General features: G+C 41.0%; 1 pseudogene across 1 annotated transcript; it reads left to right on the forward strand.

Annotated features, from left to right (window-relative positions):
• The first annotated feature begins 29,756 nt into the window (after positions 1-29,756).
• Positions 29,757-33,129, forward strand: LOC109240860 (annotated as a pseudogene). The gene is made up of 5 exons (XR_002070129.1): positions 29,757-29,887; positions 30,747-31,058; positions 31,152-31,273; positions 31,552-32,339; positions 32,512-33,129. The product of XR_002070129.1 is annotated as a jasmonic acid-amido synthetase JAR1-like (transcript).
• Positions 33,130-72,089: the final 38,960 nt, after the last annotated feature.

The following is a 72,089-nucleotide window of genomic DNA, read 5'->3' on the forward strand; positions in this document are numbered from 1 at the left end:
TACAACTAATAAGCTCCTTGGTGAGTTTCTATTGGCCACTAATGAAGATACTATAATAACCTTCTACATCGAGTCTTAATGTGGAGATCAATTTTTAAGGAAAGTTTGAAGCATGCTTCACTAGCTGAAGAACTAATGTTGAATCGTTATTAGTCTTGAAACAAATTGTTCCAACACCAAACACCTTAACTTCACTGGCATTACCAATCTTTAACACTCTAGAGTCAACAGGAGTATAAGATGAAAAGAAGTTGGTGTGACATGTGAGGTAGTTCCAGAATTTATTAACCAACTTATCTCATGGAAAACCAATATGATGACGTTTTCATCACTAAGCAAAGATAAGGTCATCTTGAACAGTAACATCAATATTGTTCTCGATATTTTTACTTTCTTTCTGCTTTTATGTCTTGTTTTAACTTGTAGCATAACTTTGTCGTATGTCCTTTCTTGCTATAATGGTTGCACGAATAATTTTGATATTTGGACCTTGACTTGGTTATGCTTTTAGCTCTATTCCTCGAACCTTTTATTACATCTCTCCCCTGTTTATTGTAACCAAAACATCTACATGTGAGGACAAACCCTGAGATTTGTTTCTTACTTCCTCATTCAACACATCACTGTTGGCATATTCTATGGCCACTTACCACAAATAGCTGAATTTATCAAAGAAACACGAAGAGTTTCCTAAGAATTTGAGAGTATTAAAGTGCCAAACTCCTTGTATCTCAATATCAAAATTAACTTCCATTCCATTAAATTGATCAAGGACCCCTTGAAAATAATTTATATAATCAAGAATAGGGATGCCCTCTTTGTATTTAAAGGTTATCAATTGCTTTAGCAAGAATAACTTGTTCCCAGTTTTTGAAGCATAAAGTATCTCAAACTTTTCCTACAATGATTTTGTATATGTCTCATTTACAATATGATTGCGAACACTATCTTCAAGACATTGTCTTATATATTCACAAACTTGTTGGTGCTCAAAATTCAATCTTCATCAGACAGTTTCGGGCTTATCATCTGCAGAATAGATAGATGCATACTGTTCAATAATAGCAGATGTTTCATCTTGCTTTTCTATAATTGCTCCCATTTAAATATACCATCTTACTCATATTTGCCTCCAACGTATAAAATTTTTGATAAATAATCAAGGCTTTGACACCACTGTTATATCGAGAAGGAGGCAAACTCGAGAATAGAAAAGATAAAGAACACAAAATTTATTGTAAAAAATCCTTCAAATCAAAGGTAAATATTGCAAGATCTCAAAGATCCAAAAAGCTCTATTTAATAATTAGAGGGTTACAAAAAATGTTAAAATTGGCTAAATAACAAGTACCAAGAATGGAGCAACAATAACAACAAGAAATCAATTAAGAAAGAAGAGAAATTATCCAAAAATCGGAGTTGTTGTTCAGGACTCGAAATCAGATGCTACAAGCCTCCAAATTTGATCTAACCATTCAGTAAAGATTAAGATATGAAGAACGCTCAGTAAAATTTTTAGCTCGATCTAATGATGAAAAAATCAAAAAATATATTTTGAAACTGGCTAGTCGAAATAAAAATCCACAGCAAAAAGAACCTTTTTTCTCTCTCTTCTCTCTTGATGGGTGCTCCCTCAAAAAATCTTTGTAATGCGTAAAGTCTTTTCGAGACTAATACCAATGAGCATAGAACAATTCTCCAAAGTTGCTCTATGTTTAGATACATTACTAAAAAATTGTCACGACTCAAGTTCTCCCTCCGTGAACTTTCGTGACGGCACTAGTCTCTACGACTAGGTAAGCCTAATAATTTGCAGGAATGAAACGAAGACATGAAAACTATCAATTTAACAGGTAAATCTAATAATGATGTTTAAAATGCCGCTCGGCATATACAATAAAACACTCTGAACTGAACATAAGTACTCCCAAACCCGGAATCTCATGAATCACAAGCTACAGAAGTACATAGTGTTTCTAAACTCCAGAAATCTATCAACGAAGAAAAATACAGGAAGTCTATAACTTAAGGAAGAATAGAGAGGGACTTCTAGGTCTGCGGACACGGCCGATATACCTCGAAGTCTCTAAGATCGCCTAGCCTCACTGGAAGTATGGCTGAGAAGAGGTACCTGGATCTGCATACGAAAAACATGTGCAGGAAAGGGCATGAGTACACCACAACGGTACCCAGTAAATGCCATGCCTAACCTCGATCGAGTAGTGACGAGATTAGGTCAGGGCCCTACTGGTTGATACATATAATAAGATAAAACAGTATGAAATATGGTAGTAAATATAAATGCAAACAGTCAATGAAAATGAAATCACAGGAAAATAATAACTCAGTACACAAAGAAAGCAACAGGGGATCTCCCGAGATACCGTTCCGTAGTCCCAAACGTAAATGTACAGAGGATCTCCCGGGATACCGTCCCGTAGTCCAAATCGTAAATGTGCAAGGGGATCTCCGGAATACCGTTTCGTAGTCCCAAAGTAAATATCCAGTGCAGGGGGATCTCTCGAGATACTGTCTCGTAGTCCCAAACATAAACATGCAGGGGGTCTCCAGGAGTGCTGTTCAGCAGCCCCAAAGTAAATATACAACCCATTCAATATACACAACTGTTTCAACAAGGAAAATCTACAGTTCTTATCAAGTTCGTATCAAAGAAGACAGGTAATTCTTACTCTAAACATGCTGCACAGAGTCTATGTAGGTAGTTAAAGCAGATAAGACAGTTAAGGCACGTAAGCATGCTTTCCTAAGCTAAACAGGATGGCTACACGTACTAGTATTGCTCAATTAAAGGAAAACATAGATATTTACTTAATGAAAACGGTGTTTTTTAACAATTAGCACGTGTACGCACTCGTCACCTCATGTACACGACATTTATATAACAACAGTACCAAATCCTAAGGGGAGTTCCCCCACACAAGGTTAGGCAAGCTACTTACCTCGAACCAAGCTCAAAAATCAACCCGAAATCATGCTCTTGCCACGAGTATCCATCTCCGAGTGGCCCAATTCTAAACAAATCAATTACATAACGTAAATAAAGCTACAAGCAACAAATTAGCTAATGAATTCAAAGCTAAGGCAAGAAAACAGAAAAACGCCCAAAAATCCTCCCCGGGCCCACGTCTCGGAATCGGGTAAAAGTCACAAACATTCACTCACGAGTTCACTCGTACAAAAATTATCCAAATCCGACGTCTAATTCCCATTCAAACCATAGATTTTCAGTTGGGGAACTTTTCCCCCATATCCAAATTTCCACCCTCAAATTCCTTAATTAGATGGAGAAAACAACAATAGAATAATATAATATGATCAAAATAGAGTTAGGATTAGTTACCCAATAGTTCCCCTTCAAAATCCCCTCGAGAAATTGCCTCCCACCGAGCTCCAAATCAAATTTTGTGTTATGAAATTTCAAACCCTCGAAATCCTCTTTTCTGCCCAGCGATTTCCGCATCTGCGCTCAAGGGGCCACATATGCGGTCCCGCACCTGCGGGGAACTCATCGCAGGTGCGAAGGTCACTAATCTGCCTGGTGCCGCATCAACGGTCACTTGGCCGCATCTGCGGTCCCCCAGCCGCACCTGCGGTCCCAGCTGCCTAGGTCCCTTTCCACTTCTACGGCTACCCAGCCGTTTCTGCGGCTACCCAGTCGTTTCTGCGGCACCGCACTTGCGGTCCGAAATCCGCAGGTGCGAAAACAACAGGTGCAGCAATACTTCAGCCAAGGCATAAGTCCCAAACCAAATCCGTTAAGCACCCGAAACACACCCGAGGCCCCTGGGACCTCAGCCAAACATACCAACCAATCCTAAAACACCATACAAACTTAGTCGAGCCCTCAAATCACATCAAACAACGCTAAAACCACGATTCACCCTTCAATCCAAACTTAATGAACTTGAATCTCAAAATTCTACAACTGATGTCGAAACTAACCAAACCATGTCTGATTGACCCCAAATTTTGCACACAAGTCATATTCAACACTACGAACCTATTCCAACTTCCGGAATCGGATTCTGACCCCAATATCAAAAATTCCACTATCGGCCCAAAACTCCAGAAATTCAACTTTCGCCCTTTCAAGCATAAATAAGCTACGGACCTCCAAAACATAATCCAGACACGCCCCTAAGCCCAAAATCACCCAACAGAGCTAACGAAATCGACGAAAATTCCATTCCAGAGTCGTCTTCACACTGATCCGACTGTGGTCCAAATTCTAAGACTTAAACTCTCATTTAGGGACTAAGTGTCCCAAAAACACTCCGAAACTCAAGATGAACTATCCCGGAAAATCACAATAGCAGAAAAAGACACGGGAAAAATAGTTAACAGGGGATCGGAGCGTAAATTCTCAAAATGACCGGTCGGGTCATTACATCCTCCCTCTCTTAAAACATTGGTTCGTCCTTGAACGAGCATAGAGACATACCAGAAGTGGTGAAAAGATGAGGATAACGGCTGCGCATATCCTGCTCGGTCTCCCAAGTCGCCTCCTCGACCGGCTGACCCCGCCACTGAACCTTTACTGATGCAATGCTCTTTGATCTCAGCTTTCGAACCTGCCTGTCCAATATAGCCACTGGCTCCTCAAAATAAGATAGATCCTTGTCAACTAGACTGAACTGAAATCCAACACGTGAGACAGATCGCCATGATACCTCCGGAGCATCGAAACATTAAATACCGGATGAACTCCTGCCAAGCTGGGAGGTAAGGCAAGCTCATAAGCAACCTCCCCAACACGTCGCAACACCTCAAAGGCGCCAATAAACCTTGAGCTCAACTTGCCCCTCTTTGCGAACCTCATTGTGCCTTTGATAGGCAAAACCCGAAGCAAGACCCGCTCTCCCACCATAAATAAAACATCGCGAACCTTCCGTTCCGCATCACTCTTCTGTCTGGACTGGGCTGTGCGAAGTCTATCCTGAATCACTTTAACCTTCTCCAAAGCGTCCTGAACCAAGTCTATGCCCAATAATCTAGCCTCGCCCTCCTTGAACTAACCCACCGGGGATCTACACCGCCTACCATACAGAGCCTCATGTGGTGCCATCTGAATGCTGACTGATAACTGTTATTGTAGGCAAACTCTACAAGTAGCAAGAACTGATCCCAAGAACCTCCAAATCCATCATACGCATGGAGCATATCCTCAAGAATCTGAATAGTGCGCTCGGATTATCCGTCCGTCTAGGGGTGAAATGATGTGCTCAGCTGCACCCGGGTGCCCAACTCATGCTGTACGGCTCTCCAGAATCGTGATGTAAACTGAGTACCTCTATCTGAAATGGTGGAAACAGGAATACCATGCAGGCAAACAATCTCTTGGATATAAATCTCAGCCAACCGCTCTGAAGAATAGGTAGTACACACAGGAATGAAGTGCGCGGACTTGGTCAGCCGATCCACAATCACCCAAATAGCATCGAACTTCCTCAAAGTCTGTAGGAGTCAAACTACGAAATCCATGGTATCCGCTCCCACTTCCACTCCGGAATCTCTATCTGCTGAAGCCAGCCACCCGGTCTCTGATGCTCATATTTCACCTGCTGACAATTGAGGCATCAAGCTACAAACCCAACTATATCTTTCTTCATCCTCCTCCACCAATAGTGTTGCCTCAAATCCTGGTACATCTTTGCATCACCCGGATGGATGGAATACCGCGAACTGTGGGCCTCCTCTAGAACCAACTCCCAAAACCCATCAACATTGGGCACACATATCCGGCCCTGCATCCTTAATACCCCGTCATCACCAATGGTCACATCTCTGGCGTCATCATGCAGAACCTTGTCCTTGAGGACAAGCAAATGAGGGTCATCACACTGACGCTCTCTGATACGACCAAACAAGGAAGACCGAGAAACCACACAAGCTAGGACACGACTGGGCTCCGAAATATCCAATCTCACAAACTAGCTGGATAAGGCATGAACATCCATCGGCATGGGTCTCTCCGCTGATGGTAGATAAGCCAAACTCCCCAAACTCTCCGACCGGCGACTCAAAACATCGGACACCACATTGGCCTTCCCCCGGGTGGTACAAAATAGTGATATCATAATCCTTAAGCAGCTCTAACCACCTCCTCTGACGCAAATTAAGATCCTTCTGCTCGAACAGATGCTGCAAATTCCGGTGATCAGTATAGATCTCACAAGGAACACCGTACAAATAGTGCCTCCAAATCTTCAAGGCATGAATAATAGCAACTAACTCGAGATCATGGACAGGATAATTCTTCTCATGCACCTTCAGTTGTCTGGACGCGTAGGCAATCACCCTACCGTCCTGCATCAATACTGCTCCAAGGCCAATCATCGAGGCATCACAATAGAGAGTATAAGACCCTAAACCTGTAGGCAATATCAATACTGGGGTTGAAGTCAAAGCTGTCTTGAGCTTCTGAAAGCTCTCCTCACACTCTTCCGTCCACCTGAACGGAGCACCCTTTTGGGCTAGCCTGGTCATAGGTGCTGCAATAGATGAGAATCTCTCAACAAATCGATGGTAATAACCCGCCAAACCAAGAAAACTACGGATCTCTATAGCTGAGGATGGTCTGGGCTAACTCTGCACTGCTCCCACTTTCTTCGGATCCACCTTGATCCCTTCACTTGATACTACGTGACCCAAGAATGCCACGGAATCCAACCAGAACTCACATTTCGAGAACTTCGCATATAATTTCTTTTCTCTCAAGGTCTAAAGAACTATCCTCAGGTGCTGCTCATGATCTTCCCGACTGCGGGAGTACACCAGAATGTCATCAATAAAGACAATGACGAACGAGTCAAGATATGGTCGGAATATATTGTGCATCAAATGCATAAATGCTGCTGGGGCATTGGTCAGCCCAAATGACATAACAAGGAACTCGTAATGACCATACCGAGTCCTAAAAGCAGTCTTCAGGATATCTGGCTACCGAATCTTTAACTGATGATAACCTGAACGCAAGTCAATCTTAGAAAACACTCGAGCACCCAGTAACTGATCAAACAGGTCATCAATACGAGGCAAAGGATACCAGTTCTTCACTGTAACTTTGTTCAACTGGCGATAATCAATGCACAACCATCCTTTTTCTTTACAAATAAGACAGGAGCACCCCAAGGTGACACACTAGGCCGAATAAAGCCCTTATCAAGAAATTCCTATAACTGTTCCTTCAACTCCTTCAACTTAAGAGGAGCCATACGATAAGGAGGAATAGAGATGGCCTGAGTTCCTGGCAATAAATCAATGCCAAAATCAATATCTCTATCGGGCGGCATGCCCGAAAGATCAGCTGGAAACACATAAGGGAAATCCCGCACTACTGGGACTGAATCAATTGTAGGGGTATCAATACTGACATCTATCACATAAGATAGATACACGTCACACCCCTTCTCAACCATTCACTGATCTTTAAGAAATGAGATAACTCTATTGGGAGTGTAATCTAAGGTATCCCTCTACTCTAATCGCGGTACACCTGGCATAGCCAGCGTCACGATCTTGGTGTGAGAATCAAGAATAGTGTAATGGGGCGACAACCAGTACATGCCCAAGATAAGATCAAAATCTACCATGCTGAGAAATAATAAATCGGCTCTGCTCTCAAAACCACTAAGAGAAATCAAACACGATCGATAAACGCGATCCACAACAAGAGAATCACCCACAGGAGTAGAAACATAAAAAGGGGAACTAAAAGAATTCTGAGATACACCCAAATGCGGGGCAAAATAAGAGGACACGTAGGAATAAGTGGAGTCTGGATCGAATAGAACCGATGCATCTCTATGACAGACTGGAACAATACCTGTAATGACAGAATCAGAGGCAACAACCTCTATACGGGCAGGAAGGGCATAATATATGGCCTGACCTCACCCTCTAGGGCGACCTCTACCTCCCCGACCTCCACCTCTAGCTGGGTGAGAAGGTGAGGTAGCAACTGGTGCTGTGATCATTGCTTGGGAACCCTGTGGAGCACGCTCTAGCTGAGAAGTCTGTGGAGGTGCACCCCTCCCAAGTCTAGGGCAATCCCTCACCATATGGCGAGTGTCGCCACACTCAAAACAAGCTTTGGGAGGGCGTGGCCACTGTGACTGGCTCGGGCCAGGTCTGCTGGACTGACCACTGAAAGAACTCCATGCAGGAGGTGTACTAGATACTGGAGGTGCATAAGGCTCCTGAGGTCTAGGAGGAGCTAGAATACCACTGGCTGCTGGAAGGGCTGAATGAATGGGGCGACTCACATAACCCCTACCATGACGAACTGCAGATGAGGTACGAGCACCAGAATAATAACCCGACTCTCGAGGCCTCTTGGCCTCCCTCTCCTCTCTATCCCGAGCAAGCATGACCTCTACTCTCCTAGCAATACTCACCACTTGCTGATATGCGATATCCATCTCTAGCTCCTGGGCCATGGTAAACCTAATGCTGGGAATAAGCCCCTCAATAAACCGGCGAACTCTCTCTCGAATTGTAAAAACCAAGGCTGGTGCATGTCTAGCCAAGTCACTGAAATGGACACCATACTCCGAAACATTCATAGTACCCTGGAGCAAATGCTCAAACTCCACGCGCCATGCGTCCCTGAGGCTCTGAGGGACATACTCCCTCAAAAACATATCCGAGAACTTGGTCCATGTAAGGGAAGCTGCCTCAGCCGCACTGTCCAACTCAAAAGTACGCCACCACTGATAGGTTGCCCCTCAAAGTTGGAAAGTAGTGAAAGAAACCCCACTCGACTCTGCTATGCCCATAGTGCGGAGGACACGATGACACTCCTCCAGAAATCCCTAAGCATCCTCTGATGCTAGGCCACTGAACGTAGGAGGGTCGTACTTCTTGTACCTCTCAAGCCTCCGCTGCTCCTCCTCTGAAACTGCTGCCCTACCCTCGGACTGAGCGGGGGCTACAGGTGGTACTAGTATAACCTCTGGGATCTGATCAACCTGAACCCGCTGCTCTGGAGTGCGGGCGGCGGGAGCCTGTGCTCCTCCCCCGGTGTGAGATGTGGCTGCAGCAAGGGGAATCAACCCTACCTGAGCTAAAGTGTTGTACATGCTCATGAACTGTGCAAGGGTCTCTTGGAGAGCTGGAGTAGTAGTAGTAGTAGTAGGCGTATCAGGTGTCTGGGCTCCGGCTGGAGCTGCTGGTGGCTCCTCTGTAGCTGCTTGCGCGGGTGCTCTGGCTGCACCATGTGCGCGTCCTCGGCCTCTACCCCGGCCCCGGCCTCTGGTGGCTCTAGTAGGGGGCGCGGGTGCCTGGTCATCTCCGGTAGCACGTGTCTTCACCATCTGTGAGAGAATAGAAGATAGAAGTTTAGAATATCGAAGTCAATAATCTCGCACGACAAGGGATCAAATGAAGTGGAATTTTCCTAACAATTTCATATCCTATCGAAGATAAGTACAGACGTCTCCATACCGATCCGCGAGACTCTAATAAACCGGCTTGTGACTCATGACTCCTATGAACCTAGAGCTCTTATACCAAATTATCACGACCCAAGTTCTCCCTCTGTGAACTGTCGTGACGGCACCTAGTCTCTACGACTAGGTAAGCCTAATAATTTGCAGGAATGAAACGAAGACATGAAAACTATCAATTTAACAGGTTTATCCAATAAAGAAGTTTAAAATGACGCTCGCCATATACAATAAAACACTCTCGAACTGAACATATGTACTCCCAAAACCCGGAATCTCATGAATCAAAAACTACAGAAGTACATTGTGTTTCTAAACTCCAGAAATCTATCAACAAAGAAAAATACAGGAAGTTTATAACTTAAGGAAGAATAGAGAGGGACTTCTAGGTCTGCGGACGTGGAACATATACCTCGAAGTCTCTAAGATCGCCTTGCCTCACTGGAAGTATGGCTGAGAAGAGGTACCTGGATCTGCACACGAAAAACATGTGTAGGAAAGGGCATGAGTACACCACAGCAGTACCCAGTAAGAGCCAAGCCTAACCTCGGTCGATTAGTGACGAGATCAGATCAGGGCCCTACTGGTTTATACATATAATAAGATAAAACAGTATAAAATATGGCAGTAAAGATAAATGCTAACAATCAATGAAAATGAAATCACAGGAAAATAATAACTCAGTACACAGAGAAAGCAATAGGGGATCTCCCGGGATACCGTCCCGTAGTCCCAAACGTAAATGTATAGAGGATCTTTCGGGATACCGTCCCGTAGTCCAAATTGTAAATGTGCAACGGGATCTCCCGGAATACCGTTCCGTAGTCCCGAAGTAAATATCCAGTGCAGGGGGATCTCCCGGAATACCGTCCCGTAGTCTCAAATATAAACATGCAGAGGGATCTCCCGGAGTACCGTTCCGTAGTCCCAAAGTAAATACACAACCCATTCAATATACATAACAGTTTCAACAAGGAAAATCTACTGTTCTAATCAAGTTCGTATCAAAGAAGACTGGTAATTCTTACTCTATACATGCTACACAGAGTCCAGGTAGGCAGTTAAAGCAGATAAGACAGTTAAGGCACGTAAGCATGCTTCCCTAAGATAAAAAGGATGGCTACATATACTGGTATTGCTGAATTAAAGGAAAACATAGATATTTATTTAATGAAAACGGGGTTTTTCAACAATTAGCACGTGTACGCACTCGTCACCTCAAGTACACGGCATTTATATAACAACAGTACCAAATCCTAAGGGGAGTTCCCCACACAATGTTAGGCAAGCCACTTACCTCGAACCAAGCTCAAAAATCAATCTGAAATCACGCTCTTGCCACGAGTATCCAACTCCGAGTGGCCCAAATCTAATCAAATCAATTACATAGTGTAAATAAAGCTACAAGCAACTAATTAGCTAATGAATTCAAAGCTAAGGTAAGAAAATAGGAAAACGCCAAAAAATTCTCCCCAAGCCCACGTCTCGGAATCGGGTAAAAGTCACAAATTATGAACACCCATTCACTCACAAGTTCACTCGTACAAAAATCATCCAAATCCGACGTCTAATTCCCATTCAAACCTCAGATTTTCAATTAGGGAACCTTTCCCCCATTTCCAAACTTCCACCTTCAAATTCCTTAATTAGATGGGGAAAACAACAATAGATTAATGTAATATGATCAAAATAGAGTTAGGATTAGCTACCCAATAGTTCCCCTTCAAAATCCCTCGAGAAATCGCCTCCCTCCGAGGTCCAAATCAAATTTTGTGTTATGAAATTTCAAACCCTCGAAATCCTTTTTTCTGCCCAGCGATTTCCGCATCTGCGCTCATGGGGCCGCACTTGCCGTCCCGCACCTGCGGAAAAATCATCACAGGTGCGAAGGTCACTTATTCAGGCTGGGGCTGTATCTACGGTCACTGGGCCGCATCTGCGGCCCCGCTTCTGCAGTCCCCCAGCTGCACCTGCGGTCTCAGCTGCCTAGGTCCCTTTCCGCTTCTACGGCACCGCACTTGCGGTCCAAAATTCGCAGGTGCAAAAACAACAGGTGCAGCAATACTTCAGCCAAGGCATAAGTCCCAAACCAAATCCTTTTAGCACCCGAAACACACCCGAGGTCCCCAGGACCTCAACCAAACATACCAACCAATCATAAAACACCATACAAACTTAGTCGAGCCCTCAAATCACATCAAACAACGCTAAAACCACGAATCACCCTCCAATCCAAACTTAATGAACTTGAAATCTCAAAATTCTATAACCGATGCCGAAACTAACCAAACCATGTCCGATTTACCCCAAATTTTGCACACAAGTCATATTCAACACTACGAATCTATTCCAACTTTTGGAATCGGATTCCGACCCCGATATCAAAAATTTTACTATCGGCCCGAAACTCCAAAAATTCAACGTTCGCCATTTCATGCCTAAATAAGCTATGGACCTCCAAAACACAATCCGGACATGCGTCTAAGCCCGAAATCACCCAACAGAACTAATGGAATCGATGGAAATTCCATTCCGGAGCCGTCTTCACACTGATCCGACTACGGTCCAAATTCTAAGACTTAAACTCTCATTTAGGGACTAAGTGTCCCAAAACACTCTGAAATCAAGATGAACCATCCCGGAAAATCACAATAGTAGAAAAAGACACGGGGGAAACAATTAATAGGGGATAGGGCGTAAATTCTCAAAACAGTTGGCCGGGTCGTTACAAAAACTGAAATTCGTTTTGAATTTCCTCAGTAATCTGACATTATATCACTCATAAATAATAAAAAAAAATTGATAATCTGTCGCTAATTTATTGCTAAGTAGGATTAGCAACAAATTTTGCCATTTAACTACAGAATTTATCTGTTGCTAATTCCTATTTTTTTAGTAGTGATAATGAGTTATGCTTTCCCTTAAAGTCAAACTCCAAATAGGAATAAAACCAAATCCGATTTCAAATAGGAATTCAAATGAGGGAGAATACGATTAGAGCATTGCGCCTTCGGATGGACAACATGGGCATGAGCCCTACAAAATATATATTTTAAAATGTTGGTCAAAGTTCATATAATTTGGCTCTCGAGATGAGAAACTACAACTATATAGAAATGGACGGGGTATCACTTTATCCTTTATATTATCCAAATTATATTTTTGAAGATTTTGAAAAATAAGCAGTAAATATGCACGTCAAGACGTAGATTCAACCTTATCGTAAATTAACATGTTTTCTAAACTGTTATTTGGTAATAAACACATTAATGTATAATATATTTCGATGCTATTGCTCGCACAGAATTCAAGAAATAATATTTCGATCCGACTCTATCACTGGTATAATAGTATCATGCCTTAATAATCACATAAGCACTCCACAATAATTATGAGAAATCTGAATTTTCCACTAGCAAGTGGTAATAGTAGACTGCAATAAACCGTGATAAATCACTATCGAAAAATTAAAATTTCTGCTGTGTTTCTTTTTCTTTTAAGAAAATGTTAAATTATGAATTGTTGCTGGTCACAATTCTATTTTCAAATAACTGAAAAAAAATCTAAGCCAAGTCCCGAAAAAAATGGCTCTGGATTGTGCAGGGATAGTTGCTATATCATGTGAGAATCATTGGGCACCTAAACCAGCAATAAAGATGATGACTGATTGAATGATAATTTGTTGGTTTCGTGGGGTCACTGCACGCCTTTGCAAGTGAAAGGATTAATCGGTGTATAGTTATTTTAAACCATCATGTTAAGTTACCTGAATTAATAAGTAACTATTTTAACAAATTCAACATAATAATTTAGAACATAAGTGAATAAATAATCTAATATATTAAAATATACTAATAATATGAATTATTCTTGAGTTTCAGTGTATGTAATTTGTACTTTTATAGTACACAAACTTTAGTTTTTCAAAAGTATTCGACAGAACCAGCGCCAACAATATAGAGACCATAGGCGGCGTTTGTTACGGAGGATAAGACACTGTCAACCAAATATGGTATAAATTTAATCCTAGTCTTAATACAGGAAATGCCACCTTATCAAACTTTATCCCATCAAACTTGAGATTATATTGTTCCACCTCCCAGGTAGGATAAACTAGTCCGGAGATTATAATTCCGGTATAATTTAGTCCGCGTACCAAACGACCTATATTAGCAACAAAAAAAAAATCTTACTATACTCTCGTTCAAACTGTGGCGCAGACATGTAATGACCAGACCTATCGTTTTGAGTGTTGTGGCCCTATTGCCCCATTTACTGCTTATTTCATGCTTAAGTGTAGCTATGTGACTTATTGGGGTAACTGATTCGGATCCGGGGATGTCTCTGAAGGGGTTGTGACACTTAGTCTCAAGGTTAGAAGCTTATATTGTAAAGGTTGACCGGATATGGACTTATGTGTAAACGACTCCGGAATGGTTCCGATAGCTCCGTTGGGTGATTTTAGACTTGGGAGTATTTCCGGGTAGTGATTTTGGAGGTTCATAGTTGATTTAGCCTTGAAATGGCGAAAATTATAAAATTAGAAGTTTTGGAAATTGCGAAGTTTGACCGAGAGTTGGCTTTATGGTTATCATGCTCGAATTTTGGTTCCGGGAGTTGGAGTAGGTCCGTTGTGTCACTTATGACTTGTGTGGAAAATTCGAGGTCAATCGGACTTGATTTGATAGGTTTTGGCATCGATTATAGAAGTTAAAATTTTCTAGTTTTCATTAGGCTTGAATTGAGGCGTGATTTGTGTTTTTTATGTTGTTTGATGTGATTTGAGGCCTCGACTAAGTTCGTATCGTGTTTTAAGACTTACTGGTATGTTTGGTTGAGGTCCCGGGGGCCTCGGGTTGATTTCGAATGATTAACGGGTCAATAATTAGACTTGGAGCATTGTTGAAGTTGTGAACCTTCTAGTGTGATCGCACCTGCGAAGGTTTTGATCGCAAGTGCGATGCCGCAGGTGTGACTGGCTAGGCGCACAAGAAAAGTTAAGAATAGCCTGGGGTGCGTTAGAGGTGCGTGAAATCAACCACATCTGCGAGCCCGTAGGTGCGTGAAAGGCTCCGCAATGTGGAAAAGTGGAAGAGGAGCCAGCTTCGTAGAAGCGAAGGAATTTGCGCATGTGCGACTCCGCAGAAGCGGATTCTGGTCCGCATAAGCGAAGGCAGTGGCCTTCATGGGCAACCGCTTAAGCGGAAGAAACGCCCGCACCTGCAAGACCGCATATGCGGCTAGTTGAGTCGCAGGTGCGAAAGAACTGGCAGAGTTTAATTTCGAAGGGTTCCGAGGTTTTAATCATTATTGGACATTTCAAGTTCGGGATTAGGCGATTTTGAGAGGGATTTCGAGGAGTTTCTTTAGGTAAGTCACTTGTGATCATTTTTATTCAATAATCTTATTTTCCCATTGAATTTCCCACCTAGTTTGTGTGTTTTTGAGAGTTTGAGGCTAGGGTTTGTAGAGTTAATTTTGAGATTTGAATGACGATTTAGTGGTGAATTTTGGTAAATTTGGTATGGTTGGACTCGTGGTTGAATGAGCTTCCGAATTTTGTGACTTTTATCGGATGACGACACGTGGGCCCAAGGGTCGACTTTTGAGTTCACTTTTTGACTTTTGATTAAGAACATAGCATTTTTATTTGGAATTGATTCCTATAGCTTGAGTTGATTGTATCGAATTGTTTGTGGCTAGATTCGAGGCATTTGCAGGCCGGTTCACGACGCAAGGGCATGCTAGCGAAGTGATTCGATTTGCTTGAGGTAAGTATCGTATTTAAACTCGGTTAAGGCACCAGTTGCCTGAATTGTTATGATAGCCACGTACTATTGTGTGCGCACGGGAAAGGAGATGAGCCCATGCGCGAGCACCGCGATTATATATATTCATGTTTGTGTTGTGCTCGGGCTCTTATAAACCTAGAAATGACTGTTAAGCTTTAAGCTTTGATATCTCATATGTTGTAACAGTTTATGTGATCTAATTGGGCCATGATGAGGCAACTTAGAGATTTAACCCCTGAACGAACTTATAAATGCTTTTCATTGATGAAATTGTCTGTTTGAGCTACGATAGCACACTTTACACATGCCTACACTTTTGCATGTCATTTACACTAGTCTAGGGACATGAGAAATCTTATTTCATTCATCATATACCTGTATACTTGCTTTATTGCTTCTGTATGATATTCTTGGACTCGGGCCTACGGCTATGCCGGACGGATTACGTTACTGGCACGTGAGTTGTCTGTGCAACACGTCAATTGTCCGTACATATCCATATATTGATATTATTGACACGTGAGTTGTCCGTGTCGCACGTAAGTTGTCTGTGCAGGTCTATTGTATGCAATTGAGTTTTTGTGCAACACGTGAGTTGTCCGTGCAGTGTGTGGAACTTATATTTCCTTGATCATTTATTTGATTTACTTGTTTGCTTCCTACATGCCATAATACTGTTTGAGCAGGGTATTTGAGAAATAGTGCACATGCATACGCATATATTCTTTTCACGAAGCCTTATGAGTTAGCTTTAAATATTGTGTTTTGTTGGTCTAAAAGGGCAGAATTACACCGAATTAACTAGCATCCTCAATAATTTAAGCTTCTCTTACCTTGCCTTGTTTATTTGCGATATTTATTGAGTTGGTTGTACTCACACTACACCCTATACCTCGTGTGCAGATCCAAGCACTTTCGGGCACGGTGATTGTTCATCATCGAGTCTTACCCGTTCGGAGATCATCGAGGTAGCTGCTTTGGCATCCGCAGACCTTGACTCTCCTTCCCCTATCTTTTTGTTTTATTTATTCAGTTCTACTTTCTTAAAAAGTGTATCAGACTTAGTATTGTATTGTTGTCGGCTTGCCTAGTAACATGATAAGTGTCATCACGACAGATTGAGTTTTGGGTCGTGACAAAACTCCAGCTATGTCGGCACACTCAAAGTGAGCGCAGGTACCTACTGAGTGCGAGTGCCGAGTGCCGAGTGATCGGGAGGACTGAGTGACGTTGAGGACTAAGTGATTGGGAGGACTGAGTGATTGGAAGGACTGAATGAATTGATACTCTGAGAGTATGCATTCGGTTTTATCACTGAGTTGCATTGCATTCGATATGCACACTTGACATACAGGCATAGAGATACATTTTTCTCATGTTGTACGATATTACGTCATTCATGACTTCACATACACATTGTCATGTAGGCATAGAGATGTATTTTTCTCATGCCATTTGAAAATAAAACATTTACCTGTTGAAAGTTTTTTGGAAAAATCATAGCTTTACAAACTTACTCATATTTTGGTAATTTCGGTAAAAGATTTGTGTTTTCACTGGTTTACTTGAAAAGCATGCCTATTTTCCAAAACTGTGAATGAGCTGAACATTATATCTCTGATTTACTTCTTTATCACTTTTATTATGTGGTTATGAACTGTTGTTGGCTATTGCTGTTGGACTCGGCCTTTGCTCCAGCTCATCACTGCTTTCAACCTAAGGTTAGTTTGTTACTTATTGAGTATATGGGGTCGATTGTACTCATACTACACTTCTGCACCTTGCGTGCAGATGTTGGATGCTGATGCTGCTGTGTACGACGAGAGTTGGATTTGAAGATATACCTGCATTCTGATCATATCTGCCTCTTGATCTTGGTAGCTTTAGAACTTTAATCTGTTCATGTATATTTTAAACAGATGATGTACTTTATTTCATACCAGCTTTGTAAATTCCAAATATTATAAGCTCATGATTTGTACTACCAGTCCTTGGGAAATGTATTAAGGTTCAATTATTTTATCATTCATTTGTCTCAATAAATCTCATTAAATTTGATTGTTGCTAATTGGCTTACCTAGCTGGTAGGGTTAGGTGCCATCACGACTAGTTGGATTTTGGGTCGTGACAAGTACTCTAATTTCGGGGGTTTCGGTCATTTTTACATATTTGGAGCTATGGAGCTCGGATTGAGACGATTTTTGAAGCGATTTTCACCATGTGGATTGGGGTAAGTGTTCTCTACTCATTTTTTATTTTATATTATGAACCTATCTTCATTTTTGGCATTTCATTGAGGTTTCAAGAGAGAAATTGGGGGTTTTTGTCTAAAACTTCATAGAGTGAATTTTTGAGTTTTGAACATCGATTCGTAATCGGATTTGAGTGAAACTAGTATGGTTAGACTCGTAATTGAATGGGTTGTCGGATTTTGTGAGTTTCATTAGGTTCCGAGGTGCGGGCCTGGGTTTGATTTTTTTGTTGGCTTTGGACTTTTGATTAAAGATTCGACCTTTATCATTGGAATTGTTTCCTTAGGCCTTATTTGATGTATTTGAGTTGCTTTTGGCTAGTTTCGAGCTGTTCGGAGGTCGGTACGCGCGGGTTGGCATTTTTGGAGTATCGTTTGACTTGCTCGGTATTAGATTAGGCTTCTTCGAAATAAATAACAATTCTAAACTTGGTGCTGCAAATGATTAATGAGCTGACTATAACTTTTTTGATCAGTTAATGAGCAGTTAGTGACCAAAACTGACTATTTATTCAATCAGTACAAAAGAAAATAAAAATAGTCTACAAGGGACACGGTGATCATATTTAAACATTCACACTATGGTGGAGACTGGAGAGGTCCCCTCCCTCTTTTTATTTTCTATGTATATAGTTCATACTTTTAGTTAGAGCTTATGAGTGATCTCTTTTATAAGTGATGGATAAACTTCCACATCGACTAGTTGTTTTCTACTCTTAGAAGGATATGTTCTCACTATTCATCTCTCACTCCAAGAGTCAAACACCAAAAAGTTGCTATCTGTTCAAAAGAAATCCTAGTGTTTCTCTGGTTTGAGTTCAGAGGCAAGCAAATCTAGTTACCCATTGCTTGACAAGAGAGTCTAAAAACTATTGAGCAAGATGATCAAGGCCAGATCCCAATTTTGCGATTAACATTCAGATATTTGAGAGGGTATTCGTCGTCAAGAGTTGACAATGTTTATCTAGAGTTTTACCTGCCAGTGGGAAATAATAAATGGGACTATCTATCTATCTATTTATATCTATACTATATTAAAAGTATGATACTCCTTAACCAAATGTCGTCGTTCGCCTTTTTTAACCTTTAAAAATAGATTTCATATTACATAAAAGTGTAATTTAATTAATTTTTTAATATTTAGGATTATAAAATTAACGAAACTTGCAGTTACTAAATCTTTACACATTTAAATTATGCAAGAAGTCCTAATATTGAAGACTTTAAAATCAATTATTTTACCTTATATACGTTTTCCTTATTTGAAATATAAGGAATACATAAACGTTTTACTATTTTAATCAGAAAAATAAAAAAAAAAGATTTCTACAGTTAATAGTCCTTCAGCTTTATCTTCTTCTTTTTTATATTTTTAACTTAAATATTCCTTATGTACCTCAGTCCAATTAGAAATTTTTCCTGGAAAAATGAAAGAGAATCAGGCTTATATGATTCTTAGAATTTACTTAAAGAAAGCTTTTGATAGTTTGGAGTAGTCCTACATTAGGGACACACTGCATACCTGCAACTTCCTTCCTGGGCTAATTAAGTTAAGTCTATCCTGCATTAGCTCATCAAACATCTCCATCCTAGTGAATGGGGGCAAAATAGACACCTTCAAGCTTTCTAGGGGTATCAGACAAAGGGACCCAATCTCCCATTACATGTTCATTATGTGTATGGAGAGGCTCTCCGGGTCAATTGATAAAGCTTTTTATTTATTTTATTTTAACCCGGTGCACCAAGCTCCTGCTATGCGCAGGGTCCGGGGATGGACCGGACCACAACGGTCTATTGTACACAGCCTTACCCTGTATTTCTGCAAGAGGTTGTTTCCATGATAAAGCTGTCCAGGATAAACAATGACTCCCTATCAGTATCAGTAGGTCTAGCCCAAAAATTTCTTGCCTTTTCTTTGCTGATGACCTTACTCTCTTTGCAAAAGCAAACATTAGGAACTGCACCACAATCTACTGTATCCTGCAGGCCTTCAATGAGGCTTATGGGCAAAAAATCAATCTCACCTAGTCCAGGGTTCTCTTCTCCTCTAACTCAAAGCCTGGCACAATGGAATGCCTCACAAATACCCTGTCAATCTAAGCTACTACATCCTTTGGAAAATACCTAGGATTCCCTGTGTTCCATAGGAGACGTACTGGCTTCCAATTCATCCTAGACAATATGTAATCCAAACTGATGGCTGGAAAAAAATTGTCTAAATATGACTAGAAGAATCATTCTTGCCAAAGCCTCCCTCAGTAGCATCCCAAGTCATGTTATGCAATATATCAAATTGCCCACAAAGACTACCAAACAAATTGATAGAATTCAAAGGAATTTTATCCGGGGCACAACTCCAAACAAGAAAAAAATGCACATGGTTAGCTGGGACAAAGTCACTAGGTAGAAGTCTCATGGTGGGATGGGTTTGCAGAAAGCTGAGCTTAAAAATAAAACCTCCCATGTTGGGCTAGCCTAGATGATCTACCATAACACCTCCAGCTTATGGGCTAGAGTCCTGATCTCAAAGCACAATAACTGGAACCAAACCCCCAAGAAGCCAAAATCTCTAATTTGGCAATATATCCTCAAAGGCTGGGACACATGCAACAAGGCCAGTAGATGGATCGTCCACAAGGGAAACAGGGTGAGCTTCATCAATGTTGTATAGATCCCAAAACAACCAGCAATTAGGGATATGATTGAGGGTATTTTAACCCCTAATGACATAGCTACCAAAGTGGACACTGTCTACAATTCTGGGAACTAGAATATCTCATCCATCTCTATAGACATTCCTGAGAACATTACTAACTTGATCAAATCAACTTTCATCACTACTACCTCTGCCAAGGAAGACATGCTATATATATATATATATNTATATATATATATATATATATATATATATATATATATATATATATATATATATATATATATATATATATATATATATATATATATATATATATATGAGTTTGAAGAACTTTGAAAGAAAATCAAGAAATGATAATGAAAGCACACTTACTTATTCATTAGAAACTTCGGACAAAATTTATAGAGTTTACAAACACAGCTGAAAATAAAAATCAACTCCTACAAATTAGGGATAACATAGAAACTAAATGACTGTTATGCAGTAAATAACTGCTACACAGTTTTAAGACACTTGGACTGCTGCAGTTCTTAATGTAGTTTTCTAACACTCCTCCTTGCTTTAAGAGCTGCACACTTTATGTTTTTGCCTGAGAAGCTCAAATTTGTTGCCTGGTAAAGGCTTGGTGAAGATATCAGCCAGTTGCTCCTCAGTCTTGCAATACAGTAGAGTTACATCACCATTCTTTTGCGCATCTCTCAAGAAGAAAAACTTGATGTTGAAGTGTTTAGTTTTTCCATAAAATACAGGATTGTGAGAAGTTGCTATGGCAGCTTGGTTGTCCATAAATACTTCAGTGCCTTCAATTTGTTTCATGTGTAAATCTTCCAATTCTTTTCTCCACCATAATGCATGATTCGTTGCTGCTGTTGCAGCCACAAATTTTTCCTCTACAGTAGATTGAGCCACAATGTCCTGATTCTTTGAACACCATGAAAAATTCTGGAGCCAAGACTGAAGCAATACCCCGATGTGCTTTTCATGTCATCCACAGATACAACCCAATCACTATCAGAATACCCAAGTAGTTTCAGATTTTGACTCTTTTGAAACTTGACACCATGATTAATGGTACCTTTGATGTATCTGATAACTCTCTTGGCTGCTTTTAAATGCACCTCACTAGCACAATGCATGAACCTCGATAAAATAATTACTGCATACAAAGTATCGGGTCTTGTAGCTGTGAGGTATATCAAACAACCGACTAAGCCTCTAAAGTATGCTTCCTCCACTTTATCTGCTCCATCATTTTTGCTTAGTTTCTCTTTTTGGTTCATAGGAGTGCTCATCTCCTTGCAATCTTCCATGTTGAATTTTTTCAGAATCTCCTTGGCATACATCTTCTGACAAATGAAAACTTTATTTTGTCCTTGCTTGATTTCCGTTCCAAGAAAGTAGGACATCAGGCCAAGGTCAGTCATCTCGAAGGCTTGCATCATTTCTTGCTTGAAATTCTCGATATGCCTTGTATTGTTTCCTGTAATTAGTACATCGTCCACAAAGATAGAAACAACAAGGATATCGATGCCATTATGCTTAACATAAATAGTAGATTCTGATGGACTCTTTTCAAAGCCTAGGCCAAGCAAATGGTCATCTATTCGACCATACCAGGGCCTTGGTGCCTGTTTAAGATCACAAAGTGCCTTTCTTAGCCTATACACTTTGTCCTCTTTTCCTTTCACCGCAAAGCCCTCGGGTTGCTCCAAGTAAGTTTTTTCCTGAAGAAAACCATTGAGAAATGCCGATTTGACATCCACCTGATACACCTTCCAGCCCAATTGTGCTGCAAAAGCAAGAAGTAACCTGATTGTGTCAAGCCTAGCAACTGGTGCAAATGTATCAAAGTAATCTACACCAAAAATTTGTGCATATCCCTTAACTACAAGTCTTGTTTTATGCTTGTTGATTGAACCATCAGGATTTAGCTTGGTTCTAAAGACCCATTTGAACCCAATTACCTTTCTGTCTTGAGGTTGATCAACAAGCTCCCAACTCTTGTTCTTCTCAATCGTAAACAACTCTTATTTCATTGTAGCTACCCAATTCTCATCATTCTTGGCCTCACTGTATCCAACAGGTTCACATACTGCCACATTGCATCGCTAATATATATCAGAGAGCAATTGAGTAACTTGAACTGGTGAATGATCAACCATCTCATCCTGCCATGAGGCTGGTGTTTGCTTTTCAGGAACCTTTCATGTTGAGGCAAGAGAATTCAGGATAGGTTTCTTTGAGTCTTCCCAACACCACTCTTCATTCTCCATAAAATACACATCTCTACTGAAGATTATTGTCTCAGTTTGTGTTTGGAAGACCTTATATGCCTTTGAAACTGTACTATATCAAATAAAAATGCCTGGAGCAGATTTTTTGTCTAACTTATCTCGTTTAACCTGAGGAACATAGGAAAAACAGAGACAACCAAACACTTTACGAAATTTATTGATGGTTTAAATCCATGCCAAACTTCAAAAGGAGTTCGATCCTTCATTGCTTTTGTAGGAAGCCTATTTTGGAGAAACATTGTTGTACTTGCTGCCTCTGCCTAGAATTTCTTTGGCAAGTTTTTACCGTGCAACGTGCATTTGATCATATCCATAATGTATCGGTTCCTTCTCTCACTTACTCCATTTTGTTGTGGAGTATAAGGAGTAGTAAGCTGATGATTGATCCCTGCTTCCTCACATAACATGTTGAATTGTTGAGAAGTATATTCCTTTCCATTATCTGATCTTACCGACTGAATTTTACAATCGCTCTCATTTTCTACTTTTGCTTTGAACGTCTAAATGACATTAGCAGCCTCTGACTTGCATTTGAGAAAGTAAATCCAACACAAGCGGGTTAGATCATCAACAAAAATGATATAGTAAAGGCTACCTTTTAGTAAGGGAGTCCTTTGAGGTCCTGCTATGTCGGTATGAATTAATTGTAATTTCTTTGAGGCTCTACAAGTTGTCTTTGGAAATGAAAGTCTTCTTTGCTTCCTATATTGACAAGCACTATAGTTTTAAGAATTCACTTCCAACACAGGTAAGTCCTCAACTATTTTCAATTTTTGCATTTTGAGCAGCCCTTCATAGTGAAAATGTCCAAGCCTCTTGTGCCATATTTCTGCAGCACTTTCTTTGGCTGAAAAAAGGACATGCTCCACCTGAAATCGATCTAATAAGAAACTTTTGCCTCTCATTTTTATTTTAAACAATTCTTGATTTGAAACATCCTTGATCAAGCAATGTTCATCTTCAAATATTCATTTGTAGCCTTTTTCCATCAATTGACCAACACTTAGCATGTTTTGGTCTATGTCAAGTACATAAAGCACATAAGAAACTGTTTTAGTACCAGAATGACTGGGAATAGCAATTGATCCTTTTCCTCTGACAGCAATATGTTCGTCATTACCTATTTTGACTTTAGTAATGGTCGTGGGCTTCAATTTCTTGAAGAGGGCCTTGTCATTTGTCATGTGGTTAGTGCATCCACTGTCAACCAGCCAACAGTCGCTCGACGATCTGCTTGAAAAACATGTAGCGACAAAGAGTTGATCTTCCTCCTCTCCATCAACAATCTGAGCGTCTACTTTTTGCTGCTGACCGTTGTTCTTGCAAATAACAGCTTCATGCCCAAGTTGATTGCATTTACTACATCTGGCATCAGGCCTTTTCGAACACTTGCATGGTGGATGGACTTTTTTGCCACAATGCTTACAAGGAAGATAACTTCTCTTTGAGTTTCCTACTTTACCTTTGGTGGTATTTGTTGAAATGCCTTTATCATTTGTTGGTTGATTCTTCTTGTTCTTATTCTTTTTATTTTTGCCACCATCTTGGTGTTTGACTGGCGATGCTCCCGCATTATTTCCTTCTTCTCGCATAACCCTTCGTTGTTCTTGAGCCTGCAAAGCATTCAACAATTCTGCCAAAGTGATCTTGGATAGATCCTTGGTATTCTCCAAAGTGGTTATGGTTTCTTCAAATCTCTCCGGCACAGTTACCAGAATTTTTTCAACAGTACGAGAATTATTGAACTCGAAACCAAGCAATCTTACCCTGTTTGCTATGTTTAGGAGCCTTTTAGAGTAATCTTTGATGGTTTCATTTTCTTTCATCTTCTGGATCTCGAAATCTCTGATGAGATTTAGGACTTGCATGCCTCTTATCCTTTAAACCCCTTCATATTCTACTTTGAGATAATCCCAGATGGCTTTGGCTGACTTTAGAGTCATAATTCGAGTGAAAATTATAGAAGATACTACTGAAAATAGACAAGCCTTTGCCTTTGATTTTCTGGTTTTCCTGTCTTTATGGTTCTGAATCTGGGTCACAATTGGATTGTTGGACAGCGGAGAACTTGATAATCCTCTTCGACTACCTCCCAGATATCAGGATAATTTTTTTTTTTGAAGATCCATTTACAACCAATAGACTTCACACCGGGAGGTAAATCAGTTAAAATCCATGTATTATTTTTCTTAATAGAATCAATTTCAACTTTTATTGCCTCTTTTCAATATTTAGCATCTGAACAAGATATAACTTTAAAATAATTTGATGGTTCATTATCGACAAGAAAAGTTTGAAAATCATTTCCATATGAAAAGTATTCTTTCCTAGTCCTTTTGCTCCTTCTCAGTTTCTCATTAGAGGTAATTTTATTATTTGTTTCAACAGGTGTACGAGAAACTTTTTCAGACAGTGGATAAATATATTCAAAGAACTCACCATTCTCTGTCTCAATTTTAGTATTGCAATCAAGCACATCACTTTTTAAAACAAAAAATCTATATGCAGCACTATGTTCAGCATATCCAATAAGCATACAATCAGCAGTTTTAGAACCTATTTTTCTCTTTTTAGGTTCAGGCAACAGAACTTTAGCAAGGCACCCCCACACTTTTAAATAATTCAAATTAGGTTTATAACCCCTCCACAATTCATACGGAGTTTCGCCAGTTCTTCTATGTGGTATTCTATTTTGTAAGTGACATGCAGATTATATAGCTTCACCCCACAAATTATCAGGTGCATTAGAATTGACTAGCATAGAGTTCATCTTCTCTTTCAATGTTCTATTTTTTCTTTCAGCTACCCCATTTGGGTGAATAAGGCGGAGTTACTTCATGAATTATTCCTTCTTTTTCACAAAAAAAACATTTAAAGATAAATATTCTCCACCTCTATCTGATCTAATTCTCTTGATTCTTCTACTAATTTGATTTTCAACCTCAGTTTTATAAGAAATAAAAGCATTAAAGGCATCATCTTTATTTCTAAGCAAATACAACTTAGTATATCTAGAAAAATTATTAATAAAAGTCACATAATATCTTTTACCACCTCTAGTCATAGTCTGCTTCAAGTCGCCTAAATGAGTGTAAATTAAAGATAACAATTCAGTTTCTGTATTTACGGAAAAATAGGTTTTTCTAGTACTTTTAGCTTCAGCACATATTTCACACTTGTCAATATTATTTGAGTCTAAACCAGATATTAATCCGAATGACTCCATTTTCTTTATATATGTGATATTAATGTGTCCTAATCTGGCATGCCATAAAGAGATAGACTCAACCATATAAGCAGAAGCGGATACATTTTCATTGATAACATTAGAAACATTAAGTACAAAGAGTCCTTGGTTACAATAGCCCTTTCCTAGAAATACATTATTTTTGGTCATTATGATCTTATCAGACTCAAATGACACTTTCACTCCGACTCTTCCTAACAAGGATACAGAGATCATGTTTGCCCTCATAGTAGGAACATGCAGTACATCAACAAGGGCTAAAGTTTTCCCGAAGTGAGTTTCAGGAGAACTTTACCCTTACCCAAGACTTTTGTACTACTTGAGTCTCCAAGGTAGACCTCTTCCCTATCATCCTCTACAGGAGTATAAGAGGAAAATGCTTCTCGATTTGCACAAATGTGCCGAGTAGCCCCAGAATCAACCACCCATTCTTTTGCATGTGCTACAATGTTTACTTGAGAAATGACCGCTGCAATAATATCACCTCCTTCAGCTAAGTTAGCTTTAGGAGTATTAGTTTTTTCTTTGTCATTTCCTGCTTTGTACTTGCACTGAGGCATGATGGCCTGGTTTTCCACAAACAAAACAAGAGCCTTTTTTTCTTTTAAGGTTAGGATTTTTAGGCTTGCAACCTTGAGACTTATTCTCATACCTTTTGCAGTTGTTGTTGTTGCTTTGCACTAAGTTTGCTTTAAGAGCTGTCATCCTAGCTTTGGCAGATTCTTTTCTATTGGAATATTCAATTAGGATATGGGTCACAATTTTCTCAATAGTGAAATTTTTCTGTTTGTGCTTTAAGTTATTTTTGTAGTCACTCCATGAGTCAGGCAACTTCTCAATTAGCACCCCAACAGCAAACCTTTCTGGTAAAGACATCCCCTCTGCCTTCAAATCTTCTTACAATTTTTGAAATTCGTTGATTTGTACGTTCATCTCTTTATCATCTCTCATCTGCCACTGATAAAATTTTCCTACTACAAATTTTTGTTTGTAGCATCTTCAACAGTGGATTTTTTAATTAAGGCTTTCCAGATAGCTTTTGCTTCTTTATAGATGCAATACATGCCAAACAGTTCATTAGAAATAGTTTGCAATATAGTATGACGACATACCTTGTTGGCATGTTGCCATGATTTCAATATTTTATTATCAGTGTCTGGACTAGGTTATGGATACAGCAGTGCATGTGCAATACCATGGACATCAAGCAATAAGAAAATACGTTCTTGCCAACGCTTGAAATTTTCATTGGCGAAAAATTTGATATACGACACATCTGGAAATGGCCTGGCATATGATAGTGCAACTAGAACTGGGGCAGCGGAGGTAGCGCCAGTATTGGTAGTATCAGTAGTATTTTCAGCATCGGTGGTGTTTGCCATAGTTTCTTAGATTGTAGTAATTGAGAGCAAGAATTTCAATAATAACACTGATTCAATACATATTGACTTGAGTCATGCTAGGCACTATCCTAAGAAACTATTTCAACAGTGTGAAATGTCTCTCCAGGATTAAACCATCCTACCTCTATTAGGGAGGATACAGGAATCAGCAAAATATTAAATTATAAATCCAGCTAGCTAGTAGGAAAAGTAAATAAGAAAGGAAACAACTAATATTTAATATTGGACAACAAAGGAAGAAAAGAGGCGTGAAAGGAAATGAAAGAAATGACGTTTCTGTTATGTCAAATTGGCTGAAGGGAAGTCCCTTCTATAGGCAAAAAGCTTAAGATTTTTCTTGTCATTTGTCAAGTATAATTGTCAAAACTTGCATGCATCTTGCCACATGAATAAATATTTGTCCACTTTTTGGAAATATCACAACAAAAAAGGACAAAAAATACCACTGAAATATTGGGAGTCCAAGGCTCAAAGCCACCATGTCCACAAACTTGTACATCTCCCATAAAGTTCCCATTTGGACACGTGACTTTAATTGGTAAAATTCCCACAAGAGATTAATATCTTTATCTTGGTAACAAAAACCCCCCAAGTGTCCTACGGTTTCTGTCACTATCTTTGTTTTCTTTTCTCTTTCGGGCACTCATCATTTTCAAGTCTATAGTCATTATAGTCATTTTTAGTATATGTGATATCTAATTTACTCCCTTCCTCATTTATATTTTTATTTATATCTAAAGGACACTAGTAACATGTGAAGTTCTGTCATGTGTGATTTGGTTCGCGTTACTTGTCATAAGCAAGTCAAAATAAAAGATGAAAGCCTGTAGGAGGATGTGGTGGAAAATATAAAGCCAATCAAAAGAGAACCAGTGATCATCGGAAAATTTAATTAATTATATTAGTCAAACATTAATTTTTATATTAATTTTTTATGACCTCGCCACAGGACAAAGAATCCTGTTTACGACGAAAATAAATACAAGAGAAAAGAAGGAAGAAAATATAATTCACTTTTCCTAGTTACTTAGCTAGTAGTTAGTAGCAAGCTTGACCATGAGAGGTACAATTAGGTTACTGCACCAATCACAAAACATAATGATTTGATGGTAAAAGAGTCAGTCAATTATATCAAGGAAGTTCACAACATCTCATGAAGTTAAAATACAATTAGTAGTTTATTGCACCAATCATAAAACGCATGAACTGTTCTAATTAATGATTTGATGGTAAATCTGGTTAGTTAATTTTTGAGGAAGTTCACATGAAGATAAAGTTCTAAACGTGTCATTTCTATTTACATCACTCGATATGTCTCTTTGGATATTTCTTTCTTTTTTGGTGGTGACCTCTGCTTATTTTCTCATTTGTTTTATAAATAAGCTCTGGTAAAACTTAAAATAATAAAAGTTATACGGTTCTTAGTGTAGGTTACCGGTTCACATGAGGTCAATAGATTTAACTCACATTCTTAAACTTTAAATTTTAGATCTGTTTTCGATTTAAAAATAATAATAATATTTGTAGAAAAAGTGCCCACCGATTAAATTGTTCTGATCAAGCATTTATGGACATTGCATATTAGGCTACAATTTGAGAGGATCACCATATTCTATAATCCACTGCATGAAAAAAGAAAAGGTAATCCATTAACTTTCACGGTTACGATACTGACTATGAATTTTCTAATGTAACTGGCAATATTATACTTGTCTTTTTTCACTGATCAATTATTATAATTTATAATCTTCAAAAGAAAAAAGATAAAAAGTTATTTGTAATCTCTATTGCATGTTCACTACTTCATCATTATCTCCCCAATAAAGAACATACCATAAAAATCAACAAAAGAAAAATACAATAATTCTTTAGCTTGTTACTCCCCAATAAAGAACATACCATAAAAATAAAAAATAAAAATATTATTCTTTAATTTGTTACTCCCCAATAAAGAAAAAATCAACAAATAAAAGTCGATTATTCTTTAGTTTGTTATCTCCCCAGTACATAATATACCATAAAAATCAATTAATGGAATACAATACTATTCTTTAATTTGCTATCTCACCCAATAAATAACATACCGTAAAAATCAACAGATAAATTAAATTATACAATTTGACATAATCACAAATATATTATGGTAAATACTTAGCAACTGATGTGCAGATTAAACAATATCAACTTATGATAAATAAGTAAATTAATAAGATATAAATATATATTTATTTAGTCAATCATAGTTAAGTAATTTTATCAATGTAAATATCAATTCCCAATAAAATTTTGCAAACAAAAATATAGATAGGCCTTAAATTCTGGAAACGTAACATCATTGGGACTGCGAGTGCCAATAACGGCCGACTTGCGAAAAATCATCTCACACTCATTTTTATGTTTGTTAGCCGTAGCCATTCAACTTTAAATACCACAAATGGACATACCCAATTTCCAGTCAGACCTGAGATGTAACGGTTTTTTTTGCAATAATAGTAATCTATTAGGGGTATTTCCGGTATCACAAAAAAGTTTCTGGCCCCACCTTGGACGGCGTTTGCGTTCAGTCACCAGCTATAAATACTTCTCTTTCTCGAGAATCATTTAACTACTACATTTCTAAAGCATTTTATAACAGAGGTACATGCATATACAAAATATACACATATGATTATGGTTTTTACAAATATTCATATGAGTGCTTTGGTCTTTTGTGACTGGATTATTGGAAAGAGTTCTGCTTATATGTGGAATAAGCTTTCTGCTTCTGTCTTTGAGTAATTTTATGTCAAATTCTTTGTTGTATTCATCTGCTTTCAATTATATCTTCTTTCTTTTTTTAGATTCTTGAGCCTCTTTTCGTCTTTTCTAATATTTTCCCTTTTTGGATATTCTTATGTTTGGACCTTTTCTTTGTGAGCTTTCTTGGAGTTTGGTCTGATTTTTGATTTACTCCATTAGTTGACTGCAAAAGATTTTTGATTTACTCCATTCTTAAGTATGATCTACTGAGTGCATCAGTCCAGCTAGCTTTCAGTTTAATTAGTCTAAAATTCCACACACACACTCTGACACACAGTCACACACTTACACATTTTTTTAGTATATTTATATATATATATATATATCTTATTGTCTACACATTTATTTATGTATTTTCTTGTCTTTGTGTATATGTCTGAATAGCTATAGTAAAGGTTCGATGGATTGATATAGTTTTCTGTATTTGTATGTCTGATAATCTATAGAAAAGATTCCTTTTTGGACTGTTTTATTACAAAACATCAGATAGATGTGATTTTACCCTTTGACTTTTTGTACTATGTTCTGATTGCTAACAGTGTAGAACAATCAAGAACAGGAGAGTTTGCAGCCTATGCTTATTTGACACCTCCTTTTATAAGCTAACTATCAGAATTTATAGGTTGTTATAAACTGCTTTTTTAGGAGTTGAATCATAGAATTTGACTTATGTATATATCCAATATCCCATACTAACCCCCCCCCCCCCCCCCACCCTAAAAAAAAAAAAAAAAAAAATCCCCAACCCCACCTCTCAAATTCTTGAGACATTTCAATCCCAAGAAATATTATAAAGATGAAGTATTTGTTCTTATGATTAGCTATTTATTGCAGGAAAATCATGAAGATGTTGGTGGAGAAGATTGAGAAGAAGTTTGATCAAGAAAAAGTGATTGAGGAATTTGAGGATTTGACAAAAGATGCTGGCAAAATTCAAGAAGAGACACTTAAAAAGATACTGGAACAGAATGGAGGGACAGAATATTTGCAGCTATGGGGTTTGAATGGCAGAACTGATCCTCAGACTTTCAAGAATTGTGTCCCTATTGTCACTCACAATGATTTGGAGCCTTACATTCAAAGAATTGCTGATGGTGATCTTTCTCCCATTCTTACTGGAAAACCAATTGAAACTATCTCATTGAGGTAATGTAAAAGAGGATCTTTTTCTTTTGTGGGTTCTTATTTTCTTGATATTTTTAGAAGTTGAATGAGAAAATTAAGTGGTTTGGTTTGCAGTTCTGGTACTACTCAAGGGAAGCCAAAGTTTGTACCTTTCAATGATGAATTGATGGAGTCCACTATGCAGATATTCAAGACCTCTTTTGCCTTTAGGAACAGGTAATGCTATTTGCCATTTTGTTCTATGTCCTTTATCTTTAGGCTAATTTGTCTTTTGGTTTCATAAAATTTCTCTAAATATTAGAAGTCAGCCACGGTAAGTTAAAGACTTAAATGATGAAAAATGTTGGGGGGACACATAATAACTTCTATCAACTTGAGACTTTTCAATCCCAAGAAAAGAAAAAAGACTGGTCATTCTTTCTTCAGTAAATTAAATGTTTGGTCTGTTATAGCTTTAGCTAAATGTAATAGTTCTGGTTTTTTTTTTTTTTTTTTTTGTTTGTGTTTTTTTTAGGGAATTTCCAAATTGGGAATGGGAAGGCTTTGCAGTTTATTTACAGCAGTAAACAGTTCAAAACAAAGGGAGGTTTAGCAGCAGGAACAGCCACTACCAATGTGTACAGAAATGCACAATTCAAGAAGACAATGAAAGCAATGTGTACTCCATGTTGTAGTCTGATGAAGTAATATTTGGCCCTGACTTTCACCAATCGTTATACTGCACCTTTTGTGTGGGCTCATTTCCATGATGAAGTTCAAGTTGTTTCGTCTACCTTTGCCCACAGCATTGTCCATGCTTTTCGAACTTTTGAACAAGTATGGGAAGCACTTGTTGTTGACATAAGAGAGGGAGTCCTGTCGAGTAGAGTCACTGTCCCGTCCATAAGATTAGCCATGTCAAAGTTGCTGAAGCCTGATCCAGAACTGGCTGATACAATTTATAACAAGTGCTCAAGATTAAGCAATTGGTACGGCTTGATTCCTGACCTTTCCCAACACAAAGGTATATATATGGTATCATGACAGGATCAATGGAACCTTACTTGAAGAAACTGAGGCATTATGCTGGGAGTTACCTTTATTGAGTGCAGATTATGGTTCTTCCGAAGGATGGGTTGGAGTAAACGTTAACCCGAAATTGCCCCCTGAGCTAGTCACTTATGCAGTATTACCAAATATTGGTTATTTTGAATTCATCCCTCTCGGGGGAAATCTCAATGGCATTGAGCAAGCAAATTCTCCGGTGGCCTGACTGAAGTTAAACTTGGCGAAGAGTATGAATTGTCTTTACCAATTTTGCAGGTACAATTTAAAGACTCAGACTTTATACTTGAGCCTCAGTGTTTTATTGATAACATTAAGTCATTCATTCAGCTGAATGAAGACAATTCTCTCTGGTTTTACTTAAGTCTACAGGATTTTCGTTATATGCACTAACAGTAATATGACGAGTTTATGAATGTTTATACGACAGGTTTATATCGTTATAGACTAGGTGATGTGGTAAAGGTAAAAGGCTTTCACAATGGGACTCCAGAACTCCAGTTTGTCTGCAGAAGCAACCTTTTGCTTAGCATTAACATTGACAAGAACACAGAGAAAGATTTACAACTAGCCGTGGAAGCTGCAGCAAAGCGCTTAGTAGACGAAAAACTAGAAGTAGTGGACTTCACGAGCCATGTCAACGTCTCAGCTGATCCGGGGCACTATGTGATCTTCTGGGAACTGAGTGGGGAAGCAACTGATGAAATGTTACAAGACTGCTGCAACTGTTTGGACAGATCGTTCATCGATGCAGGCTACGTGAGCTCCCGGAAAGTGAATGCAATTGGAGCACTTGAGCTGAGGATTGTAAAGAGGGGAACATTTCATAAGATATTAGATCATTTTGTAGGATTAGGAGGTGCAGTTAGCCAGTTCAAAACCCCTAGATGTGTTGGTCCAAAGAATAGCTCATTGCTCCAAATACTGTCTAGTAATGTTGTTGAGACCTATGTTAGTACTGCCTTCTGTTGAACTATTTGTAGCTTTCCTGCTATGTGCAGCCCTACTGGGCATTATTCTCTTAATAATACTTTAAATTGTAAGAAAATTGGAGACTAGTTTAACATCTCTAGTTCCATATCCCAGGGACGGATGTCGCTTATTAGCAAGAATGCACGAGCACGCTATCCTTTTATCTAGAACTATACGTATAGAGAGATACAAAATTTTAAACTTCATTGGGACGTGGAGCCAATATGTTCAGTCGAATAATATAACGACTCTAGGGATACAAAAGCCTAGTCAAGCCTTTTTTTTTTTTTAAAGCAATCCACTAGGCATGGCCTAGGGCTACTTTTTATTTATATAAAATAAAATACAACTTGTGCAAATATTCTAAGAAATATAACGAATAATCCTTGCATATTACATGTAACCTATTATCAAAATTGAGTAATGTACTCAAAATTGATATCACATAATGACCACTAAAAATTGCATAATAGAAAACTTTTAAGGTTTATAGCAAAATATTTAATTTTGGTTAACAAAGGTTAAAACCTTGTTTATTTTAAATAAATACCATTTTAAAAAATTATATTCTATAGATACCTTTTAAGGTTTATAGCAAAATATTTAATTTTGGTTACCTCGTAGCCCTAAGCCACTAAATACGCTAATCAATTACACTATTTTCTTTCTCTCTCTACTTTGATACATCCCATTCTCTTCTCCCATCCTCCTCAAGTGGAAGCGTTCATCACCTCCAATGTCCGCCAATTTTCTTCAAGTCAACGCTTCCTCTGCCATTGGTACTCTCTCTCTCTCTATCTCGAATAGCTGAGACACAGAATAACAAGTGATCACCTCCCCACATAATTCGGGTTACGAATTACCGCTTTTGGGACGACAAATTTGCTGATCAACCGTTGCTTATTTGAAAAGGACTAGCTTTCACCGGATTTGTGCAAAGCCCATTTCAGAGCAGCCGCCGACATTAAACTGATTCTTGTGCAAAGCCCCCATCCCATTACAATAGATGCACTGATTCTTGAAGATTGCTATGTTCAAGATTCTCACCAACAACAGCAGCTGCCGACATTAAACTGATTCTTGAACAGCAGCCGCCGACATATAATCCGGTTGGTTTGTTCTTGAACAAAGACGATGGAGTTTGGGGCTGAGCAACTTGATTTTCTGTTAATATATTTCAATGTATTTTCATGTATTTCATTGTTTTTTTTCCATTGTAATTCAATGTATCTCGTTGTATTCCATGTATTTCATTGCATTCACTGTCTTTTTTTCTCATTGTATTTCAATGTATCCCACTGTATTCTATGTATTTCATTGTATTCACTGTCTCGCTATATACCATGAATGTGTTCGTAAGTTTTTTTAATTAATATAATTTATGTATTCAGATATATTATATAATTTCTCTGAAGATTGCTATGTTTTTGGGGTATTTTTCGATTGAGAATCTTTTGCATAACTGAAAATAAAAAATTTGTGTGTTATAATTGAGTTTGTTGAGTTATATTAGGAGTCTATTATGTTAATTGATTCACTTTGCATTTTAAAAACAGTGTAATCCCATGTTTCACTCCATGAATACAGTCGAATACACTCGAATACAACAACTGAATAGCTGGACTTCCCTGATTCACGCCTATTTTTGCTACTGTATTCATGAATACAATAGTTTAAATACATCAAATACATCTTATAACCACATAAAAGGTACCTATAATCCGTAATATAGCAAATGGTATCTATAGATGGCTAATTACTACTAAAAGATAGTGGTTTATGAAAATTTCTCTATATTTTAAGAGTCCATTGCTCAAATGGTCACTCAACTATTCCAAATTATCTCCTAAAGTCACTTTACTTTCGTTTGTAACAACCAAGTCAGTGAACTATGCCTATTGCATCAGAATGTCACTCAACTAGATTTTCTAAATTTTGGATTGCCAAATACCTATTTTACCCTCTAAATTATAAATATTTCTTTTTATTTTTTTAAATTTTTTAATATTATGATTTTCCCTTTTTGATTTATATTATGGACTTACCAATAGAATAAATAAATATTATTTATAAATTAAAAAAATAAAAAGTATTTAAGCATATATAATGCTGGAATAACAAAATATTGAGCATAATAAAAGAAGCATTAATTAAAATAATTTGTTAGTAATAATAATTTTAGTATTAACAATGAAAATTCAAAAATTTATTACACAATTCAGTATATAAAAAAAAGAAAGGTTGTAAAATATATATTCCATGCACGTAATATAAAAATAATTATTTAAATAAAGGTATATTTATAATATACAATATATATTCTTGAAAATTATTCTCAATTTTATCATTATGTTTCTACCCTCTAAATTTTATCAATTTAGAGGGTAAAATAGGTATTTGGCAATCCAAAATTTGGTAACTATAGTTGAGTGACCTTCTGAGTGGAATATGCATAGTTCAGTGACTTTGTTGTTACAAACAAAAGAAAAGTGACTTTAGGAGATAATTTGAGATAGTTGAGTGACCATGTGAGTAATTGACTCTATATTTTAAAGACCTAACTTTTGGGTTGATTTGGGAGAGCAAGTGAGAGAAACCAGCAGCCACCTTCAAACTTCGTTTCCCACTTTGGTTCTTATCCGATCAAGCTGAAATTTGAACTAAGTATTTCCAGCATCTTGGTCTTTTATCAGAAACTGATAGAGCACGATTTGGAGTCATATAGCCAAAGGCGGATCTAGGATTTAAAGTCTATGGGTTCAACTTTTAAAGTTTTAGCATTGAACCCATTATATTTTTGAATTTACGGGTTCATATCTACAAATTTTGTAAATTTTAACAAATTTTTACATATAAACTTTTGCTCCGCGTCGAAAGTTATGGGGTCAATTGAACCTGTAATCAACACTCTACATCTTCCCCTGCATATAGATCCAGATTTTGGGTCGTGAACAATAGTTGTGTTTTTGGTAATTTTCTTCCAATATTCTCTTGTTTGGTTGTTGTTCTTGTTGCTCCATATTTCGCATTAATATTGTATTTATTTGAATCAATTTTATAACTCTCTCGTTGATTTACTGGAGCTTTCGTCCCATGATTTTTACTCTTTACATTAAAGATGTTTTTCCAAGTAAATTTTGGCGTCTCTTGCGTTTGACCATTTTCCCCTTGTCGTGTGTTATAGTTTCTGCCCAAACTTATTTGTGCTAGAGCACCTATCAGTGCAGCAGTTGAGGAGCCACCAGTAGCTCCAGTTGGGGGGCAGGTACCGGAGGCGCCTGCTGTTACCTCCGAACTTCAGGAGACCTTAGCACAGTTCCTGAGCATGTTTGGTACATTAGTTCAGACGGGGTTGATTCCGGTTGTACCGGCTACTTCACAGACCGGGGGAGGGACCCAGACTATCGCCGCCCACACTCCAGAGCAGCGAGTTCACGTTGGTCAGGTTCCAGGTGTCATGGCGACACATCCTATGGTCTCATTTCAGCAGGTGGTAAGGATCGCTCGTGGAATAGAGGACAGGTGTGTCTAGGAGAGTAAGGATAGACGAGGTTAGGAGAGAGAGTGCAGGGAGGTGAGGAGACCTGGTAGACCTGAGAGATCCACTGGTCCTTATTTTGGAGGCAGGGTACGACATGGTAGAGGTTTTGTGGGTCAGCCAGTTTATTTTGCGTTTCAGGCTTCGCACAGTGTTTCAGGTGTTCATGGGTCTCAAAGTACTCGTACCGCACAGTTCCCACAACCACGTCCGCAGCGAGGTTATTTTGAGTGTTGCGACACTCGCCATGTGGTGAGGAATTGCCCCAAACTTGGGAGAGGTGCACCTCCACAGACTTCTCAGGCACAACGTGCTCTACAGGTTTCTCAGGCTATGATTATCGCACTAGCTGCCGACCCACCTACTCAGGCAGCTCGAGGTGGAGGACGGGGAGGTAGAGGTTGCCCTACGGGGGGGGGGGGGACGCCAGGCCAGATACTATGCCCTTTCTGCTCGTACAGAGGCAGTTGCTTCCGATTATGTCATTATAGGTATTGTTCCAGTCTGTCATAGAGATGCATCGGTTCTATTTGATCCAGGCTCTACTTATACTTGTGTGTCATCTTATTTTTCCTCATATTTGGGCGTATCTCGTGATTCTTTGAGTTCTCCCATTTATGTGTCTACACATGTGGAAGATTCTATTGTTGTGGACCACTTATATCGAACGTGTTTGATTACTCTTAGTGGTTTTGAGATTAGAGCCGATTTATTATTGCTCAGCATGGTAGATTTTAGTGTTATCTTGGGCATGGACTGGTTGTCATCCCATCATGCTATTCTTCATTGTCACGCCAAGACCGTGACGTTGGCTATCCTAGGCTTACTGCGATTAGAGTGGAGGGGTACCTTAGATTACACTCCCAATAGAGTTATTTCATTTCTTAAAGATCAGCGAATGGTTGATAAGGGGTGTAACGCGTATCTAGCCTATGTGAGAGATGTCAGTATTGATACCCCTACAGTTCAGTCAGTACCAGTAGTAAGGGATTTCCCTGATATGTTTCCAGCTGATCTTCCAAGCATGCCGCCTGATAGAGTTATAGATTTTGGCACTGATTTGTTGCCGAGCACTGAGCCCATATCTATTCCTCCTTACCGTATTGCCCCTCCTGAGTTGAAGGAGTTGAAGGAACAGTTGCAGGAATTGCTTGATAAGAGCTTCATTCGGCCCAGTGTGTCACCTTGGGGTGCTCCTATCTTGTTTCTGAAGGAAAAATGATGGTTCTATGCGTATGTGCATTGATTATCGCCAGTTGAATAAAGTTATAGTGAAGAACTGGTATCCTTTGCCTCATATTGATGACCTATTTGATCAGTTACAGGGTGCCCGATTGTTTTCCAAGATTAATTTGTGCTCAGGTTATCATCAGTTGAAGATTCGGGAGCCAGATATCCCGAAGACTGCTTTTAGGACTCAGTATGGTCACTACGAGTTCCTTGTTATGTCATTTGGGCTAACCAAGGCCCAAAAAGCATTTATGCATTTGGTGCACAATGTATTTTAGCCTTATCTTGACTCATTTGTCATTGTCTTTATTAACAACATTTTGGTGTACTCCCGGAGTCGGGAGGATTATGAGCAACACCTCAGGACAATGCTTCAGAATTTGAGAGAAGAAATTATATGCAAAGTTCTGAAAATGTGAGTTTTGGTTGGATTCAGTGGTATTTTTGGGTCACGTGGTATCGAGTGAAGGAATCAATATGGATCCGAAGAAGGTGGAGGTAGTGTAGAGTTTTCCCAGGCTGTCCTCAGCCATAGAGATCCGAAGCTTCCTTGGTTTGGCGGGGTATTAGAGTCGATTTGTTGAGGGATTCTCATCTATTACAGCACCCATGACCATGCTGACCCAGAAGGGTGCTCTGTTTAGGTGGACGGAAGAGTGTGAGGAGAGCTTTCAGAAGCTCAAGACAACTTTGACTACATCCCTAGTATTGGTATTGCCTTCAGGTTCCGGGTCTTATACAGTTTATTGTGATGCGTCGTGAGTTGGCCTCGGTGCGGTGTTGATGCAGGATCGTAGGGTGATTACCTACGCGTCCAGATAGCTGAAGGTGTATGAAAAGTACTATCCTGTCCACGACCTGGAGTTAGCTACTATTGTTCATGCCTTGAAGATTTGGAGGCACTATTCGCACGGTGTCCCTTGTGAGATCTACACTGATCACCGGAGTTTGCAGCATCTGTTCAAGCAGAATGATCTTAATTTGAGTCAAAATAGGTGGTTAGAGCTGCTTAAAGATTATGATATCACCATTTTGTACCACCCGGGGAAGGCCAATGTGGTGGCCGATGCTTTGAGTCGCAGGGCAGAGAGTTTGGGGAGTTTAGCTTATCCACCAGCAGCGGAGAGGCCCATGGCGTTGATGTTCAGGCCTTAGCCAGCGAGTTTGTGAGCATTGATATTTTTGAGCCGAGTCAAGTATTTGCTTGTGTGGTCTCTCAGTCCTCTCTTTATGATCATATCATGGCGTGTCAGTATGATGACCCCTATCTGCTTGTCCTTAAGGACACAGTTCAGCACGGTGATGCTAAGGAGGTCACTATTGGTGATGATGGTGCATTGAGGATACAGGGCAAGTTATGTGTGCCCAATGTGGACGGATTGCGGGAGTTGATTCTTCAAAAGGCTCACAGCTCACGGTACTCTATTCATCCGGCTGCCGCGAAGATGTACCATGACTTGAGGCAGTATTAATGGCGGAAGAGGATGAAGAAAGACATAGCAGAGTATGTTTCCCGATGCCTAAATTGCCAGCAGGTGAAGTATGAGCATCAGCGGCCGGACGAATTTCTTTAGAAGTTAGAGATTCCAGAGTGGAAGTGGGAGCGGATCACTATGGATTTCGTTGTTAGACTGCCACGGACTCAGCGGAAGTTTGATGCAGTTTGGGTGATTGTTGACAGACTGACCAAGTCAGCTTATTTCATTCCTGTGATGACTACTTATTCCTCCGAGCAACTGGCTCGAGTTTATATCCGCGAGATTGTCAAACTTCATGGTGTACCGATATCTATCATCTCTGACCGGGGTACGCAGTTTATATCACGGTTCTGGAGGGCCACACAACGTGAGTTGGGTACTCGAGTGGAGTTGAGCATACCATTTCACCCTCAGACGGACGGACAGTCCGAGCGCACTATTCAGATTTTTGAGGATATGCTCCGTGCATGTGTGTTGAAGTTTGGAGGTTCTTGGGATTAGTTCTTGCCCCTTGCGGAGTTTGCCTACAACAACAGTTATCAGTCCAGCATTCAGATGGCACCGTATGCAGCTCTGTATGGTAGGCGATGTCGGTCCCTAGTGGGTTGGTTCGAGCTGGGCGAGGCTAGGTTATTGGGCACAGACTTGGTTCGGGACGCTTTGGAGAAGGTTAAGGTGATTCAGGATAGACTTCGCACAGCCAAGTCCAGACAGAAGAGTTATGCGGATTGGAAGGTTCGCGATGTGGTATTCATGGTTAGAGAGCGAGTCTTGCTCCGAGTTTTGCTTATGAAGGGCGTTATGAGGTTTGGAAAGAGGGGCAAGCTGAGCCCAAGGTTCATTAGTCCATTTGAGGTGTTGCGGCGAGTTGGGGAGGTTGCTTTTGAGCTTGCCTTGCCTCCCAGTCTAGCAGGAGTTCATCCGGTATTCCATGTTTCTATGTTTTGAAAGTATCACGGCGATCCGTCTCACATGTTGGATTTCAGCTCAGTCCAGTTAGACAAGGACCTATCTTATGTTGAGGAGCCAGTGGCTATTTTGGATAGGTAGGATCGAAAGCTAAGGTCAAAGAATATTGCATCAGTAAAGGTTCAGTGGCGGGGTCACCCGGTTGAGGAGGCGACTTGGGAGACCGAGCAGGATATGCGCATCCATTATCCTCATCTTTTCATTCAGGTATGTCTCTATGCTCGTTTGAGGACGAACGCTTGTTTTAAGAGGGGGAGGATGTAACGACCCGGCCGGTCGTTTTGAGAATTAGAGCCCCAATCCTCTATTAACTGCTTCCCCCGTATCTATTTCTACAATTGTGACTTGCCGGGAGGTTTCGTTTTGGTTTTTGAAGTGTTTTGGAACACTTAGTCCCTAAATGGAAGCTTAAGTCGTAGAATTTGGACCGTAGTCGGAGCAGTGTGAAGACGGCTCCGGAATGGTATTTCCTTGAGTCTGTTAGCTCCGTTGGGTGATTTTGGGCTTAGGGGCGTGTCCGGATTGTGTTTTTGAGGTCCGTAGCTCATTTAGGCTTGAAATGGCAAAAGTCAAGTTTTTGGAGTTTTGGGCCGGTAGTAGAATTTTTAGTATCGGGGTCGTAATCCAATTCCGGAATTTGTAGTAGGTCCGTAGTGTTGAATAGGGCTTGTGTGCAAAACTTGAGTTCAATCGGACGTGGTTTGATAGGTTTCGGCATCAGTTGTGGAAATTTGAAGTTTCGAGTTCATTAAGTTTGGATTGGAGGGGGATTTGTGTTTTTAGCGTTGTTTGATGTGATTTGAGGGCTCGACTAAGTTCGTATGGTGTTTTAGGGTTGGTTGGTATGTTTGGTCGAGGTCCCAAGGGCCTCGGGTGAGTTTCGGGTGCTTGACGGATCTAAGATTGAAGTTGTGTTGTTGCTGATGATTTTCTAGTGCTGGTATAATCGCACTTGCGGAGTGGTCACCGCAGGTGCGAGCCCGCAGAAGCAGGTTTTGGATCGCAGCAGCGACTTGGGGTGAGATGACCAGAGTCCGCAGGTGCGAAGGTTTTCCCGTACCTGCGATGGCCGCAGAAGCGGAGAGTTGGGCGCAGGTGCGAGATTGGTTCCACAAGTGCGATATAATTTCCACACCAGCGACATGCGAAGATACGGTTAGTGGTCGCAGAAGCGAAGGTAAGCTGAGTAAGTGATTTCTGCAAAACCGGAGGATTTACCGCAGATGCGGCGCTGCAGGTGTGAAAAGAGGTCCGCAGATGCGGTTTGACTGGTTGAAAAAGGGGCTAAATTGGGGCTTTGATTCATTTCTCCATTTTTGGACTTGGGAGCTCGGGGATTGGCGAATTTTCGAGGGATTTTCAGAGAGAGCTTTGGGGTAACGATTCCTAACTCGAATTTGGTTATATTTCCTTAATCCATTGTTGTTTTCTTCATTTAATTAAGGAATTTGAGTGATAAAGTTGGGAAAATGGGGGAAAAGTTCCCCAATCGAATATCTGAGTTTTGAGTGAGATTTTGACATCGGATATGGATAATTTTGGTACGAGTGAACTCGTGAGTGAATGGGTGTTCATAATTTGTGACTTTTGCCCGATTTCGAGACGTGGGCCCGAGGAGGCTTTTTGGGCGTTTTTTTCTAATTTCTTGCCTTAGCTTTGATTTCGTTAGCTAGATTAGTTTCTTGTAGCTATATTTACGTTATGTAATTGGTTTTGGCTAGATATGAGCCATTCAGAGTCGGATAGTCGTGGAAAGAGCATTGTTTCGGGTTGATTGAGCTTGGTTCGAGGTAAGTGGCTTGCCTAACCTTGTGAGGGGGAACTCCCCTTAGGGCTTGGTACTGTTTGATATATGAGCGCTGTGTACGTGAGGTGACGAGTACGTACACGGGCTATTTATTGTAAAAACTCCATTTTCACTAAGTCATAACATGTTTCTCCTTGTTTGAAGTACACTACCATATGTACTATCCTGTTTAGATTAGAAAAGCATGCCTACGTGTTTTAACTGCCTATTTGAACTCTGTGCAGCATGTTTAGTGAAATTACCTGTTTTTCTTGATTTGAACTTAGTCTAAACTATAGATTTTCTTGCTGTGACTGTTATTTATATTGGTTGAGCTGCATATTTACTTTGGGACTATGGAACGGTATTCCGGTAGATTCCCCTGTTCTGCATATTTACTTTGGGACTACGGAACGGTATTCCGGTAGATCATCCTGTTCTGCATATTTACTTTGAGGCTACAGAATGGTATTTTAGTAAATCCTCCCTGCACATTTACGTTTGTGACTACGGGACGGTATCTTGGGAGATCCCCCGTTGTTATCTTTGTGTACTAAGCTGTTGTTTTTCTGTGATTTCATTCTTGTTAAATTTTAGTATTTATCTTTACTGCAATATTTCATTCTGTCTTGTTTTAATATATATATATATATATATATATATATATATATATATATATATATATATATATATCAGTAGGGCCTTGACCTGATCTCGTCACTACTGGTATATATATATATATATACCAGTAGGGTCGACCGTTCTTCTTTAGGCAGTATTGAATTGTTTTAGCTTTTGCAGCCGCGAGACTACCCCTCACGCCCGTTGACGATATCTGCGAATGGGTGATGCCATTCTTCCTCATACGGCGGGAGTTCAAGAACGGTCGTCCTTCTATTTTCCGTCTTACAATTTGACTTTGTTGCTTATACGACTATTATAGTTACTAGGGAGAGTGCGAAGAGCGAGGGCTCCTCCACTTGCATTTCGTCAGTCGACATTTTCTACTCAGCCCGTACCAAGGTCTGCTATCCGACCAACGGCGAGGGCTGCTCGAATTGAATCTTCGACCGGAGCCGAGTGCATGGAAACTGTTCCCCAATCTGGGGCTTCGACTTCAACTACCCGCTTACCGGGGGAGTCTTCCCGTGTTGAGGACGGGGAAGGGCCATCAAAGAGACGACGAGTGGAGTCCGAAATGGCTCCTTTAGATGTAGTATGTTTAGAGGGGGCATTCCCTTGACAAAGTCTGAAATGGGAGGTGATGCTAACCCGTCCGTAGTGGTAGAGCCGGTGATCGTAACCAACCCGACAGCAGAGGCTTCGGCTGCTGTTATTGATCAACAGACTACTGCGATAGGGAGTCGGGATCCTGAGGCAGCTGTTGCCACTTTGAGCGGGCCTTCGTCTTCTGGACCAGGTCGTGCTTCTTCCTTGGTCGTGGAAAGGGGGAAGGGTGTCGTGGTCGACGACTACGAGTCTGAATTCGATCTTGATCTTGATGATGTCAGGATGTTCGAGGAAGGCCTTACTCGTACAGTGGTAAATGCGGGAGGTCCAACCCATATACTTGAAATCCCATCGGAGATTAACCTTCTGGGGGATACGGAGGACTTGGTGCCGCAGTTTGACCTTTTGTTCTCTGCCGCAGAGTGTGAGGCTCTCCGGGACGTCCGTGACGTTGATTTAATGCATGAAGTGGCTGCTATGGGCCTGAGGGTAAGTTTCTCTTTCTTTTTGTGTTCCTTTTATCTTTGGCCCTCTTGGCCTTAACCAACTCTTTTCGTCTTTCAGACGTACATGGTGGAGATTGAAAGTGCTCGTAGGGCCGACACTCGGGCCAATATTTTTCTGATGATGTTGGAGAAGTATCGACGCTACCGCAACAAGTGCTGTGAGATGCACGAACGGTTAAGGGAGAACGTCGGTAATAAATCTCTCGGCGAGGAACTGGAGAAGAGGGATCAGGAGCTGGTGCAGGCTATTCGCAGGAATAGCGAGCTCGAGGAGCAACTTTGTGTGAAGTACGAAGAACTTGAGTTGGGAAAAGGGGTCGCCGCAGAGTGTGAGCATCTTCAGGGGAAGGTGCGGTTGTTGCAGTCCGAGTTGGATCTCAATGCCATCAAGGTCGAGGCGATGATGCGGAGTGGATGGGGAAGTTAACCGAGCTGGAGAAAAAGGTCTCCGAGTTGGAGAGTGTCGAGAGTGCCTGGGCGTCGGCTTCGGCGAGGGCGACGGCTTTAGAGGATACTATCTGCATCCTTCATTCCGAGCAGTAGTTTGAGAGGGCGACGGCAACGCTAAGGGAGGCGAGGCTCGAAGAGCGCATTGGCAAAATCGACCGGGAAGCTTCAACCTTGGGAGACCGGGTCGCTGTTCCTGAGGCCGAAAAGGCGCAATTGTTGGCCCAAGTCGAATCTGCCTCCGCTGCTGTTCCTCGCCATTTGCACGAGCTCTGGGTACATGCCGAAGCTCAGCCGGACATATATATGAGTTTGTGGGAAGCGGGCAATGTTTCTGAGGCCGTTTATGAAGGAGCTCGGGCGAAGGCACGAGAGGATCGTGTTAACTGTGGCTATGATCTCGCGACGTCGGAGGTTGACGAGGATGTTGATGTTGAGGAGGGATTTCCTGGAGATGGTCAAGAGGAGGACGGTGGTGACGACGCCGAGTGAAAAAGCTGTTACCTTTGTGTGTTTTTTTTGTTGTTTTTTCTGTTTTCTCTGTATTGGACCGGTTTCAGCCGTGTGTAATCTGTGGCTATTCGCGCAAGTGTTTAAATAAAGAGGAGTTTTCGTCGTTGTATGTCCTTTGTATTTCTCCCCCTTTTGCTTTACATATCTTTGGCGTAAACTTTAGGATTTCCGTATGGTGAACTATTGATTTTTCAGGGAAACTAATTTCAACCGGACTGAGTAGGACTTCATCATGTGAGTCCGAATGGAGTCTCATTTGATTCGCCCATTTGGGCGAGATCGACTGGTGACTTAGTGCTTTAAGCAGATTTGCCCGTGACTCAAACGAAGTTACATAATGGATTCGTTATTTCAGATGAAGTCAGTCTTGACTTGAGTCGTTCGAGTGGGACCAAACTATCATTGATACGGGCGAAGTCGCTTTGCTTCTCTTTTTTCTTATACATATTTGAGCGAGGTCGAACTTGGATTTTGTAGCAAAATCAACTTTTTTTAGTAAGTAGAAGAAAAAATGTACGGCGACGACCGATAGCTGCAAAGGCGTTATTGAGGCCGAACTTTTCCTTTTGAGATGGCCTTTCACCGTAGGGATATTACTTTGAGCTGGCCGAAATGTTAACCCGTTGCAATTCGATCGAAGTCGAACTCTTTTTTTTGGCGACGGCCTTTGGCCGCAGGGGAGTTATTTCGAGCTGACGTCGAAATGTTAAACCATCGTTATTCGATTTAGGTCGAATTCTTCTTTTTTTTTGGCGATGGCCCTTGGCCGTATGGGTGTTATTTCGAGCTGACGTCGAAATGTTTTAACCTGTCGTTATTCGAGCAAGGTCGAATTCTTCTTTTTGGCGGTGGCCATTGGCCGTATGGGCATTATTTCGAGCTGACGTTGAAATGTTAACCCGTCGTTATTCGAGCGAGGTCAAATATTTCTTTTTGGTGATGGCCCTTGGCCGTATGGGTGTTATTTGGAGCTGACTTCAAAATGTTAACCCGTCGTTATTCGAGCGAGGTCGAATTCTTCTTTTTGGCGATGGCCCTTGGCCGTATGGGCGTTATTTCGAGCTGACGTCGAAATGTTAACCCATCGTTATTCGAGCGAGGTCGAATTCTTCTTTTTGGTGATGGCCTATGGGCGTTATTTCGAGCTGACTTCGAAATGTTAACCCGTCGTTATTCGAGCGAGGTCAAATTATTCTTTTTGGCGATGGCCCTTGGCCGTATGGGCGTTATTTTGAGCCAACGTCGAAATGTTAACCCGTCGTTACTCGAGCGAGGTCGAATTCTTCTTTTTGGCAATGCCCCTTGGCCGTATGGGTGTTATTTCAAGCTGACGTTGAAATGTTAACCCGTTATGAGTCCCAATTTTTTGGAGAGATTTGGGTGTCCTCTGGCGGAGTCCCAGTTTTGCTTAATTTTTGCATTTCCTGGGTGAGTCCTAGTTTGCTTAATTTTGTTTGCCTTGGTGAGTATGATGACAGGGAGTATAAAATGTTGTTGTTTCGCTAACTGGAGGGTACCATATACGTTCGTTTCATGCATATATTGGAATTTCCCTGTATCTAGTCCTTTCGTCGTTCGGCCTGGAGAGCTCGTCGATAGGTGGGGCGATGAATTACCTTTTTAATTTGGAGACGTCCCCCTCATCTCCTCATTAAGAACCGCGCCGAGAAAACCAATTGGGACAAAACCCGGGTGAGGGAAAAGGGGATGCGACTTGAGGGGCATCACTTCCAGAGGTTGAAGTGTTTGAGACGGGCGACATTCCAGTTATTTTGTAGTAGTTTTCTTTTCATTGTCTCTAGTTCCTTTGCTTGCTTGCCCGTGTGGTGCTGGTGTTCCTGTCTAAGCAAACAACAGAGGGTAAACCAAAATGATGGGTTTTTTCTTACCTCGATCCAATGAGTCGGTGAGCGAGGGTAGCCCTATGTTGCTCGCTCTACCTGGCGTTTGAATGGTTGATGGAATGGTGGTTTTTAGATTTGGCGGCCATATTCGGCTATCCTTTCTTTTTTAAAGGTGCCTCAGCTCTACGCGGGTTGGGTTCGCCTTAATTGCCGCGGTGCAAAAATCGAGTCCCGGTTTGACCTCGTCTGATTCGTACCCGTAACAAGGGAGACATGTTATACTTTGTTCGTAAATCATTCAATGTGTGTGGACTTTGTGTAGATATTGGTTGTAACTTTTGCTTTTATATAGCAGCCTGATCTGGATTAACATGTGAGGTTTACTTACCACTCTTTCGGGTGGGTGATTATATTTCACCGATTTTAGATCTGAAGGAAACTAAAGAATTTGGCTAAGAAATCCCGACAGACGACGCCAAATTGTTTGACCAAAAATTTTGAGACTCTGTTGGTAACTTCAATTATCGATAATGAGAAAACGTAAATCTTAGCCAAGCATAATCAACTTCAGATCTAAAAGTGAACAACGAAATAATCAATGAAAAGTGGGAACATTCTGAGTTTATTGATCTTATAATCTCAAATTGTTTGACCAAAAAGTTTGAGACTCTGTTGGTAACTTCAATTATCGATAATGAGAAAAGGTAAATCTTAGCCAAGCATAATCAACTTCAGATTTAAAATTGAACAACGAAATAATCAATGAAAAGTGGGAAAATTCTGAGTTTATTGATCTTATAATCTCATCCTTCATAAGAAGAAAAAAATGAGTTTACATCCTTAACAATAAGAAATTGTAAGAGAAAAAGTTGAGAGGAAGAGTCCAGCCCCCTTTCTCCCGAGAATTCCCCTTCTATATATAGTTCTCGGAACTTTGCTCAGTGTTCTTTGACCAAAGCGCTCTCACGCGACGGCCATTTTCGTCGTCATTCGAGTACCGTTCTTACTTGACATACACTGTCGGTGATCTGACTCCGAGGTTGATCGTGGTGCTTTTCTCTATTTCGCCACATGGGCGAGATCCCAGCTTGGTCGACCACTACGGTCAAATTTTGACCCATACAATCCTAAGCACACATGACTAATAGATTAACATTTTAGGGCTAAAAATAACCCTAACACAAATGAACAAAAACTAAGAGAAATTGAAAAATCCAAAAACGTGATGAACATACCAGTGATGAAGGATGCAGGTAAGAATCTACAAAGATAAAATGCGCGAGGATTATGAACTAAATGAATTTGCACTGTGCTTGCTCAGGGTTCAAGAACTGAGAGTGTGTAAAGCTGTGAATAGTGCATTGAGGTCCTATTTATTGGTTGACCAAGTCGCCCCAATTTTAAATTGAGTGCGGCCGCACAATTTTGAGTGCGGTCCGCACTCTTTACATGGACCCTTGATGAAACTCCGCGGTCCGCACAAAATTGAGTGCGGCCGCAGAATTTGTGCGGACCACACAATTTTGTGTGTGGCCGCAAATTGGCTATGAAATTTGACAGACCAACTTGAGAGAGCTTGCAATTTTGGTCTTCCAGTTGTGCGATCGCACACAGATTTGTGCGGCCGCAGACTGATTTTTGCTGCTGCCTTCAGGATTGTATGATCCGCACAATTAATGTGCCATCCGCACTTTTTCAACACTTAGCCAATTTTTTTGCACAGTCCCTGCAATGCACACCCATTTCCTGCATACACTTCAAAACTAGTTAGCACAAAACAAAGTCTATCTAATGAAAAAGAAAAAGACACATGGGTTGCCTCCTAAGAAGCGCCTGATTTAACGTCACGGCACGACGCAGATTACTGATCATTTGAAATGAAAAACCACCAAGATATGGCCAGCATCAACCTTGCCAAGATAGTGTTTTAACCGGTGCCCATTGACTTTAAATACCTCATCATTCTTATTTTTCAAGTCCAAAGCACCAAAGGGGGTTACATACACCACTTCAAATGGGCCACTCCATTTAGATTTCAACTTTCCCGGAAACATCCGTAATCAGGAATTGAACAATAGCACAAGATCACCTTCTTTAAAGTTCTTGTTGTGGATGCACTTGTCATGGAGGTACTTCATCTTCTCCTTGTATAGGGACGCACTTGTGTAGGCATGGTACGTAATTCATCTCGATCATTCAATTGTGCTACCCTTAAGTTTGCGGCGGCATCCCACTCAAGGTTCAACTTCTTCAAAGCCCACATGGCTTTATGCTCAAGTTCCACCGGAAGATGACACGGCTTCCCATACAGCAACCGATATGGAGACATCCCAATCGGTGTTTTGTAGGCCGTCCTATAAGCCCAAAGAGCATCATCAAGTTTTCTTGACCAATCCATCCTGTTGGCATTCACAGTTTTTGACAAAATACTCTTGATCTCCCGGTTGGAGACTTCAACTTGTCCGCTTTCTTGAGGATGGTAGGGGGTCGATACTTTGTGAGTGACACCATACTTTGTGAGTAAGGTATCAAAAGCCTTGTTGTAAAAGTGCGATCCCCCATCACTAATAATGGCTGGAGTACCAAATCTTGTAAAGATGTTCTTCTTCAAAAATGCCACCACACTTCGAGCTTCATTGTTGGGTAAAGCCACGACTTCAACCCATTTTGACACATAGTCCACAACTACCAAAATGTAAGTGTTCCCACAGGAGCTCACGAACGGTCCCATGAAATCAATGCCCCACACATCAAAGATGTCAATTTCCAAGATGGTGGTGAGGGGCATCTCATTCTTCTCAGAAATACCACCGGCCCTTTGACATTCATCACATCGCTTGACTAGATCACTAGCGTCCTTATAGAGAGTAGGCCAATAGAATTCACAAATCAACACTTCTATTGCAGTTCTAGCTCCACCATGGTGTCCACCATACGGTAAAGAGTGGCAAGTCTCAAGAATTTCCACTTGTTATTCCTCCGGCACACATCATTGGATCACACCATCGGTATATATCCGGAAAAGATACGGTTCATCCCAATAAGAGTCAAGGCAATCCCGTTTGAGCTTCTTCCTTTGGTTTGAAGAGAACTCATTCAGTACAATGCAACTCACAAGATAATTTGCTAAGTCGGCGAACCATGGCATCCCCGGTCATTGAAATAGCTAGAAGCTGCTCGTCGGGGAAAGAGTCATTAATTTCTAGGCCATCATGTGGCCTTCCCTCCTCCTCCAATCGAGACAAGTGGTCCGCCACTTGATATTCACTACCTTTGCGGTTTTGGATCTCCAAATCGAACTCTTGCAATAGAAGCACCCACCGCATTAACCTTGCCTTAGAATCTTTCTTGCTCATCAAGTACTGAAGCGCCGCATGGTCGGTGTGAACAATCACCTTTGTACCCATCAACTACGAGCAGAACTTCTCCATAGCAAAGACAATAACAAATAGCTCTTTTTCGGTCACTATGTAATCTACTTGGGCATCATTCATGGTCTTACTAGCATAGTATACCAGATGGAAGATTTTGTTAATTCGCTACCCCAAAACTGCTCCAACAGCCACATCACTTGCATCACACATGAGCTCGAAAGGTAAGCTCCAATCCGGTGCAGTGATAATAGGAGTTGTAGTCAACTTGAACTTGAGCAATTCGAATGCTTTCATACAATCTTCATTGAAATGGAACTTGGTATCCTTCTCCAAAAGTTTACACAAAGGGTTTACCACCTTGGAAAAATCCTTGATGAATCGGCGATAGAACCCCGCATGACCCAAGAAGCTCGTCACTCCCTTCACGGATGTAGGGGGAGGGAGTTTTGAGATCACCTCAATTTTTGCCTTGTCTACATCAATACCATGCTTTGAAATTTTGTGGCCGAGGACATTGCCTTCCTCGACCATGAAGTGACATTTCTCCCAATTCAATACCAAGTTCGTTTCCTCACATCTTGCCAAAATCTGTCCAATTTGTCCAAGCACTCATCAAAAGAATTTCCCACCACGGAAAAGTCATCCCTGAAGACCTCAAGAAAATCCTCCACCATGTCGGTGAAAATAGCCATAATACACCATTGAAAAGTTTCCAGTGCATTACACAACCCAAATGGCATCCGCGAGAATGCGAAAGTATCATAGGGACAAGTGAAAGTAGTCTTTTCTTGATGCTCCGGAGCAGTAAGAATTTGATTGTAGCCGGAATACCCATCGAGGAAACAATAGAAAGCATGGCCGACCAACTTATCAAGCATTTGATCAAGGAAGGGAAGTGGAAAATGATCTTTACTTATAACTTTGTTGAGCTTGCGATAGTCCATTCACACTGTCCATCCGGTCACCGTTCTTGTTAGAATCAACTCGTTCTTGTCATTGGTAACCACAGTCATGCCCCCTTTCTTTAGGACACATTGCACCGGAGAAGTCCATGAGCTATCGGAAATAGGGTAAACAACCCCGGCATCCAACTACTTGATTATCTCCTTCTTGACCACCTCTTGCATTTCTTCATTGAGCCTCCTTTGATGTTCAACAGAGGGTTTTGCACCCTCCTCCAAAATACTCTTGTGCATGCAAAAGGCGGGGCTTATACCCTGAATATCTGCCAATGTCCATCCAATTGCTTGCTTCCTCCTTTGTAGCACTTCCAATATGGACTCTAGCTACATGTTAGTCTAACAAGAGGAAAGAATAACCGGTAAAGTAGAAGAAGGGCCAAAGAATTCATACTTGAGATGTGGAGGCAATGGCTTTATCTCCAAAGTGGGAGGCTCCTCGATTGAGGGCTTTGATGGAGGACTCTTCCGATTTTCAAGATCCAAGGATAGTTTGCGGGGCTCATATGTGTACGGCCCCATTCCTTGCAATGCATTCACACACTCCACACAAACTTATTTCTCCTCATCATCATCAAGGTTGAGCAAAACGGCTTCCAAATTATCCTCAACATTCATTATGGCCCTAGCATCATCGATAATCACATCGGTCACCAAATCAACGAACAAACAAACTTCATTGCTATTCGGTTGCCTCATAGATTTGCACACATGGAAGACCACCTTTTCATTACCCACCCGAAGAGTGAGCTCACCGGCTTCCACATCAACAAGAGCCTTCCCCGTAGTAAGGAAAGGTCTACCCAAAAAAATAGGCACCTCATAGTCCACTTCACAATCAAGAATCACAAAGTCCGCCATGAGGATGAATTTGTCAACACGAACCAACACATCATCAATAATACCCAATGGTCTCTTCATAGTACGACCCGCCATTTGCAACCTCATAGATGTGGGTCTTGTTTTCCCAATTCCCAAAGTTTTGAACACCGAATAGGGCATCAAGTTGATACTTTCCCCAAGATCACATAAAGATTTGGCAAAGTTGGCGCTTCTAATGGTACAAGGGATTGTGAAAATTCCCGAATCTTCCAATTTAGGAGCCATTGAGTGCACAATTGTACTCACTTAATGTGTCATCTTGATAGTCTCACAATTCATCGACCTCTTCTTGGTCACTAAGTCCTTCATGAACTTTGCATAACCCGACATTTACTCCACGGCCACAACCAATGGTACATTGATATACAAACTCTTCATTATGTCAATAAACTTTTTGAATTGGTTTTTGCTATTTTGCTTGGCAAGCCTTTGAGGGTATGGAGGAGGAGGCCTTGACATTGGTGCCTTAGCCTTTGGTGCTACCATTTCCGGTATGTCAATTACGTGTTCCCTAGACGGGTTCACTTCTTCTTGTGTCTCCTCCATATTTTCATCAATATCAATTCTCATTTCTTCATTAGCTTGAACCACATTTCTTTGAATTTCATCTTCTTGAACCACTACATCATCATCCACAATTATTCTTTGATTTGGGGTGGTTGCATCTCCACCTTTTCCACTTCTTGTAGTCACGGCCATAGCATGTCCCGTATTATTCCCACCCTTTGGGTTCTCCATCATATCACTTGGTAGTGCCCCCTTAGGACGAGTGTTCAAAGCTTGCGAGATTTGGCCTAATTGAACTTCCAAATTGCGAATTGAAGTGTTGTAAGATGCTAGTTGAGCATTGGAGTCGGCATTTTTCTCCATCATTTGTTTAAACATGTTCTCAATTCTACCCATCTCATTATTGGAAGAGCTCAGACCTTGAGAAGGATATGGGGGCGGGTTGCTCATCTGTTGAAACATCGGGGGCCTTTGAAAACCCGACCCCCAGTTGTCGTTGTTGTTGTTCCTCCCTCTTTGTTTATTACTTCCCCAATAGCCTTGATTCTTTCCACTCCAACTGCCTTGGTTATTTTGACCATTCCAATTTCCTTGATTGCCTTGATTGTTCAGATTCCCTTGGTTGTTTTGATTGTTCCAATTCCCTTGGTTTTTTGATTGTTCCAACCACCTTGATTGTTGAATGCCAATTTTCTTGATTTCCTTGTGGTCGCCATTATTGTTGACTTGGTCCTTGATTGTGCTTCTTTGCCCTTGGAAGTTGTTCACATATTGTACTTCCTCCTCTTGCTCATTGTATTGTCCATCTTGATCAAATCCGCTTTCATCTTGCCAATAATTTTCAACCTGGTTTTGCACTTGAGGACCTTTTTGTCTTCTCTTGTTTACCATCATACCGACTCCTTCCATTGCATTTACTTGCTTGGGACCTTGCACTTGTTGAAGTTGAGCTTTGACTAGTTGATTCATTGTGGTGGTCAACTTGACAATTGCTTGCCCATGATCATGTAATTTCTTTTGCAAGTGAATCCCATTTGGGTTGCCTTAAGGAACATTTGCTCTACTTTGCCATGCCGATGAAATATCCGCCATCTCATCAAGAATCTCACAAGCTTCCGCATATGGCGTTGTCATGAAATTTCCACCGGCAAGTTGGTTGACCATTGATTGGTAGTATTTATCCCCCTAAAAAAGTTTGTTGAATCATAGCCTCCGTCATGTCATTTTTCGGGAACTCCTTCACCATTGTACGGTACCTTTCCCATATCTCATGCAACGGCTCATTGGATTCTTGTTTGAAAGCTGGAATCTCATTCCTAAGAGTTGCTATATGCCCGGGCGAAAAGAACTTGGAAATGAATTTCTCAGCCAATTCATCCCATGTACGGATAGAATGATTTGGCAACCTCTCCAACCAATCCAAGGCCCCTCCCCAAAGAGAGAAAGGGAATAGCCTCAACCGGAAAGCATCCTCAGAGACGTTGGTTTGTTTGCTCCCCCAACAGGTGTCAACAAACCCTTTCTAGTGCTTGTATGCATTTTGATTCGGAGCCCCAGTGAAGAATCCCCATTGTTCCAACAGTGTAAGTATGACAGTTGTGATTTGAAAGTTGCCTGCCCTAGTGCGGGGCAGGACTATGGAACTTGCCTATCCTTCATTCGGTAACACCCGGTGTGCCACTGATCTTGAAGGAGATGGGGGAGGAACGGGAGCGTTGTCTTGAGGCGGGCGGCCTCGTCTATTTCCTTGAGGTTCAAGAGGAACCTCATGAACTTGGTCATCATCCCCATCATCCCTCAATGGCACGTTTCCAAGAGGATCATTGTTGTTGAGAGCCATTGTATCACCTACAATTGTTTCGCAAAAAAATAGTAACTCGGAAGGAATAGAAGACAAATCACAGACAAAACCAAATATATAGCTAAATCCGTTTTAGCTCCCCAACAACGGTGCCAAAAATTGATTTCGCCCAGACTCACACCACTAATTGGGATTGTGAAGCGGTCGCTGCAATTATAAATACCTAACGCGAGTCGGGGTTGATTCCATAGAGAGCTTTACGTGGGATTAGGTATATACCTAGTCTAGTGTATGACGTGCCCAAGATTCCACTTCCACATATTTAGTTGTTTCTTTTCTACTCTAGTTTGTATGCTAATGTTTGAAATTGAAAAGCTAAGAGACAATGTTTTTGGTATTGTTGTTTTTCAAGTTTATAAAAGATCTAGGGTTGTGACTTCCACCTAGGTGATTACCTAGCGGATTGTAGGCTCTAGGGCAAGTTTGTTTGGTCGGGCACGTAATATAGCAATCACACGCAATTACTTACTCAATACCTCTCGGTAGTTAGAGTGATTTTGCTCAATTTGGCTTTTTCAAGTCCAAATGGGTATTACACAAAACAAGTGATAAATGCTCAAGTAGGGTCTTACTATCTCTAGATTCAACTATTTAATTGGGGCTATCAATTTCTTGAGTTGACCCTAATTCCTTGTTAACCAAGTTTTCCTAGACTTAGTCTCTCTTTCTCAAGTAGAGACTAAGTCAATTAGGCATGAATCAATGTTTGCAACCATTAATTCTCATTCAAGCAAGAACTAGGCTAAATATCACTAACGGAATCACAAACAAGCCCTAAATCAAACATCCATTAAGTACCCACACTAGGGTTGGGTCACAACCCTAACTAGAAATTTAGCTACTCATGGAAAATGAAGAAATTAAAGAGGAAACTAAGATAAAATTCACCATCGATGATTAAGGGAGGAAAATCTAATGTTAAAATTTTAAACTACTACAAAGTTACCCAATACAGTAAAAAAATGGCTATCTATTCTCAGGTCCACCAAACTTAACCTAAAATTGACAAAAAGATGTATTTATACCCAACTAAAATTGTCGGACAAAATTTCCCCTGCAGAGGTTATGCGGCTGCACGATTCTGTGTGCGGTCCATTTTTGAAACTTAGCTTAACAGGTTGGACTTCTGCGACCGCACAATTCTGGGTTGCGGCCGCATTTCTTCAACTTCTGCAGACCGCACATTTCTGAGTGCGTCTGCACTCTTGATTCTGCGGCCGCACAATAATAGTGCGGTTCACACTTCTTGACCTGGGCTTTTGACAAGGGGAACTTCCGCGGACCGCACATTTCCGAGTGCGTCCACACTCTTAATTCTGTGGCCGCACAATAATGGTGCGGTCCGCACTTCTTCATGGGCAAAAAATCCATCTCTCTGAACCTCTTCTTCTGCGGCCGCACAATAATTGTGCGGTTCGCATTTTGCATGGGAATTCTGTCAGAGGCTTCCTCATGTTCTACGGCCGCACTCAATATTGTGCGGTTTGCATTTTGCCCTTTCAGCCTTGTTTTGGTCCTTGTCCAAAATTATTCCTTCTTGAGTTGATTTTCATCTCTTTAGCTCATATTCCAACAATCCTACAAGAAAGCACATATCATTAGTTTTCGAGAATACCTTTAAGCAATTTTTGGCTAAAACAAAAGTAAAAGAGTGCAAATAAATAGTCAAAATCCCTACTTATTAGCGACCATGACCCTGTTGATTGCTATGATTCTTTTTTGCTTTTCTTTCTTTTGTTGAGTTATTGTCCCCAGCATGGCGATCCCATAACATTCCCGGAATGTGTGTTGTTCCCATTGTATGCTGAATATTTCCTAGGGGTTAGGAATTTGATCACCTGGTAAAAGCTGGAGGGGACGGCTCTCATGGGGTGTATCCATGGTTGTCTTATGATAGAATTATATGCGGTGTCCTAGTCCATGATATTGAATGTTGTTTTTAGAGTCACCCCACCAACGAGGACGGGGAAGAGGAATGTGATCTCTCACGAAGTCCGTTCAACTGCATTGCTAAAACTAGTTAGTGTAATGCAACACGACACTATCTTATCCTTAAGTATCATATGTGGGAGGACATGAGGATGGATGATGCACGCTTTGCTTCATTCGTTTACCATAATTCTCCTAACGTCAGTATCTAAAATTCATAAGGTAATGACAAGTGCATCATTCTGATGGAGAGCCAAACTGCCGATATCTAACTCATCGAAGATGATACTTTCTTCAAGTCTGTCGTGGGTGATTGATCTTTTGAGTTTGTGAGTGGCGGTGAATTTGATGTTTTTGATGGAGGCGTCGTCACTACCACTAATGATCATGTTGATGGCGTGAGCGGTGTGGCGGCTTCGGTGGGCCTAGGTGTTCTCGACCCCTTGCTAAAGTGTTCCTACCCTTGTCGCTAAGTAATTCTTTGAGATGTCCTGCTGTAGCATGTTTGCTACTTCTAGTCTTAGATTATGGAAATCTTTCAGTTTATGTCCACATTCTTGGCGTAACTCGCAGAGGGCGTCAGACTTCCTGTTGTTCGGGTAGTATCTCATCTTTGGTGGCCACTTCACCTTCATTCTGGGCTTCTCAATGGCGTAGACCACCTCTGTAGCTGACACACAAAAGTTGTGAGCATATAGTAATTGAGTCATACCTCGATCATTCCAGTGAGTGCCTGATATCGGCCTTGATAGGCCATCTTTGTAATAAAAGAAAGGGACAGGTGCCCTGACATAGGGTTGATGTCATTCCCTGTCTGGCCACGATACTGGATGGTCTCTCTTTGTGTTTTCCTTGCGTTTGTTCCTGGGTTCGGGCTGCACCGATGCGAGTCGTTGAGATGGCCCATTAAGGTCGTCATCATCTGCCTGACCTCGACACAGTAGGTGTTGTGGATTTTGTCCCAAGTGGCCGGCGGGTACTTCATTAACTGACTTAGTAGATTTCTAGCCGCCGTCGAACCCTCTCTGCTCAAACCATTCTAAAAGGCTGCCACAAACATCCTTTCAAAGACGTTTGGTAAGGTCATCCTCACGATGTTGAATTGGGCGATGAAGTCCCTCCATCCCTCTCCCTGGTATTGCTTGATGGCGAAGATGTCGTTCACCCTTGTTTCAACTTTCTTGGCCCCGACATGCACCGTTACAAACTTATCGGCCATCTCTACGAATGTTTCTACGGAATAAGCTGGCAGCTGTGAATACCACATCAACGCCCCTATAATGATAGTTTTAATTTTTCAACAGGATGGAGGGCACCTACTCTTTGTGAGGTCGTATCCTTTCAAGGAGGTGACGTAGTGAGTCACATGGTCTTTAGGGTCGGTCATTCCATCGTAGAGTTTGAGATATGGGGGAATCTTTAAGGTCTTTGGTATGGCATGTGGAGCTGCTTCTTCCTTGTATGGCTGTTCCACAAACCTATCGGTGTCTCTTTTCGGTAGTAATTTGGGATCACCTGGTATTTTATCTTCATTCATGGTATTCTTTTATTTGTTCCTTGAGCGACTTGTTCTCGTTGTTAATTTATTTTATTCTATTTAGTATGGCGGCGAGGATGCTTTTACCCGCACTGTCAATAATTGCATGATTGTTACCTCTAAAAGGAGGATTCGATTGGTCGTCTCGTTCATTACCACGATGTGCCGCATGAGCCCTCGTGTTTAATGTGGTCGTTCATAGGGCTTGTTTGATAACCATGCTGACTAGAGTGTCAGTCAACCATACTTCGAGGAACTTTTTTTTACAGCGGGTGGTGCCCCTTCTCACGTGGACGTAGAAGCCCCTTTTACATTTGGTTTGGTTGTGCTACAGAAAGGTGTAAGTGACTTCCCTCGTCTGGGGGAGGCCATGTGAGTTACCTCCTCATCTTGGGTGGCATACCCTTCATTGATGGCACTCGTGAGGTTAAGGGGAGCATTATTTGTCGCCTTTGTTCCACTTTCTTGGTTACGGATTCACTTTTCATTTTGACACCTTTACTCATACCTTTTTCCATTTTGACCCTTAAACTCATTCCTCATGTGCCAATTAAACATAAAACGCCGACCAATCAAAAAATACACAGAGATTGTAATTCACACGCGACTTATATGGCAAACTATAAATGAAATGATGACATGTGGCATTTGTTCCCAAATAATTTTAAAATGAATTTTGAGCGGGGAAGAAACTATATTTCAAATCCACCTACCTCCGTCATCTTCTCCACTCACCCCATCCTCTAGTTCTATCATATTCCCATAACCACCACAACTTTCAGCACTGAAATCTTCACTAGCTTCAAAAGGAAGTCTTCTATCACTGGCTTCAAGCTGTCATTTCAATTAAATAATTTCTCCTTTTTCTCAAATTTATTTTGCATTCTAATTTGACCATCATTTTTTATTTGGTTGACACTGCACTATAGATCGAACTTATCTTGCATATCTGCATCAAGAAACCAAAGTCGTTACTCCTATATAACTAACGAAGTTAAGCATCTTTAATTGGTAAGATAAATCAATTGACATTATGGGATTTCGCAACATGGTTTTGTGCTATGATGTTCCTAGATATCATAAATATGGGTTAAACAGGATTGCTCATTCTTTATGTAATGAAGGAGAATAGATTTACAAGTAAGAGGGAGGGGGGCGTAAGGGACAACGAGTGTTCGGAGGGTTGGTGGCTAGGGAAGGGCAGAGGTGATGACTAAGAGAGGAAGGAAACAGAAAGACAATAAATTAAAAAAAACAAACATAATCAGCTTTCCACGCGCTCAAAAGGGGTGCAATTCACGCAGTGTGACAAGTCAAAATTTTGTTTTTAATCAGTACATGAGAAAATGAGTTGAAGTGTCAAAATGGAAATGGTTTGAGTAAAGGTGTCAAAATGAAAAGTGAAGCCAACTTTAAGGGGCCGCTTATGGGTTTGGCCTTTTTTTGTACACACAGAGAAAATAGATAATTTTTTGTGGTTTGTTAGATTAGTATGTTACGTGAGTTATAGATCTAATGGAAACTAAAAGCTTGATTGAGAAATCTCCACAGACGGCATTGTTTACTTGTAAAACGGTACAGTTGAATTTATACGTGGTTTATAGATAAGTAAATTGATTTAATTCCAAAATAATAAATAAATAAACGATAATATAAGACTTAGCATTGAATTCGAGATAAGACAATAAAAATCCTGATTCCAGGAGCAGAGCTTCCGGAGGCAGCAATATTGATATTAATAAGCAAGAAGATAAAACATTATTACGAATGTGTAGTATAGGCTTGAACGAAATATTTTGTTCCTTACAATGGCTGTTGAGCTCGACTTAGCATTGAATTCGAGATAAGACAATAAAAATCCTGATTCCAGGAGCAGAGCTTCCGGAGGCAGCAATATTGATATTAATAAGCAAGAAGATAAAACATTATTACGAATGTGTAGTATAGGCTTGAACGAAATATTTTGTTCCTTACAATGGCTGTTGAGCTCACTACTTATAGTTGTTCCTAGTGAACAAGGTCCTAGGATCATGCCCCTCTTAAATGATAATCATGGGGGGCATTGAAGAATGTGTAATGGTAGGCAATAAATGTCATATTCTCTATAACGGACTACATACTTAATGCTACAGAATATTCTCCATTAAATGCTACCGGGTAACAGTCATATTTTTTGTCTTTCTGAACATCATTCCCTTCGGGGACAAATGAGATTGCTGCGTTTGGACCTAATTGCCATTTTCCTCGCTTTCCATCTGCCTTTGCATTTCGCTTTATTATACGAGTATTAAATCTGAACATATTTTACCCTATATAGATAGTCTCCCATGCTTTCCAGTGGCACATCCTTGTGTCGAGTTGGTGAAGATACCTTTCTTGGTGGGAAATTCTCTGACCCCATTTGAAGAGTTTCTGACGGTTGATAAGGCGCACGTCTCTTTGCATTTAATGCCCCAAACACGCGTCATCCCATGATTCAGTAACACTTTCGCCAGTTCTCGAGGTAATTATGGCCACGATTTTAGCCGCATATTCTTTTATTTATACACATCAATCTTCTCCTTTTACACTTCATAATTTTCCAAACTCTCTCAAACTCTCTTTACTCAACTCACACCATCACCTTCATCTCCTTCTTCGCCAATTTTGCCTTCGCCACCAGCAACTTCTACATCATTTCTACCGGCCGTAGTCGTCTGAAAGGAGGATGTCCCTCTTCCCGAATCACTAGTTCATGGGAATTTGGGACATAATTATTCATCCCCCTCCGAAGATCCTTAGACGAGGAGGAGTGTTTCCCTCCCGGTTTCTACCAGATGCCATCTGTTGTCCCAGCCGGTGGAACTTGCTAATTATCTGAAGCCTCTGGCTTCAGAAAAGGATAGGAATAAAATAAAATATTTCTCGGGAGAGTGTATGGTGAACAACTCAATGCACAATGCATCGTCAGTATGATCTTTGTTCCCTCTGATGTTTCTTCTACCTTTGGTATGGTAGGATTTTTAATTTGTACTTCTGTTTTGCAGGCTAACTTCCTTGCTTCTGAAGGCCTTTAAATGTTGATCCTTGACAAGGAGAAACATACCTCCGAGCGGGATCAATTATTGACCGAGCGGGATCAAATTGCTGCTCGCCTCCCAAAATTAGAAACATAAGCCGCTGAAGCCGTTAAGTTGGAGGCTCGGCTGCAGCAAAGCGAGCAAGAGGTAGTGACCCTTGGCTAAGAGGCCTCCCTGTTAAGGCTAAAAATTTGAAGAAGCAAAGGCAAAGTGGGTTGAGGTCCAGAATGTCATTTTTGCTGCTACCGATCGCGAGGCTACCTCTACCAAAAAACTAAATAATTTGGAGGCAGCCTTAAACTCCAAGCTGAAGATGTTGCTGCTGCTGAGGAGTAGTATGCCCAGTTGGAAGAAAGGCATAAGAGATTCATAGAGCATAACAAATTTTATAACTTCACTATCCGTCACCTTGATGTCAGCCTCCAAGCCACTAGATCTGAGCTATATAACCTTTTGTCCGAGGTTGGACAACTTAAGGAATAACTTCAGCGCCGAGCGGATTCCCTCATTATTGAAAAACATATTCTTTGTATAGAATGAGGAGAAGAATCTTGGAAGAGGCCAAAGCGGCATCATTGACTCTGATGCCGAGATCACCAAGGCTTGTGAGCTGGAGTCAACTGCCTTATAGGGGCCTTTCGGTCCAACCTGATGCGACTGATTCCTCTGGTTTTGGTTCCTTATTCTCGATAAATGAAGAAGAACTTGAAGGGGATGAAGTTGAAGGTCAAGACCCGGAGCCGATGACAGATCCACCTGCTTCTCCTAGGGGCGCGAATGCTCATCTTCCCCCGGATTATGGGGATGCAGTAGTTTAGCTTTTTGCTTTCTTTTCACTTTGTTTTTTTCTTTTCCATACTTCTGTACTTGTACTGCTTGGCACGTTTGTTGTAAATAGAAATATTTTTTCTTAGAAGTATTGTGCAAGTTTTTCTCTTTGTGTACTTTTCGTTTAAGTATTGCGCAAGTTTTTCTCTTTGCGTACTTTCATTTAAGTATTACGTAAGTTTTTATTTTTGCATCAAGTTGTGTGAGGCTTCGGGCGCGTTTTTCCCCGATAGCATTTGGATTTCGGGCATAAGTTCTTCCGGAATCAACCCTTTATCGTGAGGGTTTCATAATAGAGGGGCCTCATATGTTTACGGTGCTCTTGAAGTGGACGTCTCCTATTCATTATGGCACTAGCGTTTGAAGTACTTGTTTAACTTTCAAATGATTAAATTAATTCATCGTTCGGACAAGAAACATGATAAAAACAGAATGACTGTACTTTATTCCATCCATTTTCAAAAGTACATAACTTCGTTGTGATACAAAAGAAATTGTCATTACTTGTGTCTAGTTTGCACAACTTGTTTCTACAGAGCTGGCTGCGCAGTCCCCAGTCCCGTTGATAAAATTTTGATCCCGAATTTCGTTGTCCCAGTCGATGTGGCAGCCATTGTTATCGTATTCTCATATCATTCCCCCCAATGTTTGAATATGAAGAATGCGATTTGAATGCTATAAGCCTTGTTCCTTTGAAGAATCCACTAGTGAATAGTTGGATAATCTTTTGTTCGACAACAAGATTTACTTCCCCGTAGGAACTTTTCTATTGAGCCAAAGATTATCTAATAATCCCCCCGGTGACTTGCACTCGTGAACGGTCGGGTAACCCTTGGCCCGATAGCAAACTTTACTTCCCGGTAAGAACTTTGCTATCTAGCAAAAGACTATCTAACAACTCCGTAGTGGCTCATTTCCTGCATGCCTTGTCATTAAAAGGTATTATTTCTGCTGACGAAGCTTCCTTCGTTGTATGCTTTCCGTTGCTGCCATGTTAAAAACCTTGCCAGAGAAAACCTAATTGGGAAAAAAACTGGACGAAGGAAAAAAGAGTGCAGCACATACTTTTAGTATAAGCGGTGCTCGTCAACAATAGTATCTTTTGAGGTGTGCCACATTCTATTTGCTCGGAAACTATACTCCATCTTGACTTTCAATTCGTATGGACCTTTCAATGACGTCCAAATCCCCTACTAAAAAGTAAATGGACACGGTCGCATGCAATATAATTTACTCAACTATGAGTCGGGGTCGAATCCCACAGAGAACAATATGTAGGCGATTAGGAATGTAAGAGAATTATCACTTGTCATACAATTCCAAACACTTAGAATTGTCTTGAAAAAATATTTATAGCTAAATGAGAAAATGTAAACTAACCTAGAAAGCAAGTAAAATGATCAATGGCTACAAGTATGGATACACGAGGAATTACACTCAAGTAACGATCCAATGTATTTTACGATTTAACAAATGTGAGCGAGTTTATGTTAATTAGCCTCGGGTAATAATTCTATGTTAGCTTCTTCCGAAGACTAACAAAACTTCCTAATTGAATTATTCCTAAGACAATTAAGAGATTAAGCACACCCGAATATGGCCACAATTAGTTCAATCCTATCCCTAGGTAGAATCTATAAAATGAGGGTTAAAGCCTCAAGTTTTTGTTAATTAATCTTTTCCAACCCCAAATAATCTTTCCAAAATTAATTTGAAGTTAATGGGTGAGTCCTAGGGTTAGCTAATCCCTTTTGAAACATTAAAGAACAAGAATAATTAAAGAAACAATAATTCACTTCATAAAAGATAAAAATCGTTAAATACATAAGCACAACAAGATATTTAATCCACACTTTAAACATGAATATTTCCATAAACAAGATTCAATTTTTTGGAATAAATACTACACATATATATATACAATACACAGCAAGGAAATGAAGAAATTAACATAAATGAGTAAGAAATTCTTAACCAAAAGCTTCAAATCTTCAAGACGTAAGTGTGTGTGCAAGAACCCTAGCTCCAAAACTTGTGTTCTTCTCTCAAAATAGGTCAAAGACTGCCCTGTGGCAGCTTAAAATCGGTAAGGGCCTTTCCACGTCGGACCTAGATTTCATGCGTTGATCTCTCGGGTGTTTTGAGTTACTTTCCTTAAGACCAAGTCTCATAATTTGAAATAATGGAGGTTGGCTCTTCAATTGTAATATCTTTCCATTCTCTGTTTTTGGGCTACCATCTTATATGAGCCAAGTCCCTGTGTTCGTCGAGCAGCTCCAATTTGACCAATAATGCTTCGCTATTTGTTTCTTCATCCACACGAAAGTGTCTCAGGGTAGGTTTTTCTACTTCCACCGGGATCAACGCTTCTGCTCCATATACGAGAGAGAAAGGAGTCTCCCTCGTGCTTGATTTGTCAGTTTTCGAATACGCCCATAGTACTCCTAGTAGCTCTTCGGGCCATTTGTGTTTGGCTCCTTCCAATTTCTTTTTGAGATTTTGGATAATCACCTTGTTTGTTGATTTTGCTTGACCTTTTGTGCTCGGGTGATAAGGTGATGATGTGATCCTTTTGATTTTCAAGTCTGTTTACCGTGAAAATGGTAATAAGAATTAAATTTGATTTTGTGAGGTTCTAAAAATACGTGATGTTTTTTATGCTAGTTGTTAAGCAGTTGATGCTATGTGAAAGGCTTAAAAGCGAGATAAGAGCTTAAAAACGAGATATTAATCAAACCGAATCACTGTCGATCGGGGCCTCAAGATTGCTTATTTGGGGCCTCGAGGTCGAGTTAGATGCTCGGCTGGGAGCTATCGAGGGTAGTCGATGGGCGACTAACAGTTGTAATAAGATCGATGACGGCCCTTTATGGCCAATAATAATCAATAAAAGAACAATAAATAGAACACGATGAATGTGAGCAATAAACGAAGCAATGAATTCAAGAGAATATGTTAGAGAGCAGAGAGAATGTTCTTGCGTATTTAGAATTGAGCATCAGGTGCATACAAAATGACAGGGACCCCCTTTATATAGGAGGGAAAATTCCAACGTAGTACAAATGTATTAATTACAAAGATATGGGCTGGTACAACCATTTAATGCCTTGATTCGTTTTCAGACTAGTCCCCTAGGCTTTGTCAGCTCTAGTCACGTGCCTTGGGAACTCCCCACTTTCACCATAACCGTCGGTCTATGCTGCCCCGATGTCGAGCGTCGACGACCCTCGAGGGAGGAAGCTCGGCCGTAGTCTCGAGCCTTCAAGACATGTTTTTGATGTGTCGCAATGACGAGAAATTGGACCCTCCATTTCACTATATACAGTAGTCCCCGCGTTTATTAGAGTGGAATGATAAGAAACGACTTTGATACCCATCTGTTCGAACTTCCCGTAATGATGTCATATTGATGACGTAAGCCTTTGTGATAACTGGGACGTCCTGTCAGTCCACTTTTCCAGAATTATTCACTGCACTGTCGACCTTTATTCTTCAAAGCAATAATATCGTTGTCAGTCCGTTTTTCAAAAATGAATTGATTGCTCCTGCCGATACGTCTTTCAAAGACATTGATGGCGCCGTCGGTTACGTTTTCCAGAGAGTATTGATTGTGCTTGTATGTTATGCTCCTCTTTTTCTATAAATGGGAGCTTTCTCGAATCAATTCCTCATCCAAGTGTTTTCTAATAGCCTCTTACCCCTTTCTTCTCTTTATCCCCATCCATTGTTATTTTCCATGTTTGAGCCCCGCGGCCTTAGGGCCGCATGGTGGCGTTCTCTTCAGCCACGCCATGGCCTTTTTCCTGGGCTTTCCCTTGCCGAGCGAGATTACGCTGACTTTTCGTTGTTGCTGTTGTTGTTGTTGTTGTTGCTATTACTGCTGTCGTTGTTGGCTCGAGATGATGAGACAGGGGGGCTGACTTCTTCCAACTTAGGAAGATATTTGGATTCTACACCGCTGCTCACGAGGGTGTTCGGACTATACACCGCTGCTCACCCTTCTACCCCAGCCTGGTGTGTCACTTCATCCCTTTCGCTTTCCATGGGGTGAAGTGCCACCTCTGGCCGGTAACTTTCACGGCACAATGCCCGAAGAAGTTGACTCAAGGTAGCCGTGCAAGTAAGGCAGACGCTCGCCAAGTCTTCTACAGGGCCGTGATCTTCTTGGCCTGGTAGAAGCCTTTGCTCTTTGGCGGGCTATGGCATTTTTTCATCCCTTTCTGCTTTTTTCACTTTCCTCTTCTCCATCTTCTCACTTTCCTCTTCTCCATCTTCTCCCTTGGAGATACCATTTTGGAAGACCGAGACAAGACTCCGGAGGAGATGGTGCTCGAAGATACTGCCATCAAGGATGCATCCCCGAGAATAGATTAGGCTCTTAGCTTTTACTATATGTATACTTTTTGCTCCTTTGTTCCTGTGTAAGGACCCCTCGTGGGCTTTTTTAACCACATATAAGGACCTCTCGTGGGCTTTTGTAATTAAGTGTTTATGAATATAAAGATGTTTATTCAATTTGTCTCTGATGTATGCTACAATTCCCTTTATCTATGTTTGTGAAGAATCTGAGTGCATGACCCCATCGATTGGTGCATATATTGAGCCCGGGTGCGAGTATTTCTTCTGACTTTTGATTGATTAACACGGCTCCCCGTGGAACCCTTTGTAGTTCCTTGGATTGAGCCCAGATTGGACTGATAAACTCGGCTCGTCGGGACCCTGACTTCGAGTTGAATAGAGACTGCCTTTAGGTTTTCGAGAGCAGTCCCCGAGTGGGGGTTTGCTCAAACCCGGGCCACCTAGAAACTTGTTTTGAACTTAGTGTAGATATCCTTAAGGCGTTGTAGATAGATCCCGGATGAGGGTTTTCTCGGGTTCAGATGGTACCCCGAGGCCAAACCCATATGACTAGAGTTTAAGCGCTTACTTTCTTCTTGAGAGAAGCCCTCGATATCAGGTACCATCTTGGGACTTGTAATGACATTGATGGCTTTCTGGAGCCAGTCTTTCTCTTGTGGAGGTCCTCAAGGTCGGGTACCACCTTAGGACTTGCAATGATTCCAATGGCTTCTTGGAGCCTAACTTCTTTTTGATGGAGGTCCTCGAGGTCGGGTACCACCTCGAGACTTGCACTGATGCCGATGGCTTTTTGGAGCCTAACTTCTTTTTGATGGAGGTCCTCGAGGTCGGGTACCACCTCGGGACTTGCACTGATGCCGAAGGCTTCTTGGAGCCTAACTTCTTTTTGATGGAGGTCCTTGAGGTCGGGTGCCACCTCGGGACTAGGTTGATACGGGGGTCACTGGCCCCAAAACGTCGTATGGTGGCGTCAAGTGTATGACATGGTTACGAAATGACCGAAGCGAGTCTGTTGCCGCATTTTCCCAAAACGAGAAATGTTTCAACCAGTGTTTTTAATCAGCCTTTGTGGTAGGTGGGTAGTCGTTGCTTTTTCCATAAATAGGGTTGCCTTCCCTCTTTTGATGATTCTGCTATTCTAAGTAGTTGTCTTCTTTCGCGGAGTTTTCTTTTCTTGTGTCAAGGCTTTCACCATTTCGATTCTGAGGGTTCTGCTCGGATTTTCTAGTTTTATCATAGTTATGGCTGCTACACCAAGGTCCGCTCGGCGAGGAGAGGGGAGTTCCGCCCTTGAAGGCTTTTTGAGCCAAGACGCTTGGGGTCATCGGGAGTATATTTCGAAGTCCATTTCCGTAGTAGGAGAGGAGCATCTTGAGTCAGTGAGGAGAGACTGTGGATGGGGGGAGAAGGTAGTACTGCGGGTACTTTCCCCGGGATAGAGCATTATGGATCATGCTGAGGGGTTTTTGAACGTGTACACGTACCCCTTCACGCTAGCCCCCCCTAATAGGGTTGTGCTTGATTTCTGTCGGAAGTACCGGGTCACCTTGGCGCAGATTCATCCATCATTTTGGCGGATAGTATTGATGATGAGGTTCTTTGCGGAGAGAGCGGGGCTTGAATTCATGCTTAGTCATCTTATCAGGCTGTACCGACCTTTTCACCATCGAGGTCTGCTAACCCTACAATACTGATCCACCACACCCTTTGTTGTTGATGACGAAGAAGACCAAGATCGAGAGTGGATGAGCCGATTTGTTCGAGTACGGACCGTTGATGTTATCCCAATGGATTTTCTACCATTCCCTGAGGAGTGGAATTTTACACGTAAGTAGTATACTTGTACCTTCATAGTTTTGCTTATGGTACAAACAGGTTCTGTAGATGCACCTTCCTTTCCTTTTCTGCAACAATTTCATGGACGCCGTGCGAGGTCCCCGACCTGACGGACTAGGCTCGGAAGCTGGCAACTTGCTCGACTTACAATGAGTCTAAGTAGCAAATTTTGTCTAAGGGCAGATGGAAGGCCAAACACCATGGTACGCGCTATGTGATTTTCTCCTTTAAGGGCATTTTCCTTTTACGCGTACTAACCTTATCACTGTAGGCGTCGGAGAATCCTTTGGAGCGAGACCGTGCCCTCTTGGAGAGGGAGAAGAAATGCCACCTCCTGGGCTTCGGAGCGATAATAGTGAGAAAAGGGGCTTTCGCAAGGTGGCAGTGCTTACAGCAATATGATTCCAGGCGGAGGCTCGGCGAGGATATGTTTTCCCCCATCGAAGGTACTTGAGGGGGCCCGAGACCAGGAGTCGCATATGCTGAGCGATCGCGTCCCCATCTGGTGTGGTTCTTCCAGGGTAGACGGAGCTGGAGTAGCAGATGTGCGCTCAACCTTCGAGTAAGCTCAGCGGCTTTATTCCGAGGTGAGTTTTTTGCCGTCCGTGTTGATTTTATAGTCTTGCAATTTTTACTTTCTTGTCGAGATTTTCTTTTATAGTCTTTTGACAAGCTCAAGTCTGAGCTGCTTCGTCGTGAGGCCATGCTGCGTAAAGTCGTGGATGGGGGAAAAGTCCCTCATGCTTTTTTGTGACGAGAGAGAAGACGAGTTGGCACGCATACGATACGAGGCGAGTCAGAGCTTGAATTATGAGAGCTACCTGAAGGAGAAGGTAATTTTTGTTCCGTGTGAGTGCGTGTTCCTTCTTCTAGCTCCTGAGGCTAATGTTTTGTTTCTTTTTAGTTGCAGAAGAAGACGGAGGACCTGGAGCACCTTCGGAACAAAGTTGGCCGAGCCAAGCTCGAGTATGATGAGTTAAAGGCTCATGCAGAGGTTCAGGTTTCTGTGGGGAAGGGTGCTCTAGCTAAATCCTTTTTTGAGATTCAACTTCGCTTAGTTCGTGATAATAGCTCGGTTCGAACAAATATGATTATGAAGCTCGAGTCTGAGCTTTTGAAGATAAAGGTCGAGGTTGTGGATGCCCGGGCTGAAGCCGTAATAAGCCGAATCACAGCTGACCAGAAAGTGGCGGTCTATTTGAAGGATGCTGCCGATGCTCAAGCTGAGCTGAGAAAGGTTCTCGACCGCGAGGGCAGGAGCAAGGAATATGCTCAGTGTAAGTCTCGAAGGAAAACCCTCGAGGAGATCCGTGCTAGAGGCTTTGACCTCTCGGAGGAGGTGAAGCGGGTGAGGGCGGACGAACGTGGCGCTAAGGCACTTATGTCCGATGCCGAGGATAGCGAGGATGAGACCGATGGGCCATATTTCCCAAGGTGGGCGTAGATTTCACTTTCCGATTCTATATATAGTACTTTCAAAGTACGTTTGTAAATGGAGCTTGTGTTTTTTTTGCATGTATGTACAAAAAGGAAACCTCGCGGTTTTGTTTCTCCTGCATTTCTTTTTGCTTTGATTTTAGCCAGATGAACTAGTTTTTTGAGTTGAGAGGAATCCTCGGATTCGTGGTATGGCCCTAGGGCTCATAAGGCTGGCCCGCAGGCTCTTACGCGCTGTGTCGGTACGACCTTTTGTATGTGCTGGTGACAGTGGCTCTTACGCTTTTGCTCTTAGGCAGATTTAGTTAACTGTTTTGGGTTCAGTCTCTGAATCGGGTTTCGACTCGAGCTCATTCGACCCTCAAGTTTTGAATTTAGAGCTGGCCCTTAGGCTCTTACGCGTTGGGTCGACATGACCTTTTATGCGGGCTGGCGACAATGGCTCTTACGCCTTGGGTCGAAGCGACCTTTTATGTGGGCTGGCGACAATGTCTCTTATGCCTTGGGTCGATGCGACCTTTTATGTAGGCTTTATTTTTCCCTCGATAAGGATTTTTTGAAAGTGTTTGCCTGACTCTTCGACGGTTTATTAAAAAACCTCGATTGCGAGTCGTTATATGATGATCGAGCACCTCAGGAGGTTTGGCTTGGAGGCTGAGTATCTCGAAGCCAGTATTTAGGAGCTGACATGGTCGAAGCTCTTTTGCCTATGTCGAGGGTGTCGATGCCCCCTTTTTCTCTTTAAAAGGCGAAATCGGGTTTACGACATTTGGGCGGACAACTCTTTTCCCGTTTGGGAATTGGGTTTTGGAGTTTGAAGAGTCGCCACCTAATGATTAAGTGCATTAAGACACTAAGAAGGGTTTGAGTTTGAAAACCAGAGTTCGGATAAGGGCTAGAAATTATCTCGAGGGGAAGGTGTTAGTCACCCCTCGAGATCCACTAGTGTGGTTCCCGGCCATGCTACAATTGTGACTTTAAAGTAGATAAGCATAAAAGACAATTTCACATAAATACTGCAAGTAGGTATGTTTAATGGTTACTAAACATGCTGAAATTAGGGACTAGGTGATTTTTTAGTTATTTGAAAGAATGTCTAAATGCAGAAAAAGGGACCAAATAATGAATATAAACAATCAGATACAGAAGTGGGTGAGCAGAAATATAATTTAGAAGAAGAGGATAGTGCAAAAATTAAAAGGGAAATTTTAATGACTGAAACAAAATGCAGAATTTTAAAGAACTGAAAATTGTTAATTTAAAAAAATAATTACATAAAGGAAGGAGGTCCTAGGTTTGTAAAATACATGGATCATCCACACATCACCGGTAGCCAATCGTACGCATGGTGTTATCGCGTGATCATCATCTCCATATCTACCCTTTCCCACCCCGTTAAGGTATTAAAGCGCGGAATAGTATCGTAACTTATTGCATGCTATTACCCATCCCGATCCTATCAGTTCCGGAGGCATTGGAACTACTAGTCCTAAAGGGAAGGGAATTGGGGATTTTCAGAAGTTCAAGAAAGGATAAAAATCGAGGCGACAATCAAAACATATAGTCAAATAGGGGGAGACAAACAACAATTAGGGCTCAGACAGGCCTCCTCACTTAAATGCAAATACATAGCATGTCTTCAGATACTGGTTAGGTGTTTAATTAAATAAAGGCGTAGGATAGGCTGATTCATCACATATTTCTCAGATGAAGAGTCCGAATTAGCCTTGTCTGGATGTAGTTATCAAAGACTGACACAGTTACTTAATTACCTAATAGTTTGCCTAGGTGAAACTTATAGGCAGGATATCTAACAATGTAGGAGTATAGAGTTTATGGATTCTAGCAAAGGGATCTGCAGATTTTAAGACTGATTTTAGATTCAAAACGAGGCTGGTTCAGTTAATTTGATCCTATAGGCATGATTTCTAAGTGTCATTGATTTTAATAGTTGCAATAATCCTATGGACATGATCTCTAAACTAATTGGTTATTATTAAGCCTAAAGTTGTTTGCCTAATGGTGTGTATATGCAGAAAAACTTAAGGCATGATTTTATATGCAGAACCTATTGGCATGATCTCTAAAATGCGGAAATGCAGAAGTGCAGAAGCGTAGAAAACTTATAGGCATGTTTTCTAAATGCAGAAGTACAGAAATTGTGAATGACCTATAGCAGGCTTTCTACATGCAGAAATGCAGAGATTATAAATAACTTATAGGCAGGTTTTCTAAGTGCAGAAATGCAGAAATTATAAAGGACCTATAGGCTGGTTTTCTAACTGCATAAAATGCAGAAATTATAAAGGACCTATAGGCAGGTTTTCTAAGTGCAGAAATGCAGAAATTATAAAGGACCTATAGGCAGGTTTTCTACCCTTTGCATGCCTTCCTTCCCCATCCCTTTTCACTATCCATCCCCAATATTTATTACAAAGTTATTACAACTTGAATGAATCAGAAAAGAAAAGTAAAATTACATCAGAAGCTCCAGCTACATCCAAACAGCCTAATTTAGACTCAGAGTCCAGCAATATGAGATAAACCAACTTCCAGGATCGGATTTCCAAAAGACTTTCTCATATTTGGATTGTGTCAAAGTTCCCAAGAGTCTCAAAGGGACTCCGGGCAGTGCTTACACCCCAAAAACATTGCAGAATTAAGAACATAGTGCAGTGTGAAAATGCCAGCCCTCAGATGTCCAAGTTCAGAGGGAACTCAAGGTCCCCAAAGCGAGGCTCATAAGAGAGGGGCAGGACTTAGAGTCTAAGAGTAAGTGTAAGTGCATAGGGGAAGGGAATCAGGGAGAGACATGGCAGACTGGTGGTCATGCCCAGCAATTGGGATGCTGGCACACCCCTGACCAGCCTGCTAGTCAAGCATTGAGAGTTAGGATCCATTGTGGATCAAGCTATGGCCTGGGCAGT

This window comes from Nicotiana attenuata, unplaced genomic scaffold, assembly GCF_001879085.1.
Source record: "Nicotiana attenuata strain UT unplaced genomic scaffold, NIATTr2, whole genome shotgun sequence".
Taxonomy (NCBI): Eukaryota; Viridiplantae; Streptophyta; class Magnoliopsida; order Solanales; family Solanaceae; genus Nicotiana; species Nicotiana attenuata.